General features: G+C 41.4%; 3 protein-coding genes, 1 long non-coding RNA gene and 1 pseudogene across 5 annotated transcripts; 3 read left to right on the forward strand and 2 right to left on the reverse strand.

Annotated features, from left to right (window-relative positions):
• Window positions 1–10,141: 10,141 nt before the first annotated feature.
• LOC308318190 (F-actin-capping protein subunit alpha-2-like) lies at window positions 10,142–14,160 on the reverse strand. The gene is made up of 2 exons (XM_080767632.1): window positions 13,920–14,160; window positions 10,142–11,340 (listed from the first exon to the last, which is right to left on the reverse strand). Exons 1-2 carry the CDS (start codon window positions 14,137–14,139, stop codon window positions 10,694–10,696), a joined length of 867 nt encoding a protein of 288 aa, XP_080623758.1. The 5' UTR covers window positions 14,140–14,160; the 3' UTR covers window positions 10,142–10,693.
• A 5,793-nt stretch (window positions 14,161–19,953) lies between these two features.
• On the reverse strand, window positions 19,954–20,808 carry LOC308318899 (electron transfer flavoprotein subunit beta-like; annotated as a pseudogene). Its single transcript has one exon. The product of its transcript is annotated as an electron transfer flavoprotein subunit beta-like (transcript).
• A 6,326-nt stretch (window positions 20,809–27,134) lies between these two features.
• On the forward strand, window positions 27,135–47,310 carry LOC308319186. Its single transcript, XR_013964437.1, has 3 exons — window positions 27,135–27,271; window positions 29,764–30,029; window positions 46,085–47,310. It is a non-coding gene; the product is annotated as an uncharacterized lncRNA (long non-coding RNA).
• Window positions 37,793–42,224, forward strand: LOC308317927 (uncharacterized protein; the record flags this gene model as incomplete). Its single annotated transcript, XM_080767273.1, has 3 exons — window positions 37,793–37,844; window positions 39,768–39,909; window positions 41,152–42,224. 3 exons carry the CDS (start codon window positions 37,793–37,795, stop codon window positions 42,185–42,187), a joined length of 1,230 nt encoding a protein of 409 aa, XP_080623399.1. The 3' UTR covers window positions 42,188–42,224.
• Window positions 47,311–57,605: 10,295 nt separating the features above from the next.
• On the forward strand, window positions 57,606–58,565 carry LOC308317874 (uncharacterized protein). Its single transcript, XM_080767213.1, has 2 exons — window positions 57,606–57,846; window positions 58,030–58,565. Exons 1-2 carry the CDS (start codon window positions 57,775–57,777, stop codon window positions 58,423–58,425), a joined length of 468 nt encoding a protein of 155 aa, XP_080623339.1. The 5' UTR covers window positions 57,606–57,774; the 3' UTR covers window positions 58,426–58,565.
• The last annotated feature ends 13,524 nt before the right edge of the window (window positions 58,566–72,089 follow it).

A 72,089-nucleotide genomic window follows, 5' to 3' on the forward strand; every position in this document is an offset into this window, starting at 1 on the left:
TATATTATTTGCTATGTTGTTGACAATCTACTTTAATTTAGTATGTATATTTATGTGATTGTGACAGTATTAGACACTTTTTTGGCAGTTTGAAATTGTGGCCACTTGCTGGGGACAGGCTAAATACAGGCCTTTTTGGGTACAGGGCCTGCTTTTAACTAATTCAGATGGAATATGAAAACAATTATAATGAAATTAAGGGCATAATAATACACAACTGTATTACACTTAACTTTGCAAGTGCTTTTATTTTTATGAATTAATTTATTTTTTACATAAAATAAGGCTCTTATGTGTGGGACATGTTTTTTCCACTTTTGTCCCTCATCTCAAGAATGAGTGATATGTAAACGACATGACTTCAGCTTGTGACTGCAACTTGTTCCTGTTCGCAGACGACTCAGCACTGCTGGTCTCGGACAGGAACAAACTGCAGGTTGAAAAGACCCTCAGCTCTGAACTCGGTAGAATCTGCACCTGGCTCGCTGATAACAAACTATCCTTACACCTGGGAAAAACTGAATCCATTCTCTTCGGATCAAATAGTAATCTCAAAAAGGCAGATGGCTTCTTGGTTAGAGTTGGTGATGATATTATCACACGGAAGGATCAAATTACCTACCTAGGTTCCATCCTGGAGGCCAATCTTTCCGGTGATAAGATGGCCACCAACGTAATCAAAAAAGTCAATCAAAGAACAAGATTCCTCTACAGGATCTCCTCACTGGTCGACAAAAACACCTTGAAGACCTTAACAGGAGCCCTTGTACAAGGTTTCTTTGACTATGCATCCACCTCCTGGTACCACAGCACCTCAAAGCCCCTAAAACAAGGCTCCAGACCTCCCAAAACAAACTGGTCAGGCTCCTACTTGGCCTCACCCCCCGAACCCACCTCACCCCTGCCCACTTTGACAGGCTGGGATGGCTTAGGGTCGACGACAGAGTACAGCATCTTGCAATGGGTCTGGTCCACAAGATTAGATACACCACCAAGATACCCATGTACCTGTCTAAATACTTCCTTAATGTAAACGAAGTCCACACCCACAACACCAGAGGGAGTGCAACAAACCATGTACAACCCAGATTCGGCACAAACAAGGGACTAAATTATTTTCGCTCCTATGCGACCAAAATGTGGAACGCCCTACCAACAGTCATTAAGACATGTGAATCCCTTGGCTCCTTCAAAACTGCTCTCAAAGGGCACCTACGGATGGCTGCAATTCGAAACTGGCCTCTGTAAAAGCTGAATTTTTATCTGGATTGTACTATGTTTTTGTATGGACGTGGTGTTGGGTGCCTGCACATATGCACACATGGCATCAACGCATGGTGTTGTGTGCAGGCGCCCTACACTCTGTCTTTGTACTATGGATTGTACTATGTTTTTGTATGGACGTGGTGTTGGGTGCCTGCACATATGCACACATGGCATCAACGCATGGTGTTGTGAGCAGGCGCCCTACACTCTGTCTTTCGTTTTCTTTTCTTTTATCCCCCTGTTCCCCTCACTGTATATATATTTTTTTCCCTTTTCGCTTCCTATATGATGAATTCCTGTTCTGTTCTTTAACTACATAGAAGTGTCGATTTGTTTGTCTCTAAATGTTTTGATGAATTGAACAATGTGGACCCTGTTGTAAACAAGTGTAAGGCTTAATTGGGTCGTCCACTCACAGTTAACAGTCTTTGTATTGAGTTTGTGCTTGAAATGTACTGTAATTCTGCAAACTGTTAATAAAGATTTCAATCAATCAATCAAAGCCAGTAGTACCTCTGGAAGTAAAAGCTGATGGACTTTACCCCCTCCATCCGGCCTTTGGTACACCCTGCACATTAGCCCGTCCTCCATGGTGAGACGGTTCCACTGTGTCAGTAAACCAAGGGTTTCAGATGGGAGGCCTTGCTTCTCCATGCGCCCAGGCCTCCGTTGTTCCTGCCAGAAGGGAAGAAGAGCACCGATCGCCGAATCATCAGCTTGTAGGGCAGCCAGGTCAATATTTGATCGTTTTAGGAAGGCTGTCTGAGTGGCTGCGAGAACGTCTCCACTTTCACACCGGCCAGTCTCTGAGGAGGCTCACCCACTCTCACCACCTCTAATGTTGACGTCATGTCAACGCCCAGGTCTGCTGGCTGCATTTTAGCGATCTTCTTATTTTTTGCTTTCATGATATTGGGAAGAGTGGCGTATCTGGGGGTATTGAGTCATAAGTCTGCAGTCACCACTGCAGGCATGTTGATCTTAACTCATCCATCGCTTTTAAGAAGTGCCAAAAAGTCCCTAAGCGCCAGTCTCTATACATTTTTTTTTTTTTGTTTCATGTTATACCCGTCTGAAAAAGACGATAAAGACGTCGTTGGCGCTGTGGGAGTTGCTAAAAAAGCAGTCAATTAAGTCGTTGGCAGACATTGAGTTTGGTCTCCAGTCCACCATCGATTTATCTCACCACTTTCACCTTACCATCTTCAAATGTCACCTAAGATGCAAAGGTGCCTTGGATCCAGTCCAGGAAGGCAGCTGTCATCTGACCTGTCTGGTTGCAGTCTCATCAATAGCCTGTTTGCCGAGGATGACGAGTTGAGCCTCTTCCTTCTTTGCCAGAGCCGCAAAGATCTTGGAGACCTGCAGGGGTCCCATATTAGAGTAATCCTTTGCAAGGACTTCTAGAAGTTCTAGACGGAAAGCCAGTTGTTGTGTGTCCTCAAACTGGTACTTTAAACATATCTGTGTGAGGCCTTCGAAAATTGGATTTTCAGCTTCTCCTTTCCTACAAATTTTCAAAGAAAAATAGCAGAAAAATAAACAAACATTTAACATCAAAAAGATAATCCAAACGTTGTCAGCAATGTGTCATTACAAAGACTTGTCCACTTATTTTTATTTCATATAGCATATCACTCCAATTGTAGTTTGAACTTGACATCAAATTAACAATTGAAGTATTTGGTTACAGGAGGATACATCTTTACAATGGCACTATTCCACATCAGAATTCCACCCTGTATTTCTTTTTTTTAATGTATAATTTTTATCCCACGATTTTGCAACACAGTTTTTTCACCCAGTGCCAATTATCTAATGTAATCCTGGGCGCTACACTTCCTCTATTGTGCACTGTCTATTTGTGTAACTGCACTAATGTTTTTCCCTGTGTATGGGACCCCCTATAAAATGAGATGCTGCATCTCAAGGGGCTATCCTTTCAATAAAATTATCTGCCAACCTGGGGGGCAGCGGACTGACCTCATGCCTCCTTCTATGCATGCGGAGTCCAAGCTGCTTCTTTTCACCTGACGGGGGGATTTCCCTGGCCGGACGTAGCGCGTGGAAGGAATACGTAATTCCGACCAGTTCCTTTCCCCTCCATCAGGCGCCCCGGCTGGCCAGGGGAAGGTAGTTTTAGAGACCAGGATTACTGCATGTTTTTATGAGGGTACCTAACCTAGGGGACATGGGGAGAACATGCAAACTCCACACAGAAAAGCCCTTTCGCCAACCCCACCTCGGGTATGGGCACTGATGACGCGAAGAAGGGAACACGCCTCCAGCGCCCACAGCGGGAATCGAACCCAGGATCGAACCCAGCACTACTGACTATGCCACCGTGCCTCTATACCCTGTATTTCAACAGTTAGTACTATAGAAGCCATATGCTGACTTTTTACTAAAAGGAAAAACAAATGACAAAACCAACGATAAAAACAAGCAACCCTAAATTCATTTTTTTAACATATGTAAACACAACAAGAGACTAGGTGCATTTATAGTTAGATTGTTACCCGTCTTTGTAGTGCCCTTCTCCCGTCCAACATTGAGGTTGTGGTCAATGACCGCGTGCATGGTCCGCGCCAGCATAGAGTCGTAAAAAAAGTGTATTCGTTTCGGGGGGTACTTCAGCATGGTGGAATGGAACACTTCCAATTAACCTGAAATTAAAGAAGGAAATGTATCACTCTAAGTTTCAGAGAATTGGAGGCACAGTTCTCAATAATAATATGTGTAAATACAGCATAATAGATACTTTTAGGTAAATATTCCAGTCTTATTGACAGCTAGTTTTGAGGGGCCGCATTAGCCCTCCAAAAATTTGGAGGGCCGGGCCAAAAGGCTGAACTTAATTATGCATAATATCAATTTTATTTCTATATAAAAATGGCCATTTATGATGATGTACAATAAGAGCGCCCCTCATTTCACATGGGTGTGATTTATTTTACTTTGTACTTGCATGCTTGAGACATTTCCTTTCCCAGTTAAAAACTATGTTTTTGTTTAAGTTACTGTTGTGATATACAACATGCTGTGTACTGATACTTGGTACTATTGTGCACTGCCTGAACTGTAACATACTTTAGAGCTGTGTTAGAGCACGCTGAAGGCAGCGTGCTGCAGGCAGTGATTTGTGATGTCTAGTCAGTGACGTCATTAGGACATGAAGTATCCAAGCTATATATGCTGCTGTATGTGTAATAAACTTTGTGAACGTTTTAATGTGACCAAGTCTTCGTGTCATTTTAATATATTCTCCCGGGCTAGCCTGTCTGTCTGCCGCCGAACCATGGAAATGTCAACCGTGACGTCACACACCAGAACCAGACGAGGGTCCAATACTTAGAACAGAGTTTCATAACAAAGTAAATACTAGCATTTTATTTTAACAATGAGAACATTAGAGGTAGCTCTTTTAATAGTTGTTCTTCCATGGAGGACCCTGATGGTGCCACTTTCACAACCCACATGGCGCACTGCTTACTATCAGCGTGAGATGAGCACTGTGTCACTCACAACCATTAAACAACAACGTTCTGAAAACACAATAACAAGCCAACCAGTGATGATATTGTTGAGACTTGGCACCCTGGCAGGCATTGATGTGTGCACGTTCTGCCAGATTTACTTTGTGGTACAACGGTGTCGACTTGCGTGCCGAAAACAGACAATCCACAAGCTCACGGCGCATCGCCCAACCGTTCTGAACTTCATAAGCATGCCACATTCGGGGCGCAACACCGCCTTACGATGCAGCAACACATATTTTAAGTTAACTTTATTGGCGAGGCAGGTTAGAGCGGGTTAAATAAAGCAATAAAGCATAATGGGATTTAACTTGTCCTCCTGCGAGTAAGTTTGGTGATCATGCGCCTGCCATACAGTGTTGTGGAGCTGCATGCTTAGCTGGGCTTCATGGCTATTTGCATTCACAGACGCTGTTGTCAACAATAAATCCAAAAAGCCGACATTTTCGCATATAAGGGGGGTGAAGGAAGGAACGTGCAGAGTTGACGTGCAGATTGTGTGCAGTGTGAGAATACATGGGCTTCAAAATAAAAGCAATGCGGTTTTAGTCCACCCATATGGTAATGAAAGTATGTTTTATTTTCTAATTATCAAGTAATCTTTCGCGAGCCGGTCAGAATCAGCCAGCTCAAGGAAAAGTTTTCTATAGTGGAGAATTATTAAAAATACATAATCCTCCAGTAATACACATACCTGTATGTTTGAAATGTGACATTTGTTTGATGTCACAGAGAATGTTGGGGTCTAAAACAATGCTCTGGACAACACGGAAGGCAGAGGAATCAGTAGTCAGCCACTTTTTTTTTACGTTGCTCTTCAGCAGTGTATTCACGGTGCTGGCAGGTATGCTCAACATTGCCCTCCTCCCATCGATGAACACCGCAGATATGGTGAACCAATGACTGCACTGATTCACACACTTCTGTAAAACATACAGTAGATGAGTTTCCAATGGTAAAATCCACTGTAATTTAAAATACATATATTACAGTACAATTTCCAAATACATTACTGTTTAGCTTTGATCAAAACAATACCTACAAGTTACCACACAACATAATAGTTACAGTTGTGTCAATGTCAGAAGCAATACGGCTCCATACTTCCACATTCTACAATGACAATTGTCTAACGCTAAAAGGATTTTCTTATTACAAAACTAGTGGAGAAATACCAGCAATTACAATGTTTACCTCTGGATCACCAGCACTCATCTCACATGACCAATATAAATGGTTATTGATGGCTTTAATCCAGGGCTGAAGTGGTCTGTTACAGGCCTTGATCCCTTCAGCCAATATAACTTCTTCTTCAAATCTGCAAAAGAAAAGAACATACATAAAATGAGATTTGAGATCAATGACATCCAAGTCTTGACATTGTCAACTTTTTAAATATAATGTAGTAATTAGTGTGGACTCATACTTTTGCCAACGTGCCATGCGTCAAATTCATGGAACACACCGTGGTACTTTTGGCTCTTCATCAACTTCTTGATGGAAGGTGATCGGTCAGTGTCAATGAGTCCAACTTTCACACCCAGTTAGTCCAGTTTCTCGAGGATCCCTTTGGAATCCAATCAGCTCCATTGCTGCTGAGCTGGGGCCTATTTCACGAAACTTGGATTAGAGATTAAGCCGGGCTTTAACACATATCCTGGCTTAATTTATCCTGGATCAGTGCTTAACCGGTTTCATGAAAGCTGGTTGATCTTGCCAGATTAACTTAACCAGTTAACCTGGATATGTTGAGGCTTGATTCGGTTTCATGAAAGTGATGCTACATAAATTACCATAGAAACTTATGCTTTGGACTTAGCCTGCTCCGGACCAGGCTAACAGCCAGGTTTAACCTAATCCTGATGTCTTTACTCATCATTAAGCCATGTTTTGTGAAACAGCTCTAAATCCAATGACTCCAATCTTAAACCAATGACTTTTTCCACAGTTAATTCAACACATATGTTCTTATATGGACTCATTTTGATTACACTGCATTCAAATAAAATGAAATCAATACAATAAGATATAATAAATATAATTATATTACTGAAATAGTGTGACCATGAATCATAATTGTTTCAGAATGACTCATGTGATATGTCATTGTTACTCTGTTATAACACAGATTGTTAGATGTTTGATTGCAAAGCATTCGATAGCGTGAACAGGAAAGCTATGATGCATATACTGCTCAACTATGGAATACCAGAAGTAACGGTGAAAGCAATAGCAGTGATGTATGAGAACCCTGTTTGCTTTGTGCAGAGCATTGATGGACCAACAAAGGAATTCGAGACAACCACAGGCATCCTTCAGGGTGACACACTCGCTCCTTTTCTCTTTGTCATTGTCGTTGACTACGTCCTTAGGCAAGCGATGGATACCATCTCCTCCAGAGGTCTCAAAATAGGCAGAAGATCTGGTCGTCAAAGTCAGAAGTGGCTGACCGACCTTGACTACGCGGATGACATCGCACTGTTTGCTGAACACATAAACTCTGCTCAAGAGCTTTTAACATCACTAGAAGTGTCAGCAGCCAAAGTTGGCCTATTGCTCAATGCCAAAAAGACAGAATGCCTGCTTCTGAATGAAGACTCTGTTCACCCAACCATCCGCTCCATGGACGGCAGTGACATCAAAGAAACTGAGGATTTCAAATATCTCGGATCATACGTAGTCAGTAGCAGAAAGGACTTCCTGACAAGGAAAGGACAGGCCTGGAGTGCTTGTAATAAGCTACATCTTATATGGCAGTCAGACATCTCAACAGCTACCAAGATCAACCTGTTCAAAGCCTGTGTTGAAAGTATCCTTCTCTATGGTGCCGAAACATGGACAATGAATAAGGAGTTTCGGGATCGTCTTGACGGAACATACACAAGACTCCTCATGCGTGTCCAGAACCTCTCATGGAAGGACCATCCCACAAAAGCTCAGATTTATGGAGGCACCCCCCCCCATCTCAGTTGTGGTGGCAGAAAGAAGACTCCGCTTTGCTGGACACTGCCACAGAGCAAAAGACCAGGTAATTTCGGATATTCTTCTGTGGAGACTACCCTGCCCATCAAGAGGAACACGACCTCTCACATTTCCAGATGTTCTGAGTCGGGACACAGGACTGACTGTGAATGAACTTGGTGTGGCGATGACCAACAGAGACCAGTGGAAGCAGCTTGTGTCGCAGATCTCGAGGGCACTCGAATGATGATGATGATGATAAGATGTTTGATAATGGGCTATATAAAATCTTGATATTATAAAGAATGGCTGACAAGGTTGCAAGGGTGTTTTCAATTAAGTTAGCGAGGAGAGTAAAATAAAAGCCTGTGTAGGCTTGATTCTTCTAGAGCTTCAGGATGGCATGTCCTTTTCTGCTGGATGTTCAAGACGAAGAGGCGCTGATCTTACGTAGGGCACTGAGAAGGGAAAGGGTGTTTTTTGACAGGTCTGACCCCTTTGCTTTCAATGATGAAAGGTTATATGAGCGATACAGATTTTCGGGGGACGGGCTACGTTACTCCTGTACTCAGTTGGTGATGCAGAAAAGCTTAGCAAAGCCACTGTGTGCAGGACAATCCGCAGAGTCTACCTTGCCCTTAAGGAATTGGCACATAACTTCATCACCTTCCCTGGCCATAGAAACCTCAACATCATTAAGGAGGACTTCTACCAAATTGGCGGTAACATGAATTTAATTCCAGATACTCTTGTATAATGATGTGTATGTGTAACTTTCGAAATTAACTATTTATTTGATATAATTTTGCAGACTTTCCAAATGTCATTGGGGCTATAGACTGCACCCACATTAAAATAAAAAAGCCTGCAGGTGACCATGAGGGGGATTTTGTAAATCGCAAGTGGTACCACAGCATCAATGTTCAAGTAAGAATGACTAATTGTTCATGTTAAATATACATGAATTACATACTGTAGGCTATACATTCAATTAACTTAACACATCTTATTTTACCGTTTCAGATGATATGTGTTGCAGACCTTATCATCAGCAATGTTGTGGCACTGTGGCCAGGGTCGGCACATGACGCCAGGATATTTAGATCCTGCACTCTGGGACAGAGACTTGAACTAGGTATACAGTATAGTAGGCCTACCTCACACAATTAGTTTCCAACGTTTTATCCTGCTATATGCAGTCCTAATTATTGCATTTTTGTTCTCAGGTGAATTACAAGGCTACCTCCTAGGAGATAAGGGCTATCCTTGTGAACCCTACCTCCTGACCCCATTCCCAAATCCTCAGACCCCTACAGAACAGAGATATAATTATGCTCACGCCAAAACAAGGGCACGAATTGAGATGACCTTTGGGGTGCTGAAGGCCCAGTTTAATTCTCTCATCCACCTCAGAGTCACCCCGGACAGGGCATGTGACATAATTATAGCATGCTCTGTCCTCCACAACATTGCCAGAATAAGAAAAGAGTGGTGGAGGACAGGGACTGGGATGACATCCTACACCATTACCCCGACAACCCTGAGGAGTCAGTTGCCAGGGAACGAATTGCACATCATCATTTTCTATGATCCCCCCCCCCCCCCCCTCTTCTTCATGCCTGTTTTCTTTTTCCTTTTTGTTATTTTATGTATTTGAATGTCACAAACCTTTCAGTATAGGCCTAAGCCCTAAAGCATACTTTGTTATCCTTATTTGCACCAATAAATACTGAGAGATGACATGCATTTATTAATTGTATTAATTCAGCTGGTGTATCCTATAGGAGAGAGGAGAAAATATGATTAATACATTGTGTTACAGTCATGGTTTCAGTGTGTTTCATTGAAATGATGACCATACTTGCTGTCTCCATTGCCTCAATTTCGAGGTCCAACTTCCTCATCTTCTTCCTCCTGTATTCTATGTTGACCTCACCAAGCTCTATTTGGGCCCTCAGATGTTTCGCATATAGGTTTCTCACAGTCTGTGAAGTCTGTTAAACACATATCAATTAGTACAGCATGCAGCAGGAATTGGAGGTGAATGTCCTTAAGTTATATAGGCCAACTCACTGCATTGGCCCGCTGGCTGTCAAAAGGCTGCAGGTATGGTTCCTCCTCTTCAGAAAAGCTTTTTCTTTTTTTTATACTTTTACATTTTATTGTAAATTGGATATTATGCACATTACTTAGCAATTAATGACTTTGTTAATTAAGCTTGTTAAGTTGTCACAGAAGATGTCCAGTCAACAGGCAATTTGTTTTTGCCAGGAGAGTTGCAAGCTTAAATTTGCGTTTCAGGGTGAATTGTGTGGGAAGTAAAGTAGTACCAATGAGGAACAAGGTGACTGCTTGTGCAAAAGAGAGAACAGCCAATGAACACAAATAACGTTTTAATCATCTGAACTGTATGAGACAGTAACCGTGTTGTAAAGGGAGACATTTTAACCAAAATGCTTCAAGTCCTTTGTAGTTTCAAATAGTCCCCCCAAGAGTATTCATTTCACCATTGGGGGCGAATTTGATGGGTTTGTGTGTTTGTTTTTTCAGGTGGTCAAACAAAAAGGTGTGGTCTCACAGACAAAATAAATATTGTACGTGTGATACAGTACAAGGGTGTTTTGCATACGAGTGTCCGGCCCCTCTCCTATGTTTTGTTATTTCCTCACATTCTTTTTTTCAAATACAATTATGGTCATTTTTTCTATTCAATGTACAGACAATTTAACAGTGTACACAATATGTATATAAACATAACTAAAAAGTAGACATTTGAAGTGTAACAATGACATCCTGTGTTGTGAGAACAAACCTTTTTTTGTCCCGTTTTTTACTAATTTGTACAAAGACGATACAACTATCCAGTCATGCAATGTGGTTGGGACGGGGGAGGGAGGGGGTAGGGGGCGCTGTGGAGCTCTCCTCTGTTTTTAAGCGTTCTGCATCTCCTTGCCGATCTTGTAGCTCAGGATCTTGTTCCAGTCAATCTTGGTGCGAGTCACAGGGAGCTGGCGGCGTAAGGCTTTGAAGGTAGTGTCCGACATGGTCTGGTAATTCTCATTGATGGCAGTCTGGTAGTCATTTTCGGCAGCCTCCATTATCTTGACAAACTCCTTTGCAGTTGCAGCTTCGTTAGAGATAGGCATGGACTCCTGGACTTCTTTGTGGCTCACCAGCTGAACATTGCCATCCTCATAGTAATGGACCTGTATTTTCATGATGCCTGCCACCTGTGTGGTGGAGGGGGAGGTGGTAAACTTCCATTCTGATCTCCAGCGTCCATTCCAGAAGTTTTTTGGTTGAAACTGATGGCACTCGATACACACGATGATCGTTTGATGTCCGTCGATGGTCTTCCCGTAAATGGTGCAGACTCCCTGGGGGTAGTGCTCCTTCACGTAGGCCCTGACAGCAGCGTCCACGGCGCTCCTCCAGCCCTCCAGGGAGGCGTCTCCGTCGTGGGGTCGGGGGTCGCTGGCCTCCTTCCGGAGGTGGTCGAACTTGAAGGAGATCTTGTTCTTGGGGTCCAGGACCCGGCCGTTGCCCAGGTCACCATGCTCTGTGATTAAGACATGGGCTGCATCCGAATTGCTAGGGTTGTTCCCTACTCCCTATCCCCCATACGGGGATCCAGACTCTAGTGGACTCTATAGTGATGATTTCGGACAATACTCCCTGTATGGGGAGCACCGACTCTGACGTCAATATCGATAGAGGGCGCTGTAGTTCCGCGGGTTCATGTACTTTTTATTTGCATGAAATCCCCATTAGGTTTTTTCAGATCGCCTCATAAAGAACTGTTTGAAAAATAAACAAATCATCCCGGCCGTTTCACTCATTTGGATATGAAGAATCAACTGACTACAAGAAACCAGTCAAAACGCTGCTGCTGAATTTCCGCTAGGAACAGACTGTATCAAATAAGTGACTGCAGGCTGTCACCTCCCTGCAAGGACAGTTTGTAAAATTATTTTTAAATTCATGAATGAATAAAGAAAAAATAGGTTAATGAAAATATGTTTGCAGGCATTTAGGCCTATATATCTATGATAAAAAGGTTATTTTAAAATAACAATGGGCCTATGATTATTATCAATAAATTAATATTAGGCTATATCCATTATCCAGCAATATTAAACAGTGCGCAACCTTGACAACATATGAAAATATCAGTAGCATGATTGATTAACCACATGAACCCCCGCTAATACTGGGGCGGGGGATACAGCAAAAATAGCCGATCTATAAGTAACGCGACGTCCGTGTTGTGAGCTTGTATACTTTTACTTGGGTACTTTTGGTAAAGACCAAAAGTAGCCGATCTACAAGCTCTGCTCACAATACGGACGTTTGGTGTTTTAAACAGAAACCGCAGTCCAATAAATGACTGCCTACACACAATGAAGTTTTAATGCATTTATCGCAATTCAATTAAATAATGTTAGATAGCATATTTTTTCATGGCAGGAATTAATGAATATTAATAAAATATATGTTCGGACACAATTAATATGTGTCTCACATGCATCTATTTAGCCTACGTTTGTGATAAGGAATCTCACAAATATATTCTACAGCAAGCAACTGATTGCTCTCCTAACGTCATGCGCTGGGCCTGGGTGATACAATGAATCAGATTAGTAATACTATTGCAAATGAGTAGATTTATTATAAATAAAATAAAACAATTTCAAATAAATGCACAGATCATCTCGAGATCTGTAGCTTCGAGATCCGCCAGGGAAGAAAAGAGGGGAAAACAAAAGTTTAAAAAGTGCATTTGTGTTGATTTCTTTCGCTGGTTCAACTTCTGCCTCTTCTGAGTTGGAGCGCATTGCGCAATGAGCGCATGCATGCAGAAGCAGCGCACGTGAACGCGTGCATGTGTGCTCAAGAGCGAGCTTGCGCAATGCATTATGGGGCAGATTTGCTCGCTCTTGAGCGCACATGCACGCGTTTGCGCACGTGCGCTGCTTCTGCATGCATGCACTCATTGCGCTCCAACTCCGAAGAGGCAGAAGTTGAACCAGCGAAAGAAATCAACACAAATGTACTTTTTAAACGTTCGTTTTCCCCTCTTTTCTTCCCTGGCGGATCTCGAAGCTACAGATCTCGAGACAAATGATCTGTGCATTTATTTGAAATTGTTTTATTTTATTTATAATAAATCTACTCATTTGCAATAGTATTACTAATCTGATTAATTGTATCACCCAGGCCCAGCGCATGACGTTAGGAGAGGAATCAGTTGCTTGCTGTAGAATATATTTGTGAGATTCTTTATCACAAATGATAAATGCATTAAAACTTCATTGTGTAGGCAGTCATTTATTGGACTGCTGTTTCTGTTAACACCAAACGTCCGTATTGTGAGCAGAGCTTGTAGATCGGCTACTTTTGGTAATTCTTTACCAAAAGTACCCAAGTAAAAGTATACAAGCTCACAACACGGACGTCGCGCGTTGCTTATAGATCGGCTATTTTTGGTAGGCCTATCCCCCCCGCCCCAGGATTAGCGGGGGTTCATGTGGTTAATCAATCATGCTGCTGATATCTTCATATATTGTCAAGGTTGTGCACTGTTTTCATATTGCTGGATAATGGATATAGCCTAATATTAATTTATTGATAATAATCATAGGCCCATTGTTATGGGCCTATGATTTTAAAATAACCTTTTTATCATAGATATATAGGCCTAAATGCCTGCAAACATATTTTCATTAACCTATTTTTTCTTTATTCATTCATGAATTTAAAAATAACTTTACAAACTGTCCTTGCAGGGAGGTGACAGCCTGCAGTCACTTATTTGATACAGTCTGTTCCTAGCAGAAATTCAGCAGCAGCGTTTTGATTGGTTTCTTGTAGTCAGTTGATTCTTCATATCCAAATGAGTGAAACGGCCGGGATGATTTGTTTATTTTTCAAACAGTTCTTTATGAGGCGATCTGAAAAAACCTAATGGGGATTTCATGCAAATAAAAAGTACATGAACCCGCGGAACTACAGCGCCCTCTATCGATATTGACGTCAGAGTCGGTGCTCCCCATACAGGGAGTATTGTCCAAAATCATCACTATAGAGTCCACTAGAGTCTGGATCCCCGTATGGGGGATAGGGAGTAGGGAACAACCCTAGCAATTCGGACGCAGCCCTGTTCTTCGTATCCCTCGACCTTCACTGGGGTAAACTGGTCCACGTTGTACTGTGCAAACGCATGCGCTGCACCTTCCCTGAGGAGATTGTCATTGTTGAGCAGCAATCGCACGTCATTGAAAACTTCGTTGAACTCTCCCGGCGGGGCGTGGATGACAAAGTTAGCTGCTATGCGTACCTTTTCCTCGTCGGATAACTGCTCCTCATGATCCACCATCTTTTCTTCCGGGCACCACCAGCTCCTCAATCTGCAGATTCAACAGAACAGTGGAATTTAGGGTATTGACCTAGTCTTGACAGGTGCTTGTCATTAAATTTGAATACTCACTGGGGCTCCTTCTGGTGGCTCAATAAGTATCATGGCCCTTCCGGACACTGCAAGACAATAATGTCAGACCTTTGCATCAGCCAGTCCACATAATACCACTGAATGGTGTTGATTATGTTCTGCATGTGCAGCAGTAGGGTACTGAACAAATGTATATACCAACCTGCTACAAAAGATAGACTGCTCGGGGGGCACAGAATCTGTGGCTGTCCCCCCCTGGACCCCTTCCACCAAAGGCCTGCCTTGATTTAAGGCTAGGGCCAGGTCCTCTGCTGCGGTGTACTCCTGGGTGGAAGGGCCACCGCCCGTGCCACAAACGTATTTTTTCTTTTTTATTGCTAAAAATAATAATAAAAGTGAGCAGCATATAAGTGAATAAGTGATTTATCCTTCAATTGTACATTTTGTATTGAGACTGCAGGCACTTACCATTCTGTAAGATGTTCTTGTGTTTAACTTTACACTGCTCAAACGTTCTTCTTACTCCTCTTTTGTTTGTGCTGTACATTAATAAGTTCATATGAATTAAATAGTGAATGACTTCCCAAAATGCAATCCATTATACAGCCATGTCGGCTGTAGGCCTGTAGGATGTGCCTTCCACTCAGTCTCAAATTATGATGGAACAACACATTCTGAAAAATCGGTATTGCCATGCCATGCAATCGTGACACTACAGTGCATGCAGACAGATAGACAGACAGACAGACTTAATGTAATGTAACATTTCATGGCGCACAATACATGTAGATTAGTAGGATATAATTCCATACCGTACGGAATCCGAACCGAATACGGTTCGTTTTCTGAATACCGTTTAGAAATTGTTAATTAAAAACTTAGAAATAGGTATTTAAAACGAAAATATAACCCGATTCTAGATTTCCGTTGGTGTCGTTCGAAACAGAATTAAGAATTCAAAACAACACCTGTACTGTGTTCTCTGGTTCATTTCTCTGCTGTAACATCCCTCCCTTTCCCTTAAAAGGGGACGGAGGCGTGGCCACGGCCGTCTTGAGTGACAGGCAGGCTGTGCTGCTGTTACTGCAAGCAGACAGGCAGCGCTGTTGACGATCGCACCAGGCGATGATAATATTTAATGTTCGGGTTGAGTACAGAGACGTAGACTCGTAGACGTAAAACTATACCTAAACCTAACCTCAGTAAACTATACCTAAACCTAACCTCAGTAAAACTAACGCAGTGGCTGGGGGGCGTTTCCAAGAGCCCGGATCCGAGGACGAAACCATGCTAGCCTTGAGTGACAGGCAGGCTGTGCTGCTGTTACTGCAAGCAGACACAGGCGGCGCTGTTGACGATCGCACCAGGCGATATTTAATTGATCCTTTATTATATTTATTTAAACATATTGGCGTGCTTTTTAGATCACATTTTAACGCACTGCTGTTTTTATATGCCTTTAAGTATTCAATATATCTAGATTGATAGAATAAAAACAATCTTTCTAATTAATTAACATGCTAAGGTACGCAGGTCCTCTTATCAGACACAGGCAGTGCTGTTGACGATCGCACCAGGCGATATTACCAATAATTATGTATCCTTCATTATATAAATATTTATACACATTAGCGCTGCATGCTGCCCTTTTAAATATATTAGCGTGCTTTTAGATGCATCTTAACTAACTTCTGGAATCTGGATGATTGGACCCCAATGGAAATGGGCTTAAACTAAATGGCCTAAGTCCGATTCTAAAAACGCCTCTAAATCCTGACCTAAGGTTTCTGAAAAACTTCAAATATTTATATAGCAGCATCAAAAAAATTACATTTTTGAATACTGTACATACTGTACAGAACCCAAATATGGGTGCCCGGCCTGAGGGGGTAAGATACCAATAGGGGTTCCCGCCCAGAATGGGTTAAACTATAAAGTATAGGCTATTCAAGCGATAGAGAGAGAGATATGCAAGGATTCATTGCCATGATGGACTCATTAACATGATGGATTCCTTAACATGCGAAGTGCCTCATCATCGATATGTACATAACACCTACTGTAGCCTATACAGAATATTTTTTTTTGGAGCCCTCAAAAGACGACATATAAGGGGTTCAACGTTGACTGTGTGATGTAGGCTATATGAACATGATATGACAGTGATGATGTGTCTGGGGGCGGTGCTGGGGCACCCACTGCCGTAAGTGGCGTTATAAGAACTATTCGTGCCTGGGAAGGAATAAGGGAAATTGTCTTTCCATCTTTACAGTTTACATATTGGCTTGATTTTCTGGCGTGCCAGATTGATTTCAGTCGTCACATATTAAATGTGACATGCAACGCTATTAAAGACCGAAATTACACAAGGATCAGCTGCAGGGGGTAAGTTGAACCACGATATTTTAATGTAAAGAGCTTAAACTTGAACAGATAATGTATTCACTTATTGAACAGTTTTCCCTTTTGCAAATAGTCTTATTTATGTGTTTATTTAAACAATATAAAGACAATTAAATAAAGTTTGTTAAAGGGGGTGGTTCAACTTACCCGCTGGCTCATCTTCCCCGTTCTGCCCCTATATGCATCACGTGTGTGTGTGTGTGTGTGTATATGTATATATATATATATATATATATATATATATATATATATATATATATATATATATATATAACACATTTACTTGAGCTTACCTGGACTATCTGATCCCCAGATTCTGAACCAGGTGGACAGTAGCCTACGACAAATCAGAATCTTTATTTTCTGGTTCCTGTCCATCATCAGAAGTGTGTCCATGTTCCTGTAAGACTCATTCAGGATTCTCATTTGCTTATCCAAGCCAGCCTCTGCTGCAGACTAAGGAAATAGAAAGACATATATTTCAGCTTAGTAATAAACATAATGAAGTATTTAAATAATAAATAGTTTTTATTAGATTAGATTGAGACAGTTTTTAGGCTAAATTTGGAGGTCTAGTTTGGAAATCAAAGTTTCAGGTTTTAAAGATTGACATGAACCAACGTCAATAATCATATCTTTATGGTTTGACTCAAGTGACTTTACATAAAAAAAGATTATGTAAGTATTGTCAAGCTATTTAGTGTATTTTGCAGTTTCCCTGCTTGAAAGGGATGGTACAGACCATAAGGAGATTTTAACTGGATTTCACTCATACAATGACCACAGTGTCCTTCTTTACTTTGTTTGTAGTACAGTTGTACAGGCATGGGCATTGTAAGCAAGGTGAAAAACCTTAAAGGGAAAATAAATAAATAAACTAGTATAATTATGCACATTAAATCAATACACATACTTTGCATATCTGTTTTAAACACCTGTAAATATCATTCTTACTTTAGTGTCTTTTTATGAATTAATTTTAAATCAATTAATTTTACTCATTCGTTTTTAAACAGTTTTTAAACATAATAATCTCATGAAATGTAAATTAAATAAACTGAATTAATTAGTATAATTGAAAAGTTATCAATCAATAATCAATTCAAATGCATTTTAAATAAAATATAATCATGTTCATTGTTCATGTCCAATTGGCCATCATGTTTCCTTTAACTTCAACTCAAGTCATCACAAACAATGTCCTTGTCAAAAAAACAGTTCTCTCTCACCGGCTGTCTCTCCAGCTTTTAGATGGCTGCACCGTTCTGCTCTGATGTTTCAGTGTGTGTTGCTCCTCTTTGGATGCACACTGTTGTTCCTCATGGAGGTTTGTGTAGGATTCCTCTTTCCTCCTCTCTTCCTGTGTTTGGTCAACGCCCTACTCTCAGGTGCAGTGAATGCACTGATGCTGATTAGTCAGGCAATTGGGGGGTGATTGAGTGACAATCAGCTCCACTGGAGCAGTAGTGTTCAGAAGTAGAATACTTTGTATTGTCTGTCCTATACGGTAAAGGTGAGAATGGGGTAGGGTTTACCATAGCCCCTCTCGGAACCCCCTGGGTCAGCCCAATCCGAACCGAACCGGGCTGACCCGTAGGGTTCCTGGTCAAGCTAAGATTTTTCAATGCGATTGTTGGGACGCGGATATACACAAACTCATCGTTTAGTCCATCGGCGCGGAATTAGGACGCTTTTTATTGTGTTTGTTTACGGATGTGCGAACTATAAGTACCTTACATACCTCTGATAAAATCTCCTGTGTCGCGGAAGCCGTTAAGTATTTTTAATCCATGTTTGATTAAAAATGTCGCTTTGATTTCTTCTTGTTTATTTACCGTTTATTGTACCGCCTCTCGATGTGCGGTTGGCTTTGCGGGCTATGTCCCTTCCTCTGATCTGCTCCGTCATAGCTGTAGCACCACTAGCTAGCCAGATAGGCGGTACAATGAGGTGTCAATAAACAAGGTAGGAAGAAGCGACATTTTTAATCAATCATGGATTAAAAATACTTAACGGCTTCCGCGACACAGGAGATGTGTCGGTATGGTATGTAAGGTACTTATAGTTCGCACATTCGTAAGTCAATACATGAATAACCATGGTAAAAGCGCGCAGAAGTCCGTCTCATGGCGGGTTTACATTGTATTTGTTTGTGCGTAACTGGCGACAGCCCCACGTGAAGCAGGACCCAATGCAGTAAAGTCATAAAAGTGTCAGAAACTTTACTACATTCGGGTTCTGCTTGCGGGGCTAGGTTTACCACCATTCTCAACCAGTCGTTTGTTTCATAATACTATTCATCGTAAAAAATAAAAAAATAAAGTGCAAATGATGTCGAAATCAACCCACAAACCTTCACAACTATAAAAACAGTAGCCTCTATAAGTCCATACATAAATAAATAAATACATAGGGGCAAAAAAGAAGGCTTGGTAAAGAATAACTTAAATCTGCCGAAATGTACCTGTAATGTAGTAGTCCTTGGAACAGCGTGTGGCTTTAGAATGTTGTGCTCTTTCCTTGGATTTCTTTTAGTTTTTGATTTTCTCTTTGATGGTTTCTTCTCTGGCGTTGCATCCTTTGGTTGTTCTTTTGGGTAGAAACCCTCCGGTTCGAAATGGTCACTGCAAATTGTCAAATTCCTGGTTTTATCAAGTGGAGTATTGATATCCAATTTGAGAGCTGTGAGCCAAAGTTTCTGCTGATCAAGATCCAATGGTATGCTATGAAAGCTTTTACACTTTCGAGTGGCACAGCTTATTTTGTTTGAACAGCCAGGAAAAGTGCATTCCTTCATGTTCAGAACTAATATAAGATGATACAAACAAATCAAAAGTACTCTCGTAGCTAATAAAGTGTGCATTGTGGCAACAGTAACTGCAGAGTGAGGAAACGTTACTCGGACAACAGTGGAGCTGGGAATAAACAATAATAAACAGGGCAGCGGACCACTTCCTGGTGCGCTCCTGGGGAAGTCTCGCAGATATCTTACACAACAACGCCGTCACTATGCAGCAAAATGTAAACATTATCGAGCGATGGAAATAAGTAAATTTGCCCAACACCCCACAGACCCCATTCAGGGCATCATTCTAGCATGGAGTTCTCCTTTAAACTTAAAAAATTGAGCTATTTCAATAATCATGAAAAAAAAAAGTGGCCTCATTGAGTCCTGCCGACTGCGCCAGAATGTAACCCACATTATACATGTACCATGTGATACAAAATGCACATAAAAGACAGGACTGGAAGATGGCTGCTACAAGACAGTGTTTCTCAGTACTCCACCCAAGTGTACTTCTTGCTTGAACAACTGCTGGAGTCACAGTCCCAGTTCCTGTGCTCTCCTTCTCAGGCTCTATATCCTCCCTGCCTCCCTGAGCTTGCTCACCAGGTCGTCGACCGTCTCCACTTTCACACCAGACAGTCTCTGAGGAGGCTCATCCACTCTCACCACCTCTAATCGTGACGTCATGTCAACGCCCAGGTCTGCTGGCTGCATTTTAACGATCTTCTTCTTTTTGGCTTTCATGATATTGGGAAGAGTGGCGTATCTGGGGGTATTGAGTCGTAGGTCTGCAGTCACCACTGCAGGCATGTTGATCTTAATGGTCTCCAGTCCACCATCGATTTCTCTCACCACTTTCACCTTACCATCTTCAAATGTCACCTCAGATGCAAAGGTGCCTTGGGGCCAGTCCAGGAAGGCAGCTAGCTGTCATCTGACCTGTCTGGTTGCAGTCATCATCAATAGCCTGTTTGCCGAGGATGACGAGTTGAGCCTCTTCCTTCTTTGCCAGAGCCGCAAAGATCTTGGAGACCTGCAGGGGTCCCATATTAGAGTAATCCTTTGCAGGGACTTCCACGTGGATGCCACGATCTGCCCCCATGGCAAGTGCAGTGCGGATGGTTTCCTGTACTTGCTGCGGCCCGCAGCTGACAGCCACCACCTCCTTAATCAGCTTCTTCTCCTTGAGCTTGACCGCTTCCTCCACAGCGATCTCACAGAAGGGGTTCATCGAGTGCTTCACGCCATCCGTCACAACGCCGCTGTTGTCTGGCTTCACACGAATCTTGACTGCGTAGTCAATGACACGTTTAACTCCAACGAGAACTCGGCCAGTCATTGCAGTTGTGTGGTGTTATTGTTGCAAGTTCTGCTAACTGAATTAGCCACACAGGCAGTCACCGCAATGAACCTTAAGGGAAGGTCAGAAGACCCACAGCCAGGCCAGCAAAACACTCAGAGCCTATGTTTGGTAGACTGACTGCAGGGCCTTTAAATACTCACTCTGCTTGCCAGTCTGTCACGTTCCTATTGTGACATACAGTTCCTTATAAGGCATCCTGCAGTGGGCAGAGAGCAGACATCATTATTTGACACAACACCACCACCAGAGGGCCAATAAATCAATAATATAATTGAATATAGGGATTTGGCTCCTACAGTTTCTTTATCTACAGTATATGCACCGGTCCTGTATCAGCCGTGGTTGGTGCTGAGAAATGCCCTCTCTTACGAGATCAAATTAATGATTCATAATAGCCAATTTTTGTATAATGGTTTAGTTTAGAAAGCTAAGCTTGTATTCTAAACTTTTAGTTTAGTTTAGTTTAGAAAGCTTGTATCTAAAGTAAATAATTATTTGGAGAACGGAGACGCATTGCTCCAACGATCTGTGCACACTGCACATATCGTGCTGAGTGCTGCTGTGATAGAAGTTCTTACCTCGACATGAAACGGGAAATAATCAAAGCAAAGCAATTCATTTGTTTTTGGTTTAAATCAAATGAAGGTAGGCCACAAGATAAATGTGTCACGGAGGTAGCTATCGTTTACATGCACACGGCACCGTCGTATGATTAAGTAAAGCTTATGGAAGACTTCTCCTGCCTTCTGCCTCTGACTGAGGGTTCTGTGACAACTTTGACAAGCCACCAATTAGCGTTGTGGCCCGTGGGCCAGAGTCTCGCGAGAACTCGCACAGCAGTTTGTATTATTAATATATATATATATATATATATATATATATATATTTTTTTTTTAATTCATTTTTATCTGGGGCTAGCTAAAGTGTGGGTGCAGTTTCTGTTGACTAATGTGTGGCTATTGTTTTCAGGTGTCAGCTATAAACAGAGAGGCCAAATGTTTTCAGATTGCAATTAGCTATATTAAAAAAATATACAACCCTCCATTCAGTAACTAGCAGTATATCTGATGGCGGTGGCGGCGGCAGTCACACTTATAATCACACACACACACACACACACACACACACACACACACACACACACACACACACACACAAATGCTATGACATAAAAAAGTATGTTCTAAAAGTATATAAATTATAAAGGGCTATAATAGTAATTGGCATTATTCCCCAAAACAAGAAATGACTATAATTTAGCTTTACCTACTTAACTTAGAAAGGTGATTTAAGAGTCTAAGAGTCTATGTTTGTGATGTTTATAAATGCATCTGCTACCATGGTGCAATCATGCCACCTTTTTAATTTGCATATAACTCAATCCTGGCATCTGAGAAGCCTTTGACAGAGGTCAAATGCAGCCACACAGTGGTTTATTCCCAAAAGAAGGTTTACAGCATGGGAAATGGCATATGACACACGCAACCAACAAATAGGGCATGTTTGTGTGCCGCTCCACCATGCCCTCTCACTGAATCTAACACTGAGTGGTTGTGTGCTTCCTGGCAGCCTTTTATAGGCAGCTGAAACAATCAGTGCAGACTCTACCATATTACCGGTTAAACATGCAACACTTCTGAACCCCACATAACCCACATCACATGAGCCTATACATCTATATCACTACACCGGTAAGTAAATATCAATTATGCCCACTATTGCAAGATAAACCACATATCCCATTATCATTAGCAGCTCCAATGCATAACTCAAACACCCCCTGGCAATTTCACTGTGGTCCAGTCCAGACCAATATATGGTGCTCTGGTAGCTTGGGGACTCTTTTGCCCGAACACACTGGAACAGACAGAACAGAACAGAACAGAAGCAGTAAGTATTCAAGTACCCATAACACAGTCTCATATTACATATTGTAATTATTGCCCTGACACATTGCATTTTCATGTTCATAATACTTTCAATAAATCAGTTCAACTCATGACTTTTCCTTTGTGTGCAAATACAAATGAGCATTTGCGCCTGTCGTAGACATGCGCAGAGCAAGTTCAGTCAGGGAACCTCAGTCAGCGCGCCGGCCGTTAATTGGGCCACCACAGCATCATCCACATGATTCACTCAGCCAATCACAGCTCACCCCATCTCTCATACCGGCTACTTGAACCAGAGGTTTGCATTCCTCTGCCTTCTTGTTTGCCCACTGCTGCTGTATCAGCGTGCTGCTGTCATACAACTTGCGCTCATTCTGCTTGCTTACTTGCTAATGCTTTATTGTATACTGTGCGCTGCTGTATACAAGTGCGTGCTCACCCACCTCCACCCCAGCTACCACCTGTCGTTTTGGATCTACTGTTTTAGGTACGGGGGATTCGGAGTCCCTATGGTCGGGACTGATGCGCTTGACCCGTACCTAAAAAGCAGATCCAATACATCGCCAAACCATAATAAATATATTGCATTGATTATCTTATATTCAATAAATATATATATTACATCCTCCTTGAGTTGTCTGACTGAACTGACTAAAGTATTATGCTGTGCAAATATAAATACTTAAGTCAAACACTGGTACAATATGTGTGCAAAATAAGCATAAATGTGCCACATATCAGTAACGGAGGACCACTTCGGTACACTACCACTGGCACTGCATGTTTTCGCCTGCCAACAAAGGCCAAAGATTATAGTGGAATAGTGTTTTGACCGCCATGATCTCCCATCTTCCATGAAGGAGGCCAAATGGAAGAGATGCCAGGGTAGCCCTCACACCTATGGGAAATTAATTGTCAGGAAAAAAAGGTTCCTGTCAAGTACCAGCACCAAATATGATCTGAAAGTTTATCAGTAAACCCTCCAAAACTTTCAGGGGAAGACCCAGGTTTGTATGGTAACAGCAAGGCAAGATATCCACTGAAATTGTATCTCAACCTATGATCTCAACAGCTTGCAAGAGACTGACATGGATATTACTGCACAGTCTGGATGCTGTTGGAAGTGGTACAAAACTCTAGCTCAAGTCCACTGATTGTGACCGTAGGTCGCAGATTACTATGCATACCTGCAAAACCATGCCGTCGCACCGTCAGTCACGCCTCCATATAATAATAATCTTTATTGTCCCGAAGGATATTTGTCCATCACGCCTCGTGACACATCACGCCACCATATATGGCCATCAGTCCTGTCCATTCAAACTCGGACGGGCCTGCCACAAAGTTGTTAGTGCAGCCACACCCGGCAGCCGGCAAAAACTAGAGTTGTTCTCAACAGGAAATGAAGGCCTGGCCCTACCTGGGCCCTCATCAAACCATGCACACTCAAGACACTGCACCTGCTACCACCATTAGATCTCCACATAGGGAGCTGACCTGTTCTGACATTCCATGTTGATCTGACCTCATCAAACCCTGTACACTCAAGACACGCTTGATATATGACCGGACCTCATCAAACCCTGTAGACTCAAGACACTGCCCCCGCTGCCACCCTTAAGTCTCCATATATGGAGCTGACCCGTTCTGACATTCCATAATGTTGATCTGACCTAATGAAATCCTGTACACTCAAGACACGCTCCATACATGGCACAGAATTTATTCCATATGTTGATCTGACCCCCCATCTGAAATGCATAGTAAGTTGGTCTTCTAACTGATATGGATGACATCTCTTAGTATGCTGATTTTAGACTGGATGCGGGGGCCACCAGCACAAAATGGCCATGCTGGAACATATGGCCTGCAAGTGTGTACGGACCTGCAAGCTTTCAGATTGCCAACAAATTAAAGTGCAGAGAAATGTGCAAGCTACAAACCTGCAGCAATCAGAAGGAAGAGGAGGAAGATTAAGTAAAAAACTGATTGATTATGTGATGATAATGATGAAGATGATGAATACTGAAGAATTGATATTGATATGACAGTGATGATTATGATGTTAATTGATTAAAGTGAGTGAAAGACAGATAAGTCTTAATTTTTCATGTTTTCATGTTTTATTCAAAAAACATTTAGGTTTCAAAGGCTTCAAAGACACCAACCATGGTTGGTGTCTTTGAAGGCTGATAACTGCAACTAAGCTACCACTTCCACTTGGGAACTACTACTACTATCATGTTAGCTTTCCAAAAAACATGATGAAACATTTGCCACCTTGAATGTCCCTCACTAGTGAAAATTCTGGTCTGGGCCCATTGACTAAAAGGGGATTTTTTTGTTACCATTGTCGCAATATTGCTTGCTCTGGGTGGATCTTTGTTGGTTTGTAAAGTGTCTTGAGACAACTTCTTGTGATTTGACACTTAGATGAAATACTGCTCAACTTTCAAAATAAAAAAATACGTCTCCTGGCCATTCATATGCAATTTCTTGTAACATTAAATGAAACGTTAAAGGTATTGTAGACAAGTTTCCAGTGTTTGTACACAGCATTGATCGAGTGTTTCCAAACAAATTAAAATCTAGCTCCACCCCCCTCCCCCCGTCATTCTATTGGCTGAGCCAGGTCACTTCAGGCTATGGGGTTGTTGTTGCTGCTGGGAGGGACGCTATGGATATTGCGCTCGTATGGCTAAATATGACATTAAAAAATTATGAATTTCTATCGATATCATAGTTACAACAGGCAGCGTAGCATTGGTTCGACCTCCCGTTAGATCGACCATTACTAACCATATCTCTAACCCTAACCCTAACCCTAACCGCAAGCACGGGAGCAACGCCTAAACCTAACCGCAAGCACGACCCTAACCCTAACCGCAAGCACGGGAGCAACGCCTAAACCTAACCGCAAGCACGGCCCTAACCCTAACCCTAACCGCAAGCACGGGAGCAACGCCTAAACCTAACCGCAAGCACGGGAGCAACGCGGTCGAACTAACGGGAGGTCGAACCTTAGGGCAGCCCCCGTTACGGCAATGACATTGAGTTGACATGTTTTTTAAGGGTAACTGTAGCGTAATCACAATATCACAAGACTGACACGACGAGTCCCGCAAATGAGGAAGTAGGAAGTAGTGGAGCAGACTCACTGGCTCTCAATTCAATTATCTTTCATTTGTAATCGTGCATATAAAACATATTGCCCCTCAAATGCCCCAGCCACTACAGCATCGTTCATGTGAACTACTTTGTCCACGGTTATTCATTGCAATGAAGAAAAATTGCTATGATGATCAGCGACGGCTTGTCACCGTTGGCGAGCACGGGTTGAATGCAAGCTTCAAGCCGGCCGGACCACCCAACCATGCGCTATACATAGCGATTCTCATAATTTCAACAGGCTTACATATTACATCATAAACATACTATTTCACATGAACAATGGTGAAACTAAGATATGGGGATAATATTATACTTGCAATGAAATCGCATTGCGTTTTCATTATAATACTGCTGGGTCGAACACACAGTCAGACCCTCGCGCTGTGATTGGCTAAGACTCCGCGTCACCCCCCACACAGACCCTCCTCCCAACACACTTCCTGACGTCCCGAGACAAAAACAACAGTGGATATAAACAGATACAAACACATAGAGGGAGACAAAGGGAGAGTGTATGTCTACAGGGCAGCAGCTCAGCATCAAAATATAGGGGAAGATAGAGGGAATAAGGCCACAAATATAGATAGATAAATATTTTGATTTTTGGCTGAAAACCTGCCTATATCACCTTTAACATTTATATATATAAATAAAAGAGCAGTGTTTAATTTTTTATAGAATGTTTAGTTGTAAACGGCTCATAAAGCCTAATTTAAACAGATCTACAAGCTATCAACCGGTCGTGATGCGTCGTGTTGATATCTTGTAGATCTGCACTGAACAGTAGCAATGCGGTGATTGGGTGAAGCAAGCTGAAATGGCGACGTCATCAAGTAGGCTACGCTGCTATCCAGTGTTGCCATGTCTGCTTATTATAAGCGACTTATGGTCTTCTTTATCTGTAAAGTTACTTGTAAATTAAATATTGGTAGTTGTGACCCTATGGCTATGGGTTGCGTTTTTGGGGCTTGTTTCTAAAGTGTAGTCGCTTATTTGGCCATCCTAATCCTAAATGTTGTTTAAACCTGTGATTCTCACATTTTCATGTCATGGACCCCCTACACTATCTTTAAAATAATAATAATTACCTACCAGATTTGTGTTTATTTGTATTGTTATTTTTTATAATAGCAGATCTAAAAGCTCACAATGTGTTGCAAGCTATTTTCAAACATCCCCTAGGCCTAGCCTATTGTCACTTATTTTGGGCTTGTTTTCATAGGTACCAGCTGGTTGCTTGTTTCTCTTCCAGAACCTGGCAACACTGCTGATACTGTCTCCACGTCTCCACCGTCCTCTTCTCCTCACTCAGTCACTCAGAAGTTCTATCAACTGTTTTTTTTCTACTGTCTACTTAGTACAGTTAGTAGTAGTATCCTAGTAGTGACTCCTCACAAGTAGAAATACTCCGGAGCGAACTGTTGACAAACGGCTCTAGTCTTTCAGGTAAGCGTCTTTGTTGCATATTACCCTAAGCAACACTATCATTGTATTTGTACGTGTGCTAGCATCGAGGGCTACCTGCATGCATGCTAACGTTAGCCTCGGGCTAGTAGTGAATCAACAACCCCGTTTGGAGGAATTGGAACCTCACCGGCCCTCCTCATGGTGTTAAAGCTCAGAGAAGAGCTTCCGTGGAATGGTAGCCTGAGCACCATTTCATTTCGGTATATGATCCGGACGGGAACGGATGATATGGTTACATCGTGATGTTGTAGTATTGTTTTGTAGTCGACAGACAGGAACAACAGGCATCAACTTTATTCAGGGAAAAGGAAGGTTCCTTCCTTTTTTTCTCAATAAAAGCTACAGGCTACGAGAGCTTTTATTGAGCTTTTCCCTCAATAAAGTTGACGCCTGTTGTTATATAATATGTTTAATAAGGTGGTCCCTCTACTGTATTGTAACTGTACTGTCAAACCCGAAATAATCATACAGTTAATGTGTGTGTGTGTGTGGGCTGTGCAACAGTGACATTTAGTGGTGAAAACCAACCAAGTGCATTTTCATGCTCGGACATAGCTCTGATCCATAACCTTCTACTGCTTCTACGATTCTGCACAGTACAAGGCTATGGGACTTACAATTTTAAATCTCAAATCGAAATCAGACCAGCCTCTCCTCTTTGGCGAAAATAAAAAGAACGTTTTTGCTACTCACCAAAACAAAGGCGGGTTGTGTCAATACAAAGACTACTTTCCTTAGTGGACGCACTCTGAGCCCCCCACCACACGTATAAACGGTACGGATTTTTTTTCACCGGAGGAAAAATATTCTCTATGAGGCAGTTCTCTGGGCAATATCAGTAGAGGGCGCAGCGGAGTAACTAAAAATGTTTTTTTTCCGGTGGAAACAAAATCCCTTTTTGGCCAAAAAGTACAGTTTGTACGTGTGGTGGGGGTCTCAGAGTGCTTCCACTAAGGAAAGTAGTCTTTCTATTGACACAACCCACCTTTCTTTTGGTGAGTAGCAAAAACGTTCTTTTTATTTACACTAAAGAGTAGAGGCTGGTCTGCATTCATGCGAGCGGCGGAAGTTGATAGTAACATAGCTCTAATGCAACGCATTAGAGCTATGTTACAGAGCTAGCTCGGACACAGCTAGCCAGCCAGGGAGACACATAGACCTAGAATGCCTGTGATCATTTAATTATACTTCGTAAATTTTCATGTATCATAGGCATAGATCACTTGCACCAGGTCCTGGTACAAATGAAAGATGGGCATAAATGTGATAAATGCTCCGTTTGTACTCGCCCATTAAATAATTCCAAAGACGTGGAGTGAAATATGGTCCTCTAGTTTTATATCCATGTGAAAGTTCTGGCACAAAACGTGTATTTAGTCAATTATCTCCACTTTTTCAAGAGATGCACACGGACATCTTTCTCTCCGGGCGAGGGGGGCCGGAATGATCGATGAACTGATTTTACAAATACGTCCTGTTTACCGCAGACGTCGTCACCAATTGACCAGGGAAACACAAAAGTTTGGGTCACACAATTGGCAGGTGGTGTGATTAATTACCCAGCACCTATCGCAAGGCACCTGCCAATTGTGTGACCCAAACTTTTGTGTTTCCCTGGTCAATTGGTGATGACGTCTCAAAATCAGTTCATCAATCATTCCGGCCCCCCTCGCCCGGAGAGAAAGATGTCCGTTCACTCCACGTCTTTGGAATTATTTAATGGGTGAGTACAAACGGAGCATTTATCACATTTATGCCGCGCATCTTTCATTTCTACCAGGGCCTGGTGCAAGCGATCTATGCCTATGATACATGAAAATGTACAAAGTATAATTAAATGATCACAGGCATTCTAGGTCTAGGAGCCACATAGCTGTATATACGAGTGAAAAATAAATCACCATATACACACAGTTAAAATAAAAACAGAGAAAATAATGTGTACTTTAACCTTTTTTACATAGTGTTGAATGGCAGCCGCCCGTACGTGCTCTTTGAGAACGGTTTTGAAGGAGTCTAGGGATACACAATTTTTAACGGCTGTTGGTAAATCACGCTTACTTGTGAACAGTTACAATTTACGCTCATAGAAATGGTTGCACTGTACACTCCCTGATGCTTGAACTGAGGCAGAACATTAAAAACACATTGGTTACTTTCACCGTATTAAGTGTGATTTCTTCCCTAATGCATGAATCCCGTAATCTCCAGATTCACATGGTGGAGAGTTGGGCTAAAGGCTCATACATAGTCTGGATTTACGGTGGTTAGGTGACCACCGAACTACAACATGACGTCACGAGCCACGGTGATGAGCAAACCACCGCTCCAGCCCTTCTCTCTGTTTTTACTCACCACCGCTCAACGTTATTTCAGCTCCAGTGTGACCACCGAAAATCCAGACTATGAATAGGCCTTAACACCACTAGGTCTCCAGTTATTAAATCAATTCCTTATTCACTTTATTTCAGAGCAGTGTGTGGAGCCCAGACTGCAGATGAAGATGAACTCTCCAGACTCATAAGAACCACAATACCCATGATGCATCACTCCCAGGTGAAGAGGCCCTCTCCAGACTTGGCCAGGGACATTTCTATTAAACAGGAAGCTGAAGACGTTTCTATTAAACAGGAAGCTGAAGACGTTTCTATTAAACGGGAAGCTGAAGATGTTTCTATTAAACAGGAAGCTGAATACATTTCTATTAAACAGGAAGCTGAAGACCAGCCACACCTCAGTAAGTTTCATGCTCTCTTCCTTTAATATTTTCTGTTCTGTAGGCCTGCCACAATGTCTTGTTTTCACAATAACAATGGCAAAAAACTACCAGGAGTCGGACACTCATAATCTATAGTCTGGTCGCTTGTGTAATTTCAAACCATATTTGATTCTGCGCAAAAATGTATAGTTTTCCTAATCTCCTGAAAATGTTAACGAACCTTAATTTTTTTTTTACATTGAACTAGACGATATGTAAATCCATCATTGGAATGTATCAAATTTAATTTAGAAAGATATTCTCTTTTATTTAATATTTAATTTCTTATTACCATAAACAAAAGCACATGGTATTTTGCACAAATGCAATGTGAAAGACAACCAGACCATATAATTCACCTTGTGATTTCTTTACAACTAGAGCGGTGCCCATTGGTCACTGGCCTTCTTGGAAATGCAGTTAACTTGAAACCCAGTTAATGTGTCCCTTTTATACCCATAAATGGAGTTCTTTGTCAGGCTTGCCCAAATATGGAGTCTATGCAGATGCGAGAAATATGGGTGTCCAATTTGACTCGGAACTGCTTCATGCATATTAGAAACATCCACAAGATAAAATCCTTTCTTTCCACTGTTAATCTAAAGACTGTTGTGAATGCTTTGGCATTCTCTCTTTTAGACTATTGCAATGCCCTGTACTCAACCAAAAGCTTGATACATTGCCTGCAGTTAGTCCAGAATGTTGCACAGCAGAATGTGAATGTGCTTTAGTAAACAGCTAGGATTATTATTGGTACCAGGAGATTTGACCACATAACACCTGTATTGGCTGCATTTCACTGGTTGCCAGTCTCCATCAGGATCGATTTAAATATTTTATTATTAAGTACTTAGGTTCTATATTTAAAATATATAGAAATATTTTTTTTGGCCTTTTATATTATGATGCTCCCTTTGGCTTCCTCTGGGTGTTTACTGCACGGGACGTCGCCGTTTTAGCCAATTACAGCACGAGTATGTTCAACCCAGCAATATTATAATGAAACGTGATGCGATTGCGCTATATATATATATATATATATATATATATATATATATATATATATATATATATATATATATATATATATGCATGCATGCGCCCATATCTTAGTTTTACCAACATTGTATGATTATTTATTGAAATTTTGAGAATCGCTATGTCTGTGTGGTGTGAAAGCAGCAGCAGCACCCCACAGCCCTAACACAAACCAATTCCACCGGGGGAGAACTCGGAGGATCCGACAAGAAAAGTCACAGAACGTCGTACCCGCCACCAAATCTCCTGGTTGCATCAATATCGTTCATGTGAAGTGGGTTGTATATGCTTATTTGTTGAAATAGTGGAAGTCGCTATGAGTCAGTGAGTCTGTCACCACTCACACCACGGCAACCACGGCTGCCAGCCTGCCTGCCGGCTTGAAGCCTGCGTTTGTAGGCTTCAAGTCGCTCCACCATGAATCTCGCCAACGGTGACAGCGATTTTGATCAGCCCACAGTGACAAAACTACTAGCAACTGGTGTACTGACCATGGTATTACTGTGCTTAACAGCGAACTGGCCTGACCTGAACCCCACAGACAATCTAGGTTGTATTGTCAAGAGGAAGGTATGAGACTCTACAATACAAATGCATTTACGGCTGTTATCAAAGCAACCTGGGCTTCCGTAACACCTGAACAGTGACAAAGGCTGATCACCTCCATGCCATGCCACATTGATGAAATAAATGAGCATTTGTGCCTGTCGTAGACATGCGCAGAGCAAGTTCAGTCAGGGAACCTCAGTCAGCGCGCCGGCCGTTAATTGGGCCACCGCAGCATAGGGCTGACCTTCGATTCCGTATTTGATGATCGATTCAAAATCGATTCCCGCGTTTCGAACGTCGACGCTTCGAAACGTCAACGGGGGGGGGGGTGCACGAGGCGCGGGGCGCGCGATGCGAGCAGTGACTCTTTGGCTTAAACAACGATATAGCGGAGAGAAAGGCATGCTTGTATTGGTCTCATTTATTTTAAACAATAACCAACAACAGTTGCAGCCTTCATGAAAGCAGTGACGCACAAATAATTAGGCTTAATAAAACATCCGACCGTAACAAGTCAACTGCCTGACACTGCAGGCATTACCTCTCAAATAAAAAATATATATAATCCAGAAAATGTAGGGATTTAGCTTCTCTTTAGCTACCATTCAAAACAGTACACGCTGTCAAGTGTAAACGAAGTGGACATTTATTTCTTCTCCTCTTGCCGTAACATTACCTGAAATAAAGCGACATTTAATCGAGGCCTTATGACTTTTTCACTTTTGATTAATTGAACACATGGTGGACCCTCTTGTAAACAAGTGTAATGCTTAATTGGGTCGTCCACTCACAGTTAACAGTCTTTGTATTTCAGTTTGTGCTTGAAATGTAATGTACTGTAATTCTGCAAACTGTTAATACATTTCAATCAATCAATCAAACGACAAACTCACAGCAGCAATTGCGAGACATGCAGGCTCGCGGAGCAAAGGAGGAATTAAACAATAAACAATATAGTAGGCTAGTATCAGTGCAATAGTTATCACTATACAGACAATATGAACAGAGACATTACTTATATTAACATAAGTATATATAAACTAAAACAAAGTGCAGCATTATTATTATTATTTGTATCAAACTCACAGCCGCAATTGCGAGGCGCAAGCATGGCTCGCGGAGGAGCAAAGGAGGAATTAAACAAAACACAATATACTAGTATCAGATCAGTGCAATATAGTTATCATAAAGAAAATGTGCAATATGAACAGAGGCATTACTTCTCTTAACATAAGTATAAAGTAAACGAAAACAAAGTGCAATTAATTCTTCTTCTTTTTTTACATAAAATAAGTGCAGGCCTGTGTGCTCACTGTGCCTTCATTTGAGGCTAAATACCGTAGGCCTATAACTAAATAAAACAAATGGCAAACACAAATAAAAAGACAAAGTATAATTAAAAACTAAAAAAAAGTATAGGCTTAATATAGGCTACTGAGCTTGCCTTTAGCAATAGGCCTTGATTGACACAATGACGACTCACTCTACTCACTGCTGTCGGTTTGCATCCGAATTTCGTTGTGTGCCAAAAAAACCAATGTGTCTACATTCTTTGGCAACAGGCAACTTCTATTTTTGTTGACAATAAATCCCGCTTTGGAGAAGATGCGCTCTGACGGTGTTGAAGTGGCAGGGATGGAGAGAATCCGCTTAGCTACTGCTGCCAATTTAGGATAACGTGGCGCATTGTCTTTCCACCACGACAGTGGTCCGGAACTCGCTTTGGATTTATCTCTAACAAAGTCATTCAGTTCTCTCTGCGCAGTCGGCCCCTCGTCCTGATCTCCCTCGGATCCATCATCATCATCGTCTTCCATTAAGAGGAGTTGAGTCAGTTGACGTGTTCTCTCTCGGTCCGTTGTTCTAGGCTTCTTAGCCGGTGAAGCCGTGTCACTGCCACTGCCCTGGCTGTCGGCGTCACTCACGGCTTCCTCCCGGACCCTGACCGCTGGTCTCACTCTCAGGCCCTCAGCCAACGTAGTTATCTCCGTGCGCACGGCTTCCTTTTCCTCATCAGATAGCCACTTTAACCTCTTGAAGCGGGGGTCGATGGCTGCGCCCAGAACAGCAGCATCAGTCGGGTCTGAGAATTCCCACCTCCTATTAATTTCCTCCGTCAGTTTAAGTTTCAGAGCTTTTTTGGCGGGACTGTCGTCAGCTCCCACTGTGAGAAATTCGCTTTTAATCTTTGACAGCATTGGCACTACTCCTGATATGGACACATTTTCTTCTTTAGACAGCAGTTCAGTCAGAGTGAGAAAGGGCCCCAGGACGGCAGCGGTATCCTCTGCGATCGCCCACTGCTCCGTGGTCAGGTCGAGACTCCGGTCCGCTCTTCTGGTGATATTTGGATCAGACAGGACAGCGGATATTGGCCACCTTTGTTCACAGAGACGCTCTAGCATAGAATATGTGGAGTTCCAGCGTGTTGCGACATCTTGAATGAGGGAATGTTCCACGACATTCTGAGTGCGCTGTTTCTCTGTTAAGGCCGCAGTTTTGGTACAACTTTTTTAAAGGCGGACACTAGTCGCCTTCCAAATCCCACGGTACGGGTTACTGGGTCGTGGTGTTTTAGTGCTGCATTAATGCAAAGCTGCAGTGTGTGCCCCGCGCAACGGACCCCCTTGACATTCGCCCAACTCTCTTCTCCTTGCAGTGTAGTGAGGCACACAACCATATTAGATGCATTATCGCTAACGACAGCGACCCTCTTCTCTGCAGGTATACCATATGCGTCGGCTACTTCTCCAAGTCTGGCTGCAATGTTTACGCCTGTGTGAGACTCCTCCATTATCTTGGTCTCTAGCACGTAATTTTTCATTTCCCAGTCGCTGTTTATCGTGTGAGCTGTCACCGTCATGTATCCTTCCATTTTTATACTGGACCATATATCCGTTGTGAAACTAACTGCAGCGCACCCATCAATTTCACTACGAATGTGATTCTTTATCACTTTGTGTTTTGCAGTAAGTTCACTTGAGACATACTCTCTCTTAGGCACAGTATAGCCTGGCTCTGCAATTTTCATTAAACGTTTAAACCCTTTTCCTTCAATAATGTTTATTGGTCTCATGTCCATGGCAATCATTGAGACAATTCCAGCGGTTAAGGCACCCTTCCTGCGTTCTGTACATGTCCTCACTGTTGACTCCAATGTGGTTTGAGTCGTGCTGGAACCGGCAGATGAACCATCCAGATTTATCTCATGCACCTAAAACATAATGATAACAATTAGCCACGTGTCTAACCTTACATTAGCCATGGGGTAATATGTTTCGCCTCCGAAGCACGTTTCGTTTATTATAATAATAATACTTACATGTACTAAGTGATTCTTCAAACTCGAAGTGGAGTTGTGATATGCCAATTTCTTTTCACATAGTTGACACACCACTTGTTCTTTGTTCTCCTTGCATATTTTAAAATGCAACCACACTTTTGATTTATTTTGTGGCGGCATGACTGCATGCAGGTAGGCTGCTGTGTTGACTTCCTTGTTGTTACCGTGACGAGTGAGGGGGAGAGGGGAGGAGGCGTTGCGGTGCTGCGAGGCGCGAGCATGGCTCGCGGACCAAATGGGGCCGTTTTGCGGACCAAAAGCGGCTATTCGATTCAAAATTTAAAAATCGATTCCCGTGCGTATCGATTGAACGTCGATTAATCGATTTTTTTGGGTCAGCCCTACCGCAGCATCATCCGCATGATGCACTTAGCCAATCACAGCTCACCCCATCTCTCATACCGGCTACTTGAACCAGAGGTTTGCATTCCTCTGCCTTCTTGCTTGCCCACTGCTGGTGTATCAGCGTGCTGCTGTCATACATCCTTTGCCGTCTTGCTGGCTGCGCTCAATTCTGCTTGCTGCTTTCTATTGTATACTCTACGCTGCGGTATACAAGTGCGCACCCACCTCCACCCCAGCTACCACCTGTCATTTTGGATCTACTGTTTTAGGTACGGGGGGATTCAGAGTCCCTATGGTCGGGACTGATGCGCTTGATCCTGAGTACCTAAAAAGCAGATCCAATACATCGCCAAACCATAATAAATATATTGCATTGATTTCTTATATTCAATAAATATATATATTACATCCTCCTTGAGTTGTCTGACTGAACTTGTTCAAAAGTAGCCCAGACCAAGTATTGACTTCATACATTAATATACTTTCAGATGGTTCTCTTTTTTTAGTGGTCTCGTAAAATATAAAAATTTATTGAGATAGAAATTTTAGATTTTCATGAGCTGTACGCCATAATCATCAAGATAAAAAAGAAAATGTTTTAAATACTTTACTTTATGCACAATTAATTGAGAATATATGTGAATTATATTGGGGGAGGGGGGGGGAATTAACTTTTACACAATATTCTTATTCATTGAGATGTGATGTCGGAGCAGGCCAGCTCCATATACGGAGCCCGAGCAGAGACCTTTTGTGGCGGTTCTAGACAACCATGGGTCTGGTCGACTGGACACCAGGCACTGCACTCCCTGTGGGGGTGTGGAACGGGTGTGTCAAATTGAAGTCGGGGAGGTGAACGGTTCTGGAATTTCGTAGATTTCAGACATACGTACAGAGACATGGTGCAGTTATAGATGGATATAGTTATGGATGTAATACTCTAAAACAGGTTTTTATGGTGTGCTGTGTCTGTCCAGAAATGGCTCTGTGAGTCTTTACAATATGGACGTACTGTAGTAGGCCTAAAACAGGATTATGGTGTGTCTCCGTCTAGAAATGGCTCTGTGAGTCTTTACAGTATAGATGTAGTTACTACATAGGTCTAACACAGGTTTTTATGATGTGTCTAGCAATTGCTCCGAGTCTGAACTGTGTGAGAACACACAGTTCTCACATGGCTTTTTTCTCAGCTTCTTGATTTGAGGCTTAACCATTTGACCCCAGCATCCCTAAATTGTGGGCAAACAGTTGCCTGAAATAGCCAATCTACAAGCTCACAGGTGCATATCTTTTTGTTAGACGTACTATCATCATGTTTCGACCGTGGTCGAGATCATGGATTTCACAATGTCACGCCAGACTTCCCGGTCCTTCCCCAGTTCCTGCTTACTGATGCATGTGTCCCTAGCGATGACATCAGGGAACGATAGTTTTCTACCTCTAGTCTGCTTTGATGCAGGATTCCAGAGAAGGGAATATATAACCTCATTATCAGCTCTGTAGCAGTGGCCAGCAAACTGTGTTCTTCTGGATTGGTCTAGTGAAGAAACATGGGGAAGGTTGCCATATATTAGAGAGGTGGCTCTTCCAATATAGATAGACATTAGAAGGCAGGTGTAAGTGACATCCAGCCGTTTCTCTAATTTACGTAGTTGTAACGTATAACATTACAACTACATACTCTGTATGTAGTTGTAATGTGATTTGTAATTTGTAAATCTGTACCTGGTCTGCTGGGACCAGATTACACAGATGACCATTTCTCTTACGTCATCACTGAGAGCTAGTCATACATATACACACCATGTACTCTGGTCCCAGCTCTCAACGATGACGTAATGTGGTATCTGGTCCCAGCAAACCAGGCACAGATTGGCATACACATAAAAACGGTTGAAAAAAAACGGCTGTCACTTTTTGGAACCAAGTAACCACAGTATACTGCTAATCAAATTACAACTACATACTCTGTATGTAGTTGTAATGTGATTTGTAATTTGTAAATCTGTGCCTGGTCTGCTGGGACCAGATTACACAGATCAAATTACAACTACATACTCTGTATTAGGGCTGCCGTAATTGTCCAAAAATTGGATTCGGATATTCGTTTTAAAAACCCACGTGGATTCGAGCAATTCGAGCCATTCGGATTTCGGATTTCAATTCTTCAATGCTTGTAGCAGTGTGCAACAAGCAAGTATGCACTCGGCAGAGTGCAGTTCTAGTTGAGATCTGGGATCACGGAAGCAAATTCGATGACGGGGCTGTTCCTTTTTTTCAAGATACATGGTAGATGATTGGATGGGACCGTCTGTCTATCACCGTGTGGGCGTGCAAACACAACCAATCATATTGACGTGTCTGTATAGCTTCACATCCGGTTTCGCACATATCCCGCCCTTAGCTCACGCTGATTGGTTCGGTACAGAGCGGTTCGGCGTTAGCTCAACTCCCTGCGAGAGCCCAGATGGATGTGGTGTTGGGGAACACCCAATACCGCCCCCAGCTGGCAAAGTCAGGTTAATTTAAAAGAGCCTGCATTTACACTGTGTATTGTTTCTAGGAAAAAGCTATGCCGGTTTTATTTTCCAAATAACTTTTTTTCTGCTGGGCGTACATACTCATGCCATATCTAATTTTAAAGGGTGGGTTGTCTAGTTCAATTTAAAGTTTAAGTTTCTCACACTGTAGATATTTTGCAATCTATAAATAGCATGGTCAGTCATGACCAATCTAAAACTGTGAATATCTCTGAATTGGAACATGATAGAAACTCAATCTTTTTTTTTGGATACAATTAGACATTCTAACGCACATTTTGATCTATATACCATGTTTACATAGTCTGACCAGTACCTTGTCTATTCATGTATGTATCTCAAAAACCTGTTATGAAGCAGTTTTGATAAAAACACATCCAAGGACATTGTTTTGATATGACCCATGATATGTATCAAAATATAGACTTGAATGTATAATGTATTATAAAAGAAAATTTTGTTCTTACCATCTGTTACAGAGTAAATCACAGTTGAAACTCGCTTAGTCATATACAATAGTGAACAAAATAGCCATGACGGGTATAACTTTCATTGGAAAAGCGTCTCTTATGTTTTTATGACTACTAACATAATACAATTATAATAAATATTACAGAAAATAAATAATACATACAAAACAGTTACTCCTCCCCAGTGTCCCGAAACCACTGCAGTCCAGTTGTTCTTGACAGTGTATGTGTGTGTGTGTGTGTGTGTAGGCTAAATAAATAAAAAAACACTCCACTGGCCACTGCCCCCCTGAAATGAATGAATGAATCCGGTTCAGTGTCGGAGCAACATCGCAGTCTTGACTCTTCATCATCTTTACGCCAGTCATCCTCCTCCTCATCTGGTTCTAAATATATAAAAATAAAGAAACATTTAGCTGTAGTCAGTGCACGCTACTATTACATTATTTTGGTGTAACGTAATGCATACAAATTTTGCCAATCGCATAGTAATCGTAGCCACTAGCCAACTGGCCATTCTTTATTGTGGGTTATTTTTTACCTGTCTGCTATCGATCAAATTAATGTATTGTACCGTGGCTTTATAGGCCAAATCATAACATGATCGCTACAAATAGATGCTTGTCCTAAGATGGAAACCTCCCCATAAACTTGAGACCTCACAATGGATCCTCTCATTAATGGACATGATCTCTCTGGAACTCTCTATAGCTCGATCCAATGGGGCACAAGAACACACTTGATGTCTTATCCACGGCATTAGAAAAACTTAAATCATGCCAACGTCTCTGATAACTGTTATTTTCTCCTTTTTAATTAGATTTTTCCAATTGTAAAATATCTGTCTCGCCTTATTTACTATTATTATTATTATTATGATTATTTATTTTTTGATGTATTGTAACCCTGTATCTGTTTTGCTGTTCAACCTGTGGGAGGGTGGGGTGGGGGAAACCCCCTTTCTTTCTTTTAACAAAAAATCTAATAAAAAACTTTATCACAAAAAATAAAAAAATAAAATAGATGCTTGTATAATTAGCTAATTTAGCTGCCAGCTGGCTATAGCCTGGGCAGCTACATTAGTCACGATCACATATTGGTGTGTCATTCTCGCGTCACCATATTATTGTATCGTGATGCATCGTGATGCTAATTATACAAGCATCTATTTGTAGTGATCATGTTATGATTTGGCCTATAAAGCCACGGTACAATACATTCATTTGATCATCAGATGTTTCTTTGTTGGACCCGTTAGCCACTAGCCACGTCGATCACTAGTACTATAGGGCATTTTCTAAAACAATAAAATTACCTTTAGCGAGGCCATCGGCGTTCGTCTTCTTCGCGGTACGGGGCAACTCCTCCGGACAGTGGGGAGACAAAGAAAAAAACGTGTCCCACGTGTAATCCACGTGTGTGGATGTTGCAGGGTTTGAGTCTGGCCGGGGAGATGGAAATAGGCTAACAGCAGCCGGCTGGGGACAGGCTAGTGGCTGGGAGATCCGGCTCAAGGTGGTCCCCGGCACCCGCTCCAGTTCTAAGCCAAGCCACCGGTCCCAGCCACTGGGCTGGTGGGGTTGGGACTGGAGAAGGCCACTGGACACGGATTTATCATTACTACTACTAGCTACTCACTAAAACTCGCTCAAATAAATATTACTGCTTTCAACTTTTTTATTTTTATTTTACTGCGGCAGGGACCGCAAAACTGGCTGAGCAGACTCTCAGTCTCTCCCCCGGCTGCCTACATCTGTTCACTGGGGGGGTGGGGGCAGTTTCTATAGGAAAACATACACGTGTGTCACGTCACACGGGATTTCTGGGTAATGTAGTTCGAATGTAAGGTCAGGAATTTAAACAGGGCTCTGGACCGAATTAATCTAAACATATTAATACAAAACGAGAACCACGCCAATTTGCGTCGTTCGCATCACATGGAAATTAATTACATCACGCGTTTTCGCGTGGTTCTTTACCGGACTATTTAAATTATTGTTTAGTATATTGCAAAGATCTTGCTAAAACTTTCAGAGCAGTAATAACCTGTAGTTGATAATGGTTTAGTCAATCTTATCTTAGTAAGTAATAGCTCATTTTGTGGAACATGGAAGATTGAATGGATTTACATTTTAGGAATCCAGTGTTGACCATGGTATGTTTCTTCTCCTAGACATCCTGCACATGGTTGTGTGTAAAGAGGAGGTTTCTCCTGAACAGGAGAGGAGTCTCAGGCCTCTTTTAGACGGCGACCATCTCCATATAACACGTCAAAGTCCCGTTGCGTTCTCATTTTTTTGGACCATTTACATGAGAACGCACACTTGAATGAAAACGCTACAAAGTGCATGCATATACATGCCAGGTCGCTAGGTGGCGCGTGTCCTTGTGGGGTCCGTGTGACGCAGCGCATATATAAACCATAGACATAAGTCACGCATGCGTAGAACTACTTCCGTTCTTCTTCTACACAGAAAGTAAACAAACGTCGCGTCCTCATCACTAGCATGGTTGTTGTTCGTTTCCCCTAGCAACTGACGCATGCCTATGACACCATGTAAAAACGTAGGACACGGGTGAGCCGACCAGAGCTGACGTAAGCCATGATGTCACAATTTTTGCGTATCCACCGTTTTGCCTGTTTATATGGAGACCATAGGAAACGGCGTTCTAAAAGATTTCCACTCTGGGAGGTGGTTTCACTTCGTTGCGTTTTCACCTCCTGTGAACACGGTTCTCGTCTAAATGACAGCAGCAAACGATACTTTATTTTGCCGTTTTTTATGAACACCATCCTCGTGTAAAAAGCACCTTAGTCTGATCAAGGACGAACCAGAACCTCCACACATTAAAGATGAACAGGAGGAGCTTAAAGAGGAACAGGTGGAACTTAATGAGGAACAGGAAGAGCTACTTCAAAAACCAGAGGAACCTGTTGGGTCAACGTTAACATTACTAGCAGTGAAGAATGAAGAAGAAAATTATGAAGACATATCTTCACACTGCTCTGAAGTTGAAGTTGAATCTGACACTGAAGTCCCTGAAGATGGTGAGGATTGGGAGACCAGTGAAGACTATGATGACGAACGGCGTGACAAGAGTTTCAGTGACTCAGGTTCCCTGAAGAAGCACCAGCGTGTCCACACTGGAGAAAAACCTTTCCAATGTAAACATTGTAACAAGAGTTTTACAGCATCATCTTCCCTGAAAACACACCAGCGTGTCCACACAGGAGAAAAACCTTTCCAATGTAAACATTGTAAAAAGAGTTTCACGCAGTCAGGTGTCCTGAAGATACACCTTCGTGTCCACACTGGAGCAAAACCTTTCCAATGTAAACATTGTAACAAGAGTTTTACAGCAGCATCTTCCCTGAAAACACACCAGCGTGTCCACACAGGAGAAAAACCTTTCCAATGTAAACATTGTAAAAAGAGTTTCAGGCAGTCGGGTGGCCTGAAGTCACACCAACGTGTCCACACTGGAGAAAGACCTTTCCGCTGTAAACTGTGTGACAGGAGTTTCAAACAATTATATAATTTGAAGACACACCTTCTTGTCCACACTGGAGAAAAACCTTTCAAATGTAAACATTGTGACAAGAGTTTCAATAAATCAGGTAATTTGAAGTCACACCTTCGTGTCCACACTGGAGAAAAACCTTTCAAATGTAAGCATTGTAACAAGGGTTTCAGTTGGACATGTGTCCTGAATAAACACCTTTGTGTGCACACTGGAGAAAAACCTTTCCAATGTAAACATTGTAAAAAGAGTTTCACGCAGTCGGGTGTCCTGAAGATACACCTTCGTGTCCACACTGGAGAAAAACCTTTCCAATGTAAACGGTGTTAAAAGAGTTTCAGGCAGTCGGGTGGCCTGAAGTCACACCAACGTGTCCACACTGGAGAAAAACCTTTCCAGTGTAAACATTGTGACAAGAGTTTCACTCGTTCAGCTGAGTTAAAAATACACCAGTATGTCCACACTGGAGAAAAACCTTTCCAGTGTAAACATTGTGACAAGAGTTTCAGTCGGTCATCTCACCTGAAGACACACCAGAGTGTCCACACTGGAGAAAAACCTTTCCAGTGTAAACATTGTGACAAGAGTTTCACTCGTTCAGCTGAGTTAAAAATACACCAGTATGTCCACACTGGAGAAAAACCTTTCCAGTGTAAACATTGTGACAAGAGTTTCAGTCGGTCATCTCACCTGAAGACACACCAGAGTGTCCACACTGGAGAAAAACCTTTCCAATGTAAACATTGTTGCAAGAGTTTCAGTGAGTCTGGTAACCTGAAGACACACCAACGTGTCCACACTGGAGAAAAACCTTTCCAATGTAAACATTGTAAAAAGAGTTTCAGGCAGTCGGGTGGCCTGAAGTCACACCAACGTGTCCACACTGGAGAAAAACCTTTCAGGCAGTCGGGTGGCCTGAAGTCACACCAACGTGTCCACACTGGAGAAAAGCCTGAAAAACCTTTCCAATGTAAACATTGTAAAAAGAGTTTCAAGCAGTCGGGTGTCCTGAAGATACACCTTCGTGTCCACACTGGAGAAAAACCTTTCCAATGTAAACAGTGTAACAAGGGTTTCAGGCAGTCGAGTGACCTGAAGACACACCAACGTGTCCACACTGGAGAAAAACCTTTCCAATGTAAACAGTGTAACAAGAGTTACAGTCAATCATCTGCCCTGAACACACACCTTCGTGTCCACACTGGAGAAAAACCTTTCCAATGTAAACATTGTTGCAAGAGTTTCACAGAGTCTGGTAACCTGAAGACACACCAACGTGTCCACACTGGAGAAAAACCTTTTCACTGTAAACTTTGTGACGAGAGTTTCAGACTATCAGGTGACCTGAACAGACACACTGAACATGTCCACCCTGGAGAAAGACCTTTCCAATGTAAACATTGTAACAAGAGTTTTGGGCTTTCACATCACCTAAATACACACCAGTGTATCCACACTAGGTCGTCCTCTCTAGGTCGTTCTCAGACGAGCCCTCCATCGTTGCTTCCAGTCCTCCTGATTCTCAATACTGGCCAGCTCGTTGGAGCTTTGCGCTCCGGCGTCGTTCTTGAGTACATCCACGTTAATCCACTCCTCATGACGGTGCCCGTGTGTTTGTTCCCACAGCACTAGTTTGCTGGCTGGCAGTATTTGTATCCAGACTGGAGAAAAAACATTTCAAATGTAAACATTGTAACGAGTTTCAATGATTCAAGTAATCTGAAGAAACCCCTTCGTCTCCACAGTTTTTACAAGACAAATGTCCAATGTAAACGGTTTGACCAAAGTTTCCACGATCAATGAGCTCTCTAGGAGGATGAAATTGTATGTTCATAGGGAGGTCGATAGATGAGGAAAATTTTATAGATTATACTGCTCCTATGTGTGCTGCACAATTATTGCTGGAATGTGAATCTCAATCACCTCCACAAGAATTGAGATGATGATTCTCGCATGATTCAAATGTTTTTTTTTAATTTCATGAAAATATTTATTTGAAAAAACAAAAATGCAAGAGTAACTAAAATGTATTTGACAGCCAAATGTATATGACAGCCAGCTAGTTTTACATTTATGTCTAATAAATGAGTACAGGCTTTAGTTCCGACATACTATTGGTCCGACTGTCATTAGACCCACACCCTAACCTAACCCTAACCGCAAGCACGGCACAACGCATGTCGGACCAACGCCTGTCGGCAGTGACGGGTGATTTCAGCATGTCAGACCTTTGGTATGTCGGATAAACGTCTACAACTCTACATCCCTAATGATCTATTCAGTCAATCAATCAATCCTGTCAATAGAGCCTCCATTCTCCTGCACTTTTTTTCCTTCTCATTTTGAACCCTTAAAATGCCATTAATGTTTACTTTATTATTATGTTTTTGATAGATGATGCCATTACAGTCATGCATTACAGTTTTGTTTCATAGAATGGTACTGTTTTGATGTTTGATTTTAATGTAATCTTCAAATGGGAGGCACTACCACAAGTATTTTACTCATTTAATATCAGTTAAGGAAAAAAGTAATCGTGCACTTCAGTGCGTGCACCGTGCATGCTCCAACAGCGCTAGTGCCTAGTGCGCATGTGCACAACCCCCCACAAACATTTGTGTTCTCCGGTGTAACCGATTTGGATGAAATCAGATCAACCTGAAATCGTGTCATCCGTCGCCGTAGAAACGAGCAGATGTTCTAACGGTGACAGAATGCGTACAGTAGCTGTCCTCCAAATGCCACTTTTTCATGTCACAATGTCAAAACATACCCAATCCAATCCGATTCTTGGGCAGACGGACACTCACATTGTTGCGTTGTGGAACTGGACCTTAGCCGTAGCCTATGTTGTGTTGTCATTCAAATGAAGTATAAAACCGTGCAGCCATGAAAAAAAATGGGACATGGACCTAGATTAAGGTGAGATCTCATTCACCACAGGCACATTTATTTCCAACACGACTGTTTAATAACCTACAGATTGAATGTATATCTCCAACCATCATCGCCTAAATTCACCATTGGCCTATAGTCTTTGTTATACAGGCTGCTCAGAAATAGTAAATAAATATGACACGATAGGTTAGATTTGTTTTCAAACATGAGACTAAATATGCATGGAAAAGTGTTTGAGAAGCCAAAGTGGTACCATTTACAAATAATTGAATATTGACCAAATTATTGAAGCTAATGTTAAATTTGTTTTTTGATTAATATTTGTAGACCTATTACAAGTCAAGCACAAAATCAGTGTCACATCTGCATACTGCACATATCAAGCCAATTCAAGGTACACACGACAACTTTCAATCACCAACACAGGATTGTACTATATTCTTGCCTATTATTATTCCAAAAGGAGTTTTTATAAACATTTGTCCATTTAACAGTCCATAGACTTTGGCTGGGATGTACATTTATATACAGGCTCTTTTTTGACAAACATTTAAAGTCCATACACTTTGCTGGCCTATGATGTAATTTCAGAAAGCCAGGCATTGGAGTGTCTCAGAAAGTGAGAACAAATAAAAAAAAACATTGTAGCCTACATAATCTTGACCAAAGACCAAATAGAAATAGGGATAGAGAAGGAAATGTAGACAGGAGAAGAGAGAGAGCCAGGGCCTCAATCATTCAGTGAGTGAGTGGGGATTAGGGCCGATTCATACTCTTATTTTAGAGCTGAATAAAAGTCGGTTCGAAAATAAAATAAAAATCCTTCAAAACTGCACTGATAAAAACTTTCCACTTCCGGTTTTAGTGTTTATTTCCGTCGCACAGTAACCAGAGCAATACAGATGCTAGCAGAACAGAGTTATGAAACAATCAATTAATATAAAAAAGACAGACTATCTCGGGGACTGATTAGTTTAACGTAGCTAATGGTCCACAAGTGCTTGTGTTTCATAATGTCATGCACTGATCGAGTGGCATGACTAATTTACTACCATCAGAGCCCAGGTGTGAAGTACCATGTTTGTTTTAATTGCTTCAGAATTTCATGATTGAAATAAAACATAAAACACCATTATTCATTTTGTGGCTAAAGTTACTAAATATATTTCTTCAATTGTATTTTTATTTTGCTAAAATCTTTCAGAACAGTAATAACCTGTAGTTTGTAATGGTTTAGTCAATCTTATATTGGTAGCTCATTTTGTACATGGAACAGATTTACATTTTAGGAATCCAGTGTTGACCATCATCTTGTGTTTCTGCTCCTAGACATCCTGCACATGGTTGTGTGTAAAGACGAGGTTTCTCCTGAACAGGAGAGGAGCCCCAGTCTGCTCCAGGAGGAACCAGAGCCTCCACACATTAAAGAGGAACCGGAGGAGCTGAAAGAGGAACAGGAGGATCTACTTCAAAGACCAGAGGAGCCCGGTGGGTCAACATTGACATTACTAGCAGTGAAAAGTGAACATCATGAAGATATCTCTTCACACTGCACTGAAGTTGAAGTTGAACTTGAATCCGACACTGAAGTCACTGGAGACAGTGATAATTGGAAGACCAGTGGATGTCAGTTCTTCTGTTCCGAGTGTTCAAACTCCTTCACATCTCAGGTATCCCTGCATAGACACATCAGGAGGAGTCACAATGACCTCTACTGCCAAAAGCTGAGAAATGGACAGATCACCTCAGCAGCTCTATCTGATCACCTGTCCTACTGCCAAAAGCGGAGGAATGGGCAGATCAGCAAATCACCAACTCTACAGCAAAACACCAACTCTACAACCAGCCAGAAAAGAGTTTCAAGGTTTCAAGTAATCTGAAGCCCTGATATACAATACAGACATTATGACATGACTTAAAGATGGAGTGCCACAATTATTGTATTTTTCCAGCTTTTCATGTGTCTATGGGGTGACAGTAGCCTACTTCATTAGACACCCTGGTGTCGTTTTTATGTGCAATGGTGTAATAACTTTTTATTTAGGGTTTCTTCCTGGAGGGGGGGGATCATGGGCCCCAGGCCGAGAAGTAGTCAAATTAGTTTGTTTTGGGAGGTTTGGAGCTTTTTTTTTGTGACATTGAGATATTGGAAAACCAAGAGGTGCAAGCGTAGTCAAATGGCTGAATTAGAGCTGTTCTTTGATTCACTTTTTGGATCATATTGCATGTTGCCATACTACCTGCCAGCTTGTTGTCAAGAATACAGACCTTGCTGATATAGACCTTGCTGTTTAAATAACTTAGATCACTTGCTAAGACACCATTGCATTCACAACATGGGGTAAAAAAATAAAGTTTCCACTATAAATGAGCTCAATGGGAGGATGAAATTAAATTACACGTAGGGAGGTCAATAGACAGGGAATAGACAGGAATTATTATACTGCTCCTGCTCTTTTCCCCATTTGAAACCCTTAAAACATATTAACAGACAATTTATGTTGACTGTATTATATATTATTTTGCTAGAGTATGCCATTAAAGTGATGCATTGCTAATTATTTTGATGTTTCTATAGAATGTTATTGTTTTGATTTGAATGTAATAACAGGCTTTAGTTTAGACCGACTTTTTGTCTGACTGTCATTAGACCGACAACCTAAGCTAACCCTAACCGCAAGCACGGGAGCAGCACATGTAGTCCTGTGAAGAACAGTCAAAAAGTGCGTTTTTGAGATACCCCTACCGGGCTTAGGACCAAACACAAAATAGTTTTTCCTCATCTCTAAGGCCTCCCATACATGAAATGGATTCTTGTATAAAAACATTTTACTGCCAAAGTGGTGAAATTGATATTTAAAGTTATGCACCCCAAACTAAAAATACAGCCTGTCCGTCTGGGGATTAAGGCATATAAAGTAAAACTCATGTAGTCACAATGGAAGCTCTGAGAGGTTTACAACTTGGCATACTTGAAGACAAGACATCCCTCTACATTCTAAAAAAAATTAATAATAATGCCAATATGTGAATGTAAATATGAGATATAGACATTTGAACACATACCTACAATAGGCGGAAATGTAAATCTAGTATGTAGAGTGGCTTCTTTACTTTGTAGTGACTCTGACATCGATTGTCATAGCATGGAACACCGGTTCTGCTGAATCGAGCAATACTAATTGTGTAACTAGCTTGAATACTCATGGAGTTATGGCACTAAACGGTTTCCCAAATGGGAGGAAATAAAGCGGTCCTAAATTAAATATACAGTATCAAACAGATTAGTTTTATTTTGACTTCTGCACTTATGCAAGGGTGGGGAAATTATAACAAATTCACTTGAGTAGAAGTCCCTAAAATATATGAAATGTCACAAATGAGAAATTGTGAAAGTATATATGCAGCTTAAACAATAATAGGCTACAGAGAGAAATGCAGCCCTACAATAGAACTACCTAACTTTTATTTAGCACACCTGGATGAGGGAAACCAAGCTCAATGCTCAATGTTATCCTCATACCAGCAAGTCATTCATTCATGTAGAGTTGATATAATCATTTAACATGTTTGCTTAAGGTAAAGTTCTATTTAGCTCCACCGCATCTGCATTGTATTGCCTATGGCTTTCTTCATAAACCGACAGGTAAATCATTGCAAATATTTTGGAATATGAAAAGATTGGAATAATGGCAAATCAAGTAGCTATCTGACCTAGCTTTAAGTTCCATTTAGTGTAACATACTAACAGAGCATGTCCAGTAGCCATTGACAATAGTAGAATCCTGACACTGTAGACCTTAGGGCGAGGTCACGTGCACGCATCGGCCTGGGTGACAGCAGACTGCATGGGCGAGCGCTGGCACTTTGACATGGGGAGTCATTATGGAATTAATTCTGTACTGGCCATATATCGAGCGTGTCTTGAGTATACAGGGATTAATGAGGTCAGATCAACATACAATATGGAATGTCAGCTCAACAGGTCAGCTCCATTTATGGAGATCTAAGCATTTGAGGTCAGATGTAGAGTTGCTGGCCAATATTGATGACATTAGGGATGTCATCAATCAGGGCATTCCTATATATGGACTTAATATTGATGAGGGATCTCCATCCCATAGGCGGCGGGTGCGTTTTACCTTTGGGTAGGCTATAGAATTGCGTTGGGGGGGGGGGACTCTCGCCGCCGCGGATTTATTTATTTATTTATTTCCCAGATGGTCTAAAAATGAGTTATTTAGCATACTTTTACCAATGAATTAGCCTATACACAGACAACGACTTTTGGACGTCTTTTTCTCAAGTCTCGAGTCAGTCAGTGTAGATTACCCGGCGGTGTTGCTGCCCCTCCGGGAGTCGCGGCTCATGGCTCTTCACAGACGGCACAGAGACTGCTGTCACTCCGCTGAACGTGTCAGTGTTGCTGCAGTGGTGTGAACTGTGAACCGTGCGGGCACTGAGTTCTGACAGCCGACTCACAGCTTCTTCTTCTGAATTAGGCTACTTTATCTTTGCCTTGAAAAAGACATTTTGCGTTTTGCTGTTTCCCAAAACAAACCAGCGCGCGCTACTCTTTGCTACAAAGCGACTGGAAGGACGAGGTTTACAGACACACCAATAGTAGTCAATCATATGCTGATTAGGCCAGTTGCTGTATAGTGTATAGCCTATATCCGATCAGCGATCACCAGGGGGCAGCGACAACACACACACACACACACACACAATAGCCTTCTATAATGCTGCGCACATATTTATATATATTTAAAAAAATACCCAGCATAAATTTTGGGAAGGCTAAGCCTTCCCTAGCCTTATGCACCCGCCGCCTATGCTCCATCCCATGATGATGTCACGTGATGTCATCAGGGCATTCCTATATATGGGCATAATATTGATGAGGGATCTCCATCCCTGATGATGTCAAGTGATGTCACAAGGTGACTAACTGACTGACATTTATGTTTTCATAGTAAATGTGACGTGTGGTCACTATTAAAACAGGGTTAAAAAAACATCCAAATACAAATACCGTAGAAAAGGAAAGTGACACGACACGGTCCATAATGTCAAAACTTCCGCAGTAGAAGACCTTCAACACTAAATGTTGCTCAACAGAGAAATTATGAAGATGTTCATAAAACCCTGGCTCCATATACCAAGACTATGCTCTCGTAACCTGATCATATGAAGATAAATATCATACAATACAGTATATAACTTCTCACTGGGAGTTATAATGACCTACTGAAGACTCTGAGGTCTGACGAAGATTTGATGATGGTCTAAATACAGATCTCATACATTACAATTTGAATTGTAGATTGAGCTGAAAGGTCTGATGTGGTATGCTCTGAAAGTGTGCCCATGGACTATGCACGTCCAAGAAAAAACAGAGCTGTAGAGCTTCAGATATATTGATGAAGAAAATCATGGACCATGTGTCTTCAGTATGTCATCATAACGCTTAGTTTAGTGTCATCACTTTCATCTAATTCAATTAAAATAGGTGAACATTCTGCTGTTCTGATTCTTTGTTTTGTCTGGCAGCTGCTTTATTTCCTTTAGAGGTTTAAGGTAGCTTTTATGATGTTTATATAATACAAGAGCAGCCGACGATACAACTTAATCAACCTTCCTCATTGTCTCTGTTACTATTATCAACCTTATTCAGTCTTCTTGATGAGACGGGTGCAGGCATACTCTCACTCTCAACATTTGCAACTTGTTCTGACTGGTGTAGTTTGCTCAGCAACATGATACATGATAAGATATCTTTAATTTGAAGGAAAGTATATTTTCTGTATTCGGAGCCAGGGTTTTCATCATCATCTCTCTGTTGAGCACCATTGCGTCTGCTTTGGGGTTTGTGACATTATGGATCTTGTTTCTTTACTTTTTCTAAATGTTTACCACAGATGATACAAATATTTGGATCCAATGTTTGTACATCACACTCCCCGCAGCTCCACCACAGCCGGCGGGGGATGAGGATGATGCAATGCTGGTTCTCTTTCCCCAGGCTAGTAACGTAATAGAAAATAAAAACTACTAACGTCTACAGTGCTTTTCAATAGGCGTAACTATAGAGCCAAATCAATTTGTCTGGACTTATTTTTACAACTTATAAGCAACTCAACTGCTTTTGATTTGGCTCTAAATTAATCGCGTGACTGTTGAGAGCTCAGCGTTTAGGTGCATATCCATAGATTGATTACTTTATAAACAGTTTGCAGAAAAAAGCACAGGAACGTAGCCTACAGTTTAATACAAGAGGTGAATCTCAAACCGCAGGGTGGACACTTCAAGGTGCGATACTACTAGAATAGGGTAGGTGACTGCACTGGCACTAACGGGGGCACTGCCCTGTGTAGGTGACATAGTGTGGACGCAGAGTGTTGTCTGTGAATTGGGACACTGAGCTGGGCGGAGCCGAGTGGAGCTGGGCGGAGCCAAGCGGAGCTCAGATTTCTCGACTGGCAGCCATTACTGTTTTCTCCGCACTGACCGCAATGTTTTTAAAAGGTCTAGAAACTACTTTTTTAGCCCACGGAATTTACTTTCAAGTTATTTTTGGGTAGTATTTAGTTGTTTAAACTTCATATGTGTGGTCAATTAATCATAAAAGATCCTATTTAAAAATATCAAACAACGATGTCGGAGAATCCGAGAACCGTGTTGTCTCGCCTTGGGGGCTGCCAGCAGAGAGACGTACCCGTGTTTACCTCTCCTTTGTCGGCATAGGCCGAAGCAATTTCCCCTGTTTCTCCTACGGAACGAAATTATGACCCATGCCCGTCTATTGTGGATATTTACAGCCTACATGCAATTCGTTTCCAATTGTTTTATTTCCCCAAATGTCAAGTGCATTATAAATAACAGCTATTATATTATTGTTATTATTATTACGTCGAGTCTATGGTCGAATCTGATTTAACCTGAGTCCTGATTCCGTGCAAAGAGTTGCTGAAAGGAAGGATATAGGCTACCTGTAACCTGCATATATATATATAGCCTATTCACTTAATGATAAATGTTTTTACATTTGGATAGAATACAGACTATTGTCGCATCTGCTGTTTGATTTGTATTAGCAGGCACCGATCAATCACTGATCTACGCTATGAGCTTGTAGATCTTCTAAGTAAGTTCATGGTTAATTTGTGTATGCCTATACCTTTACAGCCAGCTAACAGCTAGTTCATTTTCATATAGGCTAAGTTTATTGCTATAATGACATTTAACTTTGACAATATAGGTCTACTTTTACATTTAAAACAACCACATATAGGCCTATATAGCCTACTGTAAAGTGAGTATAAACTGTTAATTCAACTGAGAGAAATTCATTAATCAGAATGCTACTCTTAATCAGTTAATCACATTTGCATTTACATGAATGAAAAGGTTAAACCAGGCCAACTCTCAGCTCCAAATGGATAGGCTACATTTATCACAATATTATTTTACTGTGTAATCTAACACAAATCTTACAAATGCTGTCACTCAGTTATTTAATTTAGGCAGAAAATATATCACTGAATAGTGTATGCAATTAATGCATTCAAAAGAGCTGAAATGTTTTATGGACCCTAGTCATTATTTAATAATAATAAAACTGTATTTGTATAGCACCTTTCATGACATGAAATGCAGCTCAAAGTGCTTTACAGAGCAATGGAGAAAAAAAGAAGAAAAGCAAGGCAACGACATTAAAAAACAAGTAGTAATGCAATGCAATACAGTGAGGACATGAATAACAAAAAATAAAAGATCAATTAAAAGCAATGTTGTAGAAGTGGGTCTTGAGCTGTGCTTTAAAAATGTCTACAGAGGCTGCCTGTCGAAGGTACAGTGGGAGCTTGTTCCATGCTGACGGCCCGTAGAAGCAAAAAGCTGCTTCCCCGTATTTTTTAGTTGCCATTTTTTTTAGGCAAAGCGAGCAGGCCAGCAGTGGAAGACCTTAGGGGGGGCGGTTTGGGACATATTTAGGAAGGCAGTCATGTAGGTAGGAAGGTGCGAGACCATTGAGAGCTTTATACACAAGTAAAATAATTTTAAAATCAATCCTAAAAACAACCGGAAGCCAGTGCATGTGAAGCCAAAACTGGAGTAAAATGTTCTCTCATCTTAGTTCTAGTTAAAACTCTGGCTGCTGCATTTTGGACAAGTTGTAATCTGTCAGTTGTTTTCTTAGGCAGTCCTGAAAGAAGTGCATTGCAGTATAAATCAAGCAGAGAAAAAACAAAGGCGTGGATTAGCGTTTTTGCATCGTCCAAAGACAAATAGGCTCTGATTCGTGCAATATTTCCAAGGTGAAAAAAGGCAATCTGGGTAACATGATTAATGTGTTTGTGTGTTTAAATTGTTTCGCCATACCCATTTATTTTGCCATAAATCAGATAGCTTTAAGGTACGGCCATGACAGCAATGGTAGGAAAAAATATATATAATATTAATCATATTCGGATATTCGGTTTTCGGGGGGCCAACTGTTTCCTATATTCGGTATTCACTGCAGTTTCGGCCAAGAATTTCCCTTTCGGTGCATATTGTATGAGTACCGGTATGTAAATAGTTCAATTCAACTTTGTAAATACAAAATGTATTTATTGTTATTTTGTCTTCAGTATAAAAATGAATGAACATTGAACAAGGATACCGTATCTCAGACTCAATCATGTAAAAAATAACGTCAAAATCAAGTCATTCCAGTAGAAAATTAACACAAAACATAAATAAAAAGTACATTCATTGAACATTAAACACAAACAAATAGATTGCACTGAACTGAAAATAGATTGCACTGAACATGAACATTACACATTGCAGAGAGAGGATGAACTGGCTGTTCTCTCTAGAGTCTCTACTACATTTAAATGTAAACTACTACTACTACTACTACTCTTCTTCGGGCCAGCCTGCACATTGGGCCCTGGTGTTCCTGACCCTGCTCCAGACCCCAGTGCAGCTGTACCACTATGGTCTGGTATGGCCTCGGCTAGGCCTGGTGGTGCTGTAGGCCAGCAGTCCGGCTCCGTTCCAGAGACTTCCAGACATGGCAGTCTCACGTGGTGGTGCTGCTGTAGGCCCGCCGCTGCAGGCCACCTCCTCAACCGTCTTTGGATACTTGCACGCCTAAGGCAGTGGAAAATGAAGGTTTCAGAACCACTGGTTATTTGTATGGCAGTAGTGCTACAACTCAGAATTCCCTTATTGTTAAAAAGAAAAGGCTTTTGTGCTTGGGTAATATGTTCTGTTGTGGACTTGTGGTCCAATGATGACTTTACAACAGGTTGCCAGGTTGTATTCTATTGCTAGTTTGATCACTTTCACCTTAAAATAACATGAATTAATAAATGAAAATAGCCAATCTACAAGCTCACAAGTCACAACATGTCGCACTGCAACGTGTTGGGAGCTTGTATATCTTCTATTTTTGGTGTGGACTTTTCTAGTCCTCTATAGCAGTGCTTCCCAAACTTTTTCATGTCAAGGACCACCAAAATGATACTAATTATCCTGCGTACCCCCATTAGAAAAGATATGCCAGGGACAGACCCCCCATAAAAATGTTTTTACAGATCTAGCAGTGATTTTCAATCAGTTTCATTTCAAGGGACCCCCAGTTTGACCTGAATTAGGCTATGAACCCCCATAATGGCATTTCTATCTCTGGGACCCCAATGTATATTGTAAAATCATCAGAGTGTACAAATGGAACGGGGTTCAACTAAGAGATTGTACCATTTATACATTACAATCTATCTCTGAGTAATAATAACAATAATATAATAGCGGTTATTTATAATGCACTTGACATTTGGGGAAATAAAACAATTAGAAACGAATTGCATGTAGCCTAGGCTGTAAATATCTACAACGGATCATTCATATCATACAGCGGTGAATTGCTTCGGGCTACGCCGAAAAAGGGTATGCTCACACGGGTACATCTCGTCTTTGGCCGCCCCAATGCGAGACGACACGGTCCTCGAATTCTCCGACATGATTAATTATAATCTAATATAATGATTAATTGACCACATATATGAAGTTTAAACAACTAAATACTCTGCGAAAATAACTTGAAAGTAAATTCCGTGGCCTGTGTGTGACAAGTTTTAAGAGGGCTTAAAAACCACAACAGTAATGGCTGCCAGTGGATCTTTTTTATTTGGCTCTGTCTGTCATGATTTGATAGCATAAACAACTAACTAAATACTATCCCAAAGATATTAAAATATTAAAATTAGCTTCCGTGACACAACACTTTTAAAAGAGTTTAAAACTTACAGTTTTCATCCGACATCATGCTGTTGCCGCTCTCTGCTCTGCTCCGGGCTAGCTGCGGTGAAGATGAAGAAGTGCTTTTGACCGCCGCGCAGGGTACAACGCTGCTATCCTTTGGAAGCGGCCTCAGGCGGGGGAAAATAGTGCGTGGCCTAGTGTAGTGTCAACGCGAGTCTTTTTTTCTTCTTGTCCACCCTGCGGTTTGAGATTCACTAGGTGAATCTCAAACCGTTTGAGATTCACTAGGTGAATCTCAAACCGCAGGGTGGACACTGGCCAGTGTGTATTTCGGCGTATGTGACGTCACAACGGTGCGCCCCAGTGCTTCCCAATCTACAGACCACAAAAAGACAGGCGCTGACACTACACAGGGCACCGCACTATTTTCCCCCGTGCGAGCCCGCTTTCAAAGTCCAGCTCGGATGTACGCTGAGCCGTGCAGGGTATATCGCCACGGCGCAGCCGTACTGCGCAACCCATGGAATCTTTCCCTCTTCTTCCAGCAGCCCGCAGACAGCCCTCGCAGGAAAAAAAATGTCCGAAACTAGTAAGTTTTATACTCTTTTAAAAGTGTTGTTGTGTCACGGAAGGTAATTGTAATATGTTTTGGGATAGTATTTAGTTGTTTAAGCTATCAAATGTATCATGACAGAGCCAAATAAAGAAAATAAAAAATGTTGTCGTCGGAGATTTACGCTAACGCTAACACTATTAAGTAACGCTATCGCGTTACTCCCCCGGTGCATTTCCCCAACAGCAAAACTAAACATGCGTTGTTGGACATGTCACGACGAGTCAGACTAGTATTTGGTTTAAATTGTGGTTTATTCTGGATTCTTTTGGGTCGGTAAAAGCCTAATTTGAGGTGGCCTAATGTATTTTTATTGCATTTATCAGCAGTACAAGACGAGCCAACTCCGGCAACTGAAACTGAGACTGCTCAGTTCAACTATAAATGTAAGTGTTGTGTGTGTGTGTGTGTGTGTGTGTGTGTGTGTGTGTGTGTGTGTGTGTGTGTGTGTGTGAAATGATGATTACTGTACAGCAGTGGTTGCCAAAGTGGGGTCCCCCAGGCCTTGAGGGAGTTCCAGGGGGTCCCCAGCTAAATGATAGTTAAATGATGGACCCTTATGTGTCTGTAACTCAGAGATAGATTGTACAAATGGTACAATCTCTTAGTTGAACCTGGTTCCATTTGTACACTCAGAGTTAAATGATTTTACAATATACATTGGGGTCCCAGAGATAGAAATGCTGCATTAAATGGGGTTTCATAGCCTAATTCAGGTCAAACTTTGGGTCCCTTGAAATGAAACTGTTTGTAAATCACTGCTAGAGCTGTAAAACATTTTTATGGGGGGTCTGTCCCTAGCATATCTTTTCTAATGGGGGTCCGCAGGATAATAGTATCATTTTGGGGCTCCTTGACATGAAAAAGTTTGGGAAGCACTGCTATAGAGGACTAGATAGTAATGTATTTTATTTTTAGGGACCACCTCTTCAAACAAGCGCTTCATACAAATGAGAAAAGAACACGAAGACCTCTTCACGGGCCAGAAATTCACGGCAACTGCAGCTTGGACGTGAGTGAAAATGGCCCATTTGTAGTATTCTACCATAATGTCAACATTGGACTGTGATAATCCATTTTTGTGTAAAGATTACCTAAAAGCAATATTTCAATTTATTTGGGTCATTTTAACATCTACTCAGGTTTTTGTGAAAACCGTGGACAGTTGTATAGTACATGGATTAAAGTTCAGTCATTTGGATTCCATAGAAACCAGCGTGTCTGCACACCAAAAATAGCAGATATACAAGCTCACAACACGTTGCAGTGCGACATGTTGATGATTGGCTATTTTCAGTCATTTATTAATTCATGTTATTTTAACAGTTTGACTGTCATTCTTCTCATTTGCCGGAAATTCCAAAGAACTTTGAAGACCCATTGCATATTATTTCATAATGTGACAATATCAAGATATGTCTCAAATGAAAGGGGAATCTTTCCTCTTTACTCAGAAAAAAATTATGTTTGTAGCATGTTGCATTCTTTAGATAAAACAGTTTTATACAGCTCGCTTTCACCCTAAACAGGCCTCTGGGAAAATGTGTTGGTATTTCGTTTAATTTGTTTACAGCACACTTCTATTTTGCCGATAACATATTCGCAATTCTAGTGACAGAGACATACCATATATCAAATGAAAGCTAGAATCCTCTACTTTCAACAGGAAAAGAGAGAACATGTCTATCATGTTTAGTTTTCAGAATGTATCCATTTGAATGAGTCTAGCAATTTTCAGTTTAGCACTTTTCAGTCTCGTTTTTGATCATTCATATTACAAGACACATATCACTTTTGTGAATATCCATCAAGCCGAATTGACTTGATCTTTTTATTTTTACACAACACAGGAAGGAAAAAGCTTCTTTACATAGAACAAATTAGAATAAATTACAGACAGAATGGATATTTCAGAATGAAACTGACAAACATTTCGCTTCACAGCATTTGAAAGTGCTGACGTACCTGCGGTCAAAGCCATTTGCCCTTCCGGGTCAGTCCACCCTAGCCATGCCCGTAAACTTGACGCTTATGTAAACACCTGCGCCACCCCAAGGTTACATAAATGTGTTTGTGGTCATTTGGCCCTTACTGTCTCTATTGTGTTAATGTGGTGTATTGACTTTAATCTCTTAGTGTCATTCTGGAGAAAATGGACCTTGCCGAAAAGGTTCATCCCAAGCAAGCCAAGAAGAAGTGGGAGAATTTCAAGGCCAAATACAAAGTAAGTATGTAATTATACCTTTGAAATAACCAAGTGCCAAGTTCTAATGTTTATGACATGGCAACCTGTTGTAAAGTCATCATTGGACCACAACAGAACATATTACCCAAGCACCAACACGGCGCACTGCCATACAAATAACCTGTTAAGCCAGTGGTTCTGAAATCTTCATTTCCAACTCAGGAGTGCAAGTATCCGAAGACTGGTGAGGGGGTGGATGGAAAAGCCACAGCTGCCTCATGGGCTTATTTCGCCATGATGGACGAGGTTTTGGGGCAGAGGCACTCCATCAACCCCCCTGTCCTGCTTGCCTCCGCTGGCGTGGACGTGGCTGTAGACGCTGAGGTCATACCAGACATACCAGACATACCAGCACTGTCAGCTGGAGAAGGGTCAGGGACACCAGGGCCCAGTGTCCAGGCTGGCCAGAAAAAAAAAAGGGGGAGAGATGATGACCTGATTGACCTCATCAAAGAGGACATGAAATTACAAAGGGAGGCGGAGGAGCGGCGGTCAAGAGAAAACGCAGAGAGGATGGACCGGCTGTTCTCTCTACTGGAGAGAATGGTTGATAAATAGTTTAAAATGTAGTACAGAGAACGGCCAGTTCATCCTCTCTCTGCAATGTTCACGTTCGGTGCAATCAATTTGTGTTTTTTATTTATTATTTATTTATTTATTTATTTATATATTTATATATTTATATATTTATATGGGGTCCATGTTGGGATCAGCTGCACAGTGGTTGTGGTAATCTCCCCCTCCCCTCTTTTCTCCCCCAGTGTTTTGTAATGATTTCCATTGCCTTTTTTTTTGTGAATTAACTTTAGCAGTTGACATTTTGTTTTAACTTGACATGATTGCATACTTGTGTTCTCCTCAATTAAGTGTAGACTTCACTTTTATTTTGGATGACAAAAGCCCAAAATAAAGTCCAGTGTTTTGCATTCCATTTGACCTTTATTTCCTATTTATTTATTTGGTATGAGACATGACGTATGTTTGCCCCAGGATAGAGGATAAGGATCCTAGATGTAACAATCCTTTTTGAATCTCACCCCTGACAAATACCTCATATTACAAACAAAATTAAAATTAAAGCGGAAACCCTCAAAACCACTTCAACTAATGGGAAATGAAAATAATGCAAAATTATAACCATCTCTCCGATAAATGTACGAGACATCAATTAACGAATACAACCAGTTTAACTGAACCATATTATTTATTGTTGCCATTTTCACCCTGGTAAGTACCCCCTCCCCCCATACCATTTCCCATAAGAACAAATCATTTTAACAGGAGCCATTTGTGACAAACAACGAAAGAAGTAGGCTACCATTAAAGGCAGCAATAATGAAAAGACAAACAATACACAACCAAAGCAAAAAATATTTTTTCTCAACACGGATTGAGTGTAGCATTTCTGTAGTTTTGCTTGTTGGCTTTAATTTGAAGAGCTGACATAGAAGGGGTGGCGGGGGGTGTGTGTGATTAGAATAAGGTACTCCTATGTATTTAATGACAAAGTTGTCTACCAATCACCCTTATTCTGTTCTTTTGTCCCTCTGAATCTACACCAAAATAGCCAATCTATGTACAAACTGTCACAAGTCTTGTCTTTTTTTTGCCCATTGTGGCATGCCCAGAAATGGGACGCTAAGTCTTCACAGCCCTATACATCAAAGACATGTGTGACAGATGTGAATTATTGAATACAGTGACAGCAACAATAATAATCTTCATAATATTAAAAGATGCTAAACAAATGTCGTGCATTGTGAAGGGTCTTTTGGTCATTTCACCTCACATTTTCAGGCCTCCAAGACATTGGACCCCACTGAAGAAAACAATAATGTTCCTACTGCTTAAGAAGAGTACATTCTTTCAGCCATTGACAAAAGAAAAGAGACATTTTAAATAAAATGGAGGCATAATACAATAAAATTATAAGCAGAGATCCTATGTTGTAAATTGGATATTCAACATTGCCAGATGTAGCAATCATGACCTCACAATTACGTGTTTAGTGATGTTACAGAGGCAACAAGCAGGGCTAACCTGCCGTCCTATTGTCTACAACAGACATGCACATGAAATGACACTTTCATACAGACTTTATGTAAAAGCTCTGTGGATGATCTTCTTCCCTCTATGACCTGATAAGTCAGTTATATTGTCCTCCCTCTATGACCTGTGGTTATAAGTCAGTTATATTGTCCTCCCTCTATGACCTGTGGTTATAAGTCAGACACACACATCCTGTGAAAAGCCTTACATCGCAGCACATACTTCAAGATTCCTTTTTTTATATATCCACACAGAGGCCAGTCAGGCATGGCAAGAAATACAATTTCAAAAATAAAATGACAAATAAACCCCACAAAAAAAAGGGAAAAAAAGCTGTGGTTGTAATGTAGGCAGAGTACAGTGAGGATTATGAATAGATGCAATATATACGTAGAAATTCAAATTCTAAACATTCAGATGTAGTTTTTCATACAGCCAGCCTATAGCCAGTGTCAGCCACGCGCGTGTTGCCGCACCATCCGTGCTGGTAAAAGAGAGATAAGTTGTGTCATGTGTCACTCATGTATTCTTGGTGATGGCTGGGAGGCAGCAGGCTAGCTAACAGCCTGTCAAACTTGTTGTATAGGTATGATAATCAAGTTGGTAGGAGTAGTTTAATTTGCTTGAACAGGGCAACACATGGATTGAGATTACCTTATTGTCCAGCAATGACTACATTTAAACGTTCAGGTGTAACCATGTAAGGACTTCTCTGTGACGAGCCATATATGTGCAAGTTGTTTCCAGAAAGTAAGAGTACCTGTGCATCCATTTGGTGTTCATGCATAATTTCTGGAAGTATCCACGTTCAGACACATGCAGATAGAGCCTGTTGTTCTCCCCGAAAGACGCATAACTGATTGTTATGCATTGTGTGTCAAGTCAGATTTGCTGAAAAGCTGGATTTACTTTGTACGATGGTGATGCATGTTGAAAATAGAAGATCAGCAAGCTCACAATCTGTGGCAGTGTGACCCGTTGTGAGCTTGTAGATCTGCCATTTTCAGCAAGTGTCACAGGCGAGTGCAACACAGCCACGGACTATAAATCGAGCTTCAGTGTGTGACATGGGATGCTTCACCTTCCCAGGTGGATGTAGGTAACACACACACACAGTCACACACAGGTGGACAGGTTTTTCCTATGATGTGGACACACGGCCTCCTGATGAGCTGAGCAGGGAGCAGGGAGCCTCTCGCAGTGATGTTGATGACCGGCTTGGATGGGATGGGATGCCACGTGAGACCCTGGTGTTTGTCCTGCTAGCAAGTGGGGCATCTGGGGTGTGTGTTCCACTGTCCACCGCATTGTCCAGGTGGGTTTGCAAGGCTGGCTGATTAGGCTGGATCGACGGCTGCCATGTCACTGTTTTTTTTTTTTTTGAAAGAGGCAAGAATATAAAACATTACAAATGTTTCCTACGGTAAATATTCAAAACCTTTTTAAGTAAATGGGAATCAGTAGATATACGGTACATCTGTTCGACTTGCCTGTTAATAGTCGTGGTCATCATGGGGCCCCTCCTCCAGACCAGACACCTCCGCAGTCAGCTGGGCGCGCCACAGATCCCCGCTGACTGCCTCCAACTCTCTCTCCCCCTCATCCTCTCCCTCATCTTCCTCCTGCTCGTCCTCTGGTGCCACAACATCACCTGCGTCCACACAGATGTTGTGCAGGACGCAGCATGCTGTTATGACCTGAAATCATATGGAGGGGGGTAAATTACACTTACTGAAAAAGTCTTCTTAACCACATTAAGCCTATATTTAGTTGACTGGTGTAGGAACTCTATAGGCTGTTCAGTGATTACTTACATAGGGTACGAAGGTGTGATGCACCTCCTGTGCATGGAGGAAGATGGACCGCTACCTGGTCTTCATCATGCCAAAGGCACGCTCGATAATGCCGCGTGCCCTGGCATGATGGATGTTGAACCGCTGTGCGGCATCGCCAGGTATTGGCCGTCGGTAGGGAGTGATGAGAGGGAGTGGGAGTTGGAGGCACGGGTATCCTCCATCTGCGAGGATGAAGTGGTCTGGAGGAGGGTAGTTTCCTTGACAGTACAGTGGGCTGTAGCGCAGCACTCTGGCGTCGTGCACCGACCCAGGCCAGCCCACGTACGTGTCAAGGAAACGGCCCCGATGGTCACACAGTGCTTGCAGAATAATTGAAGCAAACAGCTTCCTATTCTGGTAGCACTGGTGGTCGGGGCCAGTTGGTGCAGTGATGCGGACATGGCAGCCGTCGATCGCGCCCGCTGCTCTTCTAAAAGCAGCGTGCCTAGCCAGCCTTGCAAACCCACGGGTCACTTCCCCCAGGGCTTCAGGGGTACTTGGGAAGTGTATGACCCTGTGGCGGATGGCCACCACCTCCCTTGTGACCCTGTGGACAATGCGGTGGACAGTGGAACGTGGAATGTCAAAGGCATCCGATACCACCCTGTACGATGCCCCCGTTGCCAGCCAGTACAGAAACACCAGGGTCTCAAATGTGGCACCCCATCCATGGCGCCGGTCGAGGTCGAGTAGGTCCAACAACACTGCCAGAGACTCCCTGCTCAGCCGGAAATCAGGCCGTGTGTCCACACCGTTGAAGAACCTGACCAGGACAGGGACATGGAGGTTGACCCTGCAGTATGGACCTCTGGGGCCTCTCGGCTGAGTTAGGGAAAGAATGAGAAGAATTAGGTTGGTCGGTCTTATACTCAACCAGTTTTAAATAACTGAGTGACAACATTTGTAAGATTTGTGTTAGATTACACAGTAAAATTATATTGTGATTAAATGTAGGCTATCCATTTGGAGCTGAGAGCTGGCCTGGTTTAACCTTTTCATTCATGTAAATGCAAATGTGATTAACTAAGAGTAGCATTCTGATTAATTAATTTCTCTCAGTTGAATTAACAGTTTATACTCACTTTACAGTAGGCTATATAGGCCTATTTGTTTTAAATGTAAAAGTAGACCTATATTGTCAAAGTTAAATGACATTATAGCAATACACTTAGCCTAAATGAAAACGAACTAGCTGTTAGCTGGCTGTAAAGGTATAGGCATGCATACACAACATATCCATTTAACTTACTTGTTCTTCATTCCTTCCCAGCCTGAGATACAAGAAGCGCCGACGAGGCCGGCGCTGTTGCATCTCCTCAAAAATCAAACATAAAATAAAATATAATACAACTATTTCGAAATCCATGTTGGCAATGGCACTTGTAGTGGCAAATAATAAATTGGTCGCAAGATTACAACTAGGACAACTAGGCTGTATCTATGAGACTGACGTCACTGACGCGGGAATATAGAAGCGGGAATTTATGCCAGTAAGTATATATACAGAAGATCTACAAGTGCCGCGGCGCTATGGGCTTGTTGATCTGCTGTGCTGTCTAAGGGAAAAGCCTTATTTATCCACCAGGGGGGGTGGTGAAGATGTGATTTCATTTTTTTATTTCTCCCCAGCCTCCAAATATCTTTTTGTGACTTCCCCCAAGGGACTACAGGAAAATATATGAGGTTCCATGCAGTTTATGCCCTCTTGGGGTTTACAAAAACACCCCAAATGAAACGCAAATTGAGCAACTATGATCTAGTTTTCATATTAATCTCTCGCTGTCAAAAACAGTGCTGTATGGATGACAGCCGTGAATACCAATTGTGCCCTCTTATCTCTGGTTTTATAAAAACTCCCAAAACGTCTCTTTAAAGAGCCACCCGTTTATATATATACTAGCTAATAATCCATCCTATATTGTTTATGAGCAGCAAAATCAGTTTAAATACAAATCAAACAGCAGATGCGACGATGGTCTGTATTCTAAAACATTTATCATTATGAAGTGAAGATCCTTCGGGACTCAAGTTAAATCAGATTCGACGTAGTAATACTAACAATAATAGAAATTTTATAGAATAGCTTTTATTTATATTGCACTTGACATTTGGGGAAATAAAACAATTGGAAACGAATTGCATGTAGGCTGTAAATATCCACAATAGACGGGCATGGGTCATAATTTCGTTCCGTAGGAGAAACAGGGGAAATTGCTTCGGCCTATGCCGACAAAGGAGAGGTAAACACGGGTACGTCTCTCTGCTGGCAGCCCCCAAAGCGAGACAACACGGTTCTCTGATTCTCCGACATCGTTGTTTGATATTTTTAAATAGGATCTTTTATGATTAATTGACCACACATATGAAGTTTAAACAACTAAATACTCCCCAAAAATAACTTGAAAGTAAATTCCGTGGGCTAAAAAAGTAGTTTATAGACCTTTTAAAAACACTCCGGTCAGTGCGGAGAAAACAGTAATGGCTGCCAGTCGAGAAATCTGAGCTCCGCTTGGCTCCGCCCAGCTCCACTCGGCTCCGCCCAACTCAGTGTCCCATTCCACAGACAACACTCTGCGTCCACACTATGCCACCTACACAGGGCAGTGCCCCCGTTAGTGCCAGTGCAGTCACCACCCTATTCTACCTAGTATCGCACCTTGAAGTGTCCACCCTGCGGTTTGAGATTCACCTAAAGTCTGCTAAAAGCACTAAAAAATCCAATAAAGCACTATGGCTTGTTTCCATTAGGTTAAGGGGTCCTTCATATTAAATTAATCTGAACATTAAAGACAACGTGTGTCACCACAACAATATAATTATTGCAATGTGTACTGTAGGCCTATATTTAATATACAGTACAAATTGCAATATACAGTACAAATTGCAACAATGATATTGTTGTGGTGGCTAGCTGGTGGTGGTGGTGAAGTGCCACCTCATAATTGTAAAGTGCATTTTCAATAATTTAATTAATTAATTTGTGTTTATGTACTTGGTGAGTGAGGTTAGTTATAATATAAGCATAATCTATGTCAGAAAAAAGGGGAAACAATTATATTAGGATCACTAATGTTCGTGATAAAATACAAATTTTTTCTACTCAGTATGTGTGTCCTAGGAGGGCTGAGGGCAGTTCAGAAACCCATCCACCAGTGACATCGATGGGGAATCCAAGCTAGATAGAAACATTTCAATAAAAGGAGAGAACACCAATATGGAGTAAGCAAATGTTTATTGGAAAAGATTATTTTGGCAATTTATTGGAGCAAGTGTGGCAGGGTGGTATTGATTAAGGTAGCCTACTACGCCACCTGGGGAATTGCGCCCCAGGAGATATTTACTAATATTAAATACCGGACAGTGGGACACCCAGAGCACGTAATGACTCCCGAACACAGATTCAGTATACAATATATAGGCAAGGCAGAAACGTGTGTAACCAATATACAAAAGTCTTTATTTAAATGAATTGGTTAGCGATAGTGCATAGTTATGTATATATATATAGATAATAAGTAAATATATATATATATATATATATATTAATCTGGGGGCCCCCCAAATGAATATGGCGACCCCTCGAGGGGTCGCGATCCCCATGTTGAGAACCCCTGACAGAGAGAGTTGATCGCGACTCCACATAACACTAAAGTTGCCTTTATATGCATAAACATTATTAACATTATTAATTTTAAGTTATTACAGTATTACACTATTAAACTTATTACACTATTAGACTATTACACTATTACACTACTACACTATTACACTACTACACTTATTGCACTATTACACAACTACACTTATGACTTATTAAGTTATTACACAATTACACTACTACACGTATTACACTATTACACTTAATAAGTTGATTAATTAATACATATTATTATTATTTTAATTAATTAATATTATTATTGTAATTAATTAATACATATTATTAATTATGTTGTTTAATTAATTCATTGATAATTACACTTGGTTGAGGGAACATATATAGGGCTGAGGGAACATAGGTACGGTCCCAATCACATCACAGGTGATTCTCCAAAGAGCAGTCTATTAAGCTCTGTACATGGGCATTTAAAAATAAACATAGCCTTGTAAAAATGTTCGTCGACTACCTTTTTCCACTGACGGAAACTAAATGGAAACTAAATAAAAACTAAGCTATGATGACTAAAACTAAGACTAAATATACTGACAAATTCGTCAACAAATAAAAACTGGACAAGAGATCCAGTACAAGTCATGTTACAATTAGTTGCATGCTGAAAACAGACTATCTACAAGCTCACAAGTTGTGAACTTGTAGATCGGCTATTTTCAGCAAGTTATGCCGTCATCAGGACGGCATCAAGGCCTGCCAAAATACATTTTGTTCGACTAAATCAACTGTAGATCTAGTCGACTAAAATCTTATATTTAGTCGACTAAAACTAGACTAGTCCACATCGTTCATGAAAAGTGGTGAAGTGGTCCTTTAACAACCTGATTTGGACCAAATCCAGTTTCATCACAAACACTTTATTGATCTATCGGTCTGTGGTGTTAAAATGAAACAGATGGCTGTTATTCATTGATTATCTGAATAATGGAAATATGAATTACCCTCTTGAACCCCAGCATGACTATTATGGGGGCAATATTTCCCAAAATAGCAGATCTACAAGCTCATTGTCTATTACTCAGAAAATAAATGAGAACCCCCCCCCCCCCCGGGTGGTATCTCCAGGCACCACAAAGGGTTAATCAGGTGCTGCACATACACATAACTATTACTAGTTAATGCATAACTCTAGAAAACTATTTCACAAATCCAATAGTGTGTTGACCCACATCGATAGTCGTTCCATCTTCCACTAGAAGGAAAAAACCCAACACAGTCTTCGACTCCTTCATGGTCATTAGGCTCACCAGGCCGCCAGTACCTGTAGAAGTAGACACATTAATACATTACAATACCTTCACAACAAGGATTTTATATCAATGTTTAGTTTTTTTTAATCATGACTTCAAATTATATTACATTATACATTTAGGTACAAATTAACTGGACAATGAGATAAACAACGGATACAGAGTAATTGTGTTTTATTTTAGAGTTCAATTTAGAAATAAATATGAAGAGGAAATAATGTGAAATGTAGTTTGCTGAAAATAAATGTAGTTAAAATGTTTTCTTTAACCCATCCTGGGCGGGAACCTCTTTTGGGGTTCTGTACATTATTTAAAAAATGTGATGCTGCTATATAAATATTTGAAGTTTTTCAGAAAACGTAGGTCAGTATTTAGAAGGCGTTTTCAGAATCTGCCTCAGTAGAATAATGAAGGTAAAGTCTTACGTTGGTGTGGTCAGTGGTGTTCCATCCACCCACTGTGTCTGAACCACCTGCATTCTATCCCCTGGAATCATGCCCACAGTATTTAAGACTCAGTCTCTCTACAATCTCTGCCAGATTGTCTTGTGACCTTCCACGCACCCAAGCCATTTTCAAGCCTTGTTTTACTGACTTCTGTTTGCTTCTTCTAGACCACGATTTTTGCAAAGCCCTTGCCGGTACTTCTGCCCTCGCTGACTGCCTTTGGAGATTGACCTTGCTTTGTACTGTTTTGATATTTGCCTGCCCCTTGCCTGTTTTGACGTTTTGGAATAAAGACCTGCTTTCAGTGACTTTTGTGTCTGCATCCTGAGTCCTTTCCACGTGTGCTTGACACCAAGTATCTCCGCGCCTGCATGTAGCGTTTGTCATTGTAAAGTAGCTATGTGTCCACAAGGACAGACAGTTAGCAGACAGGACCAGGTCCTAAAGGTCCACACTGCAATAATTTATTTTGGTGTTGTCGGACAAAACAATAATTTGGGCTGTATATGCTCTGCGTCAATGGACTCCTAAAGGTCATGTTGTGACTTATTGCACACACGCATGCACGCACGCCGCACGCACGCACGCACACACACACACACACACACACACACACACACACACACACACACAAATCTTCTAATATCAGACTTTGTATTGAACTTTATTTTCCCGCATGTGTTCTTTTTGGTGAACTGTTAATAAAGTAATCAATCAAACTATTCCTGACTCAAATATGAGACATAAAGATACAGTAGTATAAAATGCTACTCACTGAGTATGACCAGGAAAATGATGCCAGCCAATAGGAGCAGCCCCACACACACTGCAACAGCTTTGAAGAAATTCTTCTTAAATCCTGAATGTAAACATCAGATTTTTTCATTTTCAATAATTATTTTATACCTTAATTCAGAGCACATGCATTGTGTTGCTACAGTAATATGATTGCATGTGAATAAATGTTAATGTACCATTAAACACATCCAATTAAGCAATGACAAGAGAGGCACTGTGATTTGGCTGCGCCGACACAATACAACTGCTATTGCGTAAGATCGATAGATGTGGAGGGGTGTGTTACTTAAATCATTGTATTATTATTATTATTATTATTAGTAGTAGTAGTAGTAATAGTATATTTTTTTACCTCCATGCTGTGCTGTGTTCTCAGGGTCAGAACCTCGGAGGTTTTCGTAGTCGGTTAGTTAGAGGGAAATGGAAGACCAAATATGATGTCTTAACTGCATCTCACATCCCCCATCCTGATCATCCTAATCAACCTGCTCAGCCTGATCAAGCCGGCCCGTTGAGGAGTTGTACAGTCAGACTGTCTCTGAGGTCAGTCCTATGAACGGAGTGTCAACAAACCAGGTCTGATTCGGTGTAACGCTGATGGAACATCTATTACTCCACATGCTGCACTTCCTTCTCTGTCTCTCTCTGCTCCGACAACGCTTCTAAATGACTGCTCCCTCTCACTTCTATCCAAAGCAATCGCAGTTACCGCGAAAGCTCAGAGCTATCTGTTGCCTCCAAGACGTTGCTGTTCAAAACCATAATAAAGAATAAATTGTGTATTTATTTGAAAGGGTGGCAGCCTGTGCTCAGGGGTAGAGAGGCTGGTAGAGCAGACGGATGGAAGGTTTCCTAGTTCGATTCCAGGGCCGGGCTCCTCCAGAGTTAGTGTCCAAGTGTCCTTGAGCAAGACGCTGAACCCCTCCCGATGTGCAGGTTGGTGCCTCACTGTGCCTTGTGCGGTTTCTTCCACCCCACCGCTGTTATGAATGTGTGGGGGAATTTGGATAAAAGCGCTTTACACCATTTTTATTTTATTTATCTTTTGATGATAACTTTGCACTATACTTTTTGATGAAAACAATGCTGGCATTGTAAACAGTCAACTGTTAAAAGCACTATGACAAAAAATGTCACACAAGTCACATTGCATTGCTCTCAACACACTTTAGGCCCAACTGCTCCCCCATGTGGTCACATGGAGCAGCACACTGCTGGGTCAATGCAAAGAAGTAATGTCACCTCTGGGATTATTGAACTGTACTGTACTGTCCAGATAAATATGCACTGCGGTTAAGATACATTGAGGGCAGGAAGACAGTTAAACTCCCTTTAAACTTGTAAGTATCAAAAGCATCTGGTGTTAATTATAGGGTTTAAACCTACTACTGTCAGTAATCGTGTTGATACAGTATTCAATCAATCAATCCATCAGTGGTTAGGTCATCAAAATTAAAACTATAGGTTTTAAGTACTTTTCATTCATTGTACAAAGAAACAAAACAGTCATAAATTGCGGTAACTACTGCATCCCATGTCTATAATGCACATCATACATACTTAATCTGCTCATAAGCAGAACAGTTCCTGCCTGCAACTCCTTTGCGGCTTTTATAAAAAATAAGTAAAAAGTTCATACACACTCAGCCATGGACCAAGCAGAGTCACTGTACTGGACTCATTTGAAGATGGGGATGTTGAGGTATAGGAGTTGAGTAACAAAAGACAATGCTATATTGACAGTATTGGCCGTCTAATCTCTGAACAAAACCTTAAAAATGTGACGCACATTCTACTATGTCACAGTAGTTTATGAAAAACAGGTGTCTTCAATCTACTTGTGATTCTCTGGTCTATGTGACTCTGAGACTATGAGAGCACTGAGAGGGCAAAAAAGCCCCAAAAAAAGACAATGTAAACAATAAAAATGATATTGATAACAGCTATTTTTACAGCCTGGCATTTCTTTTTTTTGGGGGGATGGGCACTTAGTCAAAAGAGCAGGTGCCTAAGGCCCAAAAGATGGAGGGAATTGACTAATTGAGACATGCAAATAAAATACACTCAGCATTACCTCCACTTCCATTATCAAAGAGTTTCATCTTATGTTGATTCTTTGATGTTTCTGACATTTGCATAGGCCTAAAGTGCATCAGCTGCACGTTGAGGTCTGACATTTGCATAAAGTGCATCAGCTGTACGTTGAGGTCTTGATGAGTGTGTGACTGAAACATGAGTTGAAATCATCTGATTAGAAGCTTTGCAGAATGTGGGCCAACAGTTTGATGAATGTGAACTGTTTTTATCTCTCAATTGGTTGGCAGAGTTCATTGAGTTAAATTCTCATTCCAGCTTAATAAATCATAATATAGTGATTATCTGTTTACTGGCAATTTGCTCAACAATGAATAACAGTATGACATGATAATATATTTAAACAGTATACTGTACCCTTTGGAGCGTGATGAGGTGGACCAATTGTTTATTTTTTATTTTTTTTCAAACATTACGGTGATGGAGTTATTGCCAGCTAATGTTTTACATTAAAGTATTTTAATTTAAACCTATTGAGGTTCCATACACACAGTATGGAATCTAAGTGCACGCACACACACACACACACACACACACACACACACACACACACACACACACACACACACACACACACACACACACACACACACACACACAGTATGGAATCTAAATTAAGCCATGTCTGACCTGATCAATTAATGCTTTACTTACTTGACACAACATAGGATGGATGCAGGCTGGAGTGGGACACAATAGAAAGTCACACATCAGAAGGTGGTAGTGATATAGGCCTAGCTGAATACTATTATATATTGATATAGGCCTAGCTGTATATTATTATATATTGATATAGGCCTAGCTGTATATTATTATATATTGATATAGGCCTAGCTGTATATTATATATTGATATAGGCCTAGCTGTATATTATTATATATTGATATAGGCCTAGCTGTATATTATTATATATTGATATAGGCCTAGCTGTATATTATATATTGATATAGGCCTAGCTGTACATTATATATTACAGTGATATAGGCCTAGCTGTATATTATATATTGCAGTGATATAGGCCTAGCTGTATAATATATATTATTATACAGTGATATAGGCCTAGCTGTATAATATATATATTATTAAGGGACCAAGAAGACACGCAGTGACTTTGGTCACTTCTTGTATTTGTGTTTTTTTTTCTTCTCCTTCTTCTTCTTCTCCTTCCGCCAAAAATAGCTGTTCTGACTGAACCGTGCAGTCGCTTTTTACGAAACTCGGTAATCTGGTAGAGGGCCATGCCAAACAGTGACCATGTGAAGCCCATGACCATTGGCCAAATGGTGGCGCTATAGCACTGAAAATGCAAACTTTGAACGTGCATATCTCATGAACCGTTTGACCGTTGGCAATGACACTTTGATACACATATTTGTCTCCTCATGGCGAACAACTTTCGTATTCTGACTTTTGACCTCTGACCTTTAGATTACCCACCATTTTGAATTATATGAAAACCATTTAAAATCTATCTCCTCCCAGAATCTTTGATCAAAATGTACAAAAACGTCTACACTTGAACTTTGGACTTAAACGAACAAAAAATCGTAACAGATTTATTTTAAGTGAAAAAATGAAGTTTTTATTCGCCATGAGGAGACAAATATGTGTATCAAAGTGTCATTGCCAACGGTCAAACGGTTCATGAGATATGCACGTTCAAAGTTTGCATTTTCAGTGCTATAGCGCCACCATTTGGCCAATGGTCATGGGCTTCACATGGTCACCGTTTGGCATGGCCCTCTACCAGATTACCGAGTTTCGTAAAAAGCGACTGCACGGTTCAGTCAGAACAGCTATTTTTGGCGGAAGGAGAAGAAGAAGAAGGAGAAGAAAAAAAAACACAAATACAAGAAGTGACCAAAGTCACTGCGTGTCTTCTTGGTCCCTTAAATATAGCTGCAAGCAGCGATAAGGCGGGACCAAGGAGAGGGAGAGAGAGAGAGGAGGGTGGAGAGAGAGAAAGAGACAGAGAGGGAGAGAGAGAGAGGGGGTGGAGAGAGAGAGAGGGGGGGTGGAGAGATAGACAGATAGAGAGAGAGAGAGAGAGGGAGGGAGGGGTGGAGAGAGAGAGAGAGAC

Source organism: Protomyctophum bolini, assembly GCF_963924005.1.
Source record: "Protomyctophum bolini genome assembly, chromosome: 7".
Classification (NCBI taxonomy): domain Eukaryota; kingdom Metazoa; phylum Chordata; class Actinopteri; order Myctophiformes; family Myctophidae; genus Protomyctophum; species Protomyctophum bolini.

Coding starts and splice junctions, on each gene's coding strand:
- LOC308318190 (XM_080767632.1), bottom strand. CDS start 14,139: ATGGTGGATCATGAGGAGCAGTTATCCGACGAGGAAAAGGTACGCATA. Junction 11,341..13,919: donor CGAGGGATACGAAGAACAGG/GCTGCGTCCGAA, acceptor ATTCGGATGCAG/CCCATGTCTTAATCACAGAG.
- LOC308317874 (XM_080767213.1), top strand. CDS start 57,775: ATGGACCTTGCCGAAAAGGTTCATCCCAAGCAAGCCAAGAAGAAGTGG. Junction 57,847..58,029: donor ATTTCAAGGCCAAATACAAA/GTAAGTATGTAA, acceptor TTTCCAACTCAG/GAGTGCAAGTATCCGAAGAC.